At 39.7% G+C, this 72,089-nt stretch overlaps 2 protein-coding genes across 7 annotated transcripts; one reads left to right on the forward strand and one right to left on the reverse strand.

The window, feature by feature from the left end:
• Positions 1-8,549: 8,549 nt before the first annotated feature.
• On the forward strand, positions 8,550-23,840 carry ZNF518B (zinc finger protein 518B). Of its 6 annotated transcripts, XM_075148778.1 has the most exons (3): positions 8,658-8,685; positions 11,021-11,116; positions 15,410-23,840. In XM_075148778.1, the coding sequence occupies exon 3, from the start codon at positions 15,618-15,620 to the stop codon at positions 18,867-18,869; it is 3,252 nt and encodes a 1,083-aa protein (XP_075004879.1). In that variant the 5' UTR covers positions 8,658-8,685; positions 11,021-11,116; positions 15,410-15,617; the 3' UTR covers positions 18,870-23,840. The 6 variants fall into 6 exon arrangements, with proteins under 6 accessions (XP_075004880.1, XP_075004876.1, XP_075004879.1 ...); XM_075148779.1 differs by lacking the exons at positions 8,658-8,685; positions 11,021-11,116 and adding an exon at positions 8,550-8,611; XM_075148775.1 differs by lacking the exon at positions 11,021-11,116 and having other exon boundaries at positions 8,609-8,685.
• CLNK (cytokine dependent hematopoietic cell linker) lies at positions 22,647-53,245 on the reverse strand. The gene is made up of 15 exons (XM_075148782.1): positions 53,171-53,245; positions 50,520-50,682; positions 47,544-47,623; positions 47,193-47,238; positions 44,307-44,335; positions 43,942-43,961; positions 42,361-42,489; positions 38,537-38,564; positions 34,915-34,933; positions 33,706-33,781; positions 32,479-32,519; positions 28,307-28,440; positions 27,850-27,927; positions 27,564-27,719; positions 22,647-22,793 (listed from the first exon to the last, which is right to left on the reverse strand). Exons 1-15 carry the CDS (start codon positions 53,243-53,245, stop codon positions 22,647-22,649), a joined length of 1,221 nt encoding a protein of 406 aa, XP_075004883.1.
• Between the last annotated feature and the right edge of the window lie 18,844 nt (positions 53,246-72,089).

Here is a 72,089-nt window from a genome sequence, read left to right on the forward strand (position 1 = left end):
TTCAAAAAGCCAAATAAGCTCATTAGGTGTATCCAAAAGATTAGCTGCATCTCTTATCTGTTCAAAGTCAATTAACTGACTTTTATTTAAAACCAGAAATCCATTCTACAACTGAGCACATTTTTTTCAGTGATGATTACAAGACTGAACATATGTAAAAAAGTGATCATACTTCAGAATACATTTATATCTAGGTCTCTCCCCATCAAAAGCTGCTCAAATTTATTTCCTCCCAAAGTAGCTTGTAAAAGCTGCAAAAGAAATGAGGTATATTAGTCCTTAAACAGGCGTCTCCAGGTATCTAATATTCTGCCAGCACAGTTCTCTCCTGATTTGAGTTGCTCTCTGAACTGTCCAGACTCATGCCATCAAACTAGACTTAGGCAACTAAGTGTTGAAGCCCAAGAGAGTCCCTCAATTACTCATCCAAGCTCTTGCACAGCTCCAATTATGTTTGGCCTTTTGAGCTTGTCTATAGAAATAAGGAGGTCTAAAGCCCTAAAGGGGAGGAGAGAGTAAATTTAATTATGTGGGGCTGAAAGTGGTTATGCTAAAAAAGCTTATTTTTTAGCCTTATCTAAAGTAATTTATTGTTTACCACCTTTCTCTTCTGGGCATGTTTAAAATAAAAATATCTATAGTTGTAGTGTATAGGGAACAAATGTGATAGTATTTATCAGATCTAATTTCTGATAAACAGTAGAGATGATAACCCAGAATTTATAGTATTCAGTATGCTGTATTTGATGCTTAACAAATTGTTTTTCAGATTTGTGAATATCCAAGATTGTTGAGACTCTATTTTGGAGCTGTTTAGTAACATGATGCAATGCTTGCTATCACTACGCTCCCGATTATGTCTGAAGATCAAAGAATTTGCTAAGAATTATTTTGTGACTGTACAAATCTGAAACATTATTTTTTTTGTTCCTTAATATTAGGAAACTCGCTGATTGGAGAGAGTGAATGATTACTATAAGACTCTTTGAATGGAAATGGTAGTTCACCACAAAGAGAGTTTAATAGACACTTGTGACTCATCAAAGGGGTATTTAAAATGCATTTATTGCTAAAGTTGCCATAGCAGCAGGAAACTTTAAAACCCCATGGGTCTCAAGTATAGAAAATCTGTGATTCTGCAGCATTTTCTAAAATTCAGGCTCTTTTGCATCAAATGATAAATGGGGAATAAGTTCTACAGTAGTAGGCTTGCTGGAAGACTGTCCTAAAAACTACACTCTTCTTCTGTCTTAAATTGTACGGGTGCAGCGTTGGCACCCTTAACTATCAGGTGTCTGAGATACTTTCCAGCAATCTACAGGTTCAGGAAAAATTTAAGCCAGAAACTGTATAAACTTTTAATCCCTTTCTAAGATAAGAAATGTAAAGATGCCCCTTAAACATGATTTTGAGAGGATATGCAGAATGAGGCAGTATGCAGTTCTCAGACTTGACTGAAACAAGTATTTACTAACTCTACAAGCTTGAGAAAGACTGAAAATATTTCCTTCTATTAATTCATCATCTTTACCTTTTCAGGAGTTAAAACTCATAGATACAAAACTGAAACACACACAATAATGATGATCTGAATTTCTGAGCTATGGGAGAAAACCAAAACCAAAACTGACCCCAAACTCTTCTTTTGTCCTTCTTCATTTATTCTAAAGAAAAAGGCACACACTGCCAGGCACAAAAGGCCAGACATCTTCTGGATTTACATGTACTCTTGAGTATCTTCTTTAATATGAAACTATGATCCTTTTATAAAAAGTCATAAGGAAAAATTATTTTAATTAAAGGAATGTCATTTAAGGCCTCTATAGCTTTAATAGAGTTTGAATATGTATAGATCTAACAGGAATGATCTTCCACCTGTCTTTAATTTCCTCATAGATGACATGACAATAATGAGAAAACAGAAGCTTCACAGAATGGCTAATATCTGAAAAAAACTCTTGTAATAGTTACAAAACTTAAAAGAGAGGTCTAAGGCACCTTTGAAATTTCAGTAAATCGGGGAATGAGGCCCCTACTGCAGTGGGGCAAAGATGCTTTCACAAAAGTATGAAAACAGTCAATTTCTAAAGAAAAATATATGTCGTTTTGCTATCACACAGCAGCTAGCCCTAGTACAGGTAAGAGAACTCCCACACTGATTTTACCACCTGTTACCACTGTGTGTTAAGCCTCTCCTGTTTCTCCCAGACAGGCATATTTTTCCTTGTACGAACACTGCCCTAGAGAATCTGAAACAGATAAATTAAGCCTGAGGAGCCAGTGTTGATGGCAGTGGTTCCTACGAAAGCACTGGGTGCTCATGAGATGTTGGAACAGGATTACTGCAAGGTTTGTTTTTACCAGATTATACCACCATACAGGAGTGATGGATTGTGTTACTGCATGTGTATATATGGAAGTGAAACAAATATCTAGTAGAGTATTTATCCCACTTAAAATATACTACATCATTGGTGTTTTAGTGAACCTGCAGACTGTATATGAAAAGACTGAAAAGAGTATTAAGACATGTTAATGATAGCTGGCTAAGCACTATTTTTCTAATTTCTGTGTAAAATGTAAGCCTCTATTTCAGATTTCTCTTACTGTATCAGTTTACATGATACATCTTTACCATGAACACATTTTGTTGCTTGACTAAGGCTGTTGCAAGGAAGTTATTCTATCCTTAGGTAATTTCCAATGTTTTTAAGGAATAGCTACAAGCCACAAAAATAAGTGGTGAGAGAGAACTGGTCACTTGTAACTGTGTGTGTTTTTAATATAGTTGGTCTACTTTTAATTTTTGCTTTCACTCACTTCGTATTTCCTCCCCGTTCTCCTTTAGGAAGCTTTGCGGTGCACTGGGATCCCCACCACTGCCCACTGGCTTCCTTCCTGAGGGCTGCCACTGGAGACGTGCTGGCTGTCAGCGGCCGTCCCTGGGCCCTTACCCCAGGGGCTTCTTTCAGCTCAGCCATGACCAGGGAATACAATGCTAGAAGGGGCTCTGGCTCAGCTTCGGTCTCTTTCTTGCAGGTAATCATTGCGTGCTGCCCTTCACAAAAGTGCCCGTCACCCCCAAATTAATGATTGCTCACAGCCTGTCTGTTAAAAAGCCATTGCAGAAGCTCCCGTCTCCAGTAGTTCAGAACCTTGTTCCAGTTTCTGCCCTGACCATACCCTCAGCTGGCTTCTCTTTTCTTCGCCTTAACTTTCATCTGTTAATCTTGATTTCCCAAGGGAACAAGGTTTATGTGATCACACAGCCCACAACCCTCACCCTCATGCTTAAATCTGTTTCCCAAATTAAACAATTTGATAAATGAGTAGAATGAGTTCCCTGTAAGACTGTAAAACCTGGTCATTTGCTGGAGGAGTGACAACTAAATTAATCCAACTGGTAGCTGTTCTGCTTTGCTTGTTACTAGCCCATCAAAACATGTTTTGCTTGGCGAGAGGCAGAATGAGGCACTGCCACGTAGCTCAGGAACAGGGGAGCGAGGCTTTGTGTACATTTTGGGGCGGAGAAAAGAGATACTATCTGTGCGTTGGTGAGGTCACCAACAAATAGGGATGTGGGTGGAAATATTAGAAATGTTGGGGCAAGAGAAGACAGAAAAATGCAAGAGACTTGTATTTTTAGTTCCCTAAGACTCGAAGTGTAAACTTTCTTAAACTGAAGGTGAATGTCTGCAGACAGGCTTATAATGTTACGGTAATGCATTCTGGTAACAAAACATGAAGGCAATCTTTATAGCAGCAGGGTTACACGTTGGCCACTAGAGAGCAATAGATAACCAGTAGTTGTAGGCTTGGTACAGCAAAATCTGAGCATCCTATAGCCATGTAACGCTTTTAAAAGTACAGATACAGAAATTAACATCATAATGTGAAATTACCCTCTTGACACTTCTTAATAGTCCTAATGCCCTCCAATCAAACAAAATAGCAGAAGGGAGCACACAGGTAATTAGCAGCAACCTGTATCTAAAGAAATCCCTAGAACGCATCATATAATCTATGCACTTTGCTTAGCCACTTGAAGTGGGAATGTATTGTACAGCATTAAGATCAGCTGCAGAAATGCAAAGCAACAACTAAGCTCGTTCTTTCAGTCTCAAATTCCAAGCCTGCATTATGAGGGGCTGGGAAACTTTCAGAATTGAAAATCCTTTTGCTGCTATTTGAAATCCTGAGTATTGTCATTGTATGCAGTTTGTGCTTGCACATTTCTGAAAAACAAAGATTGCATTTTTCTTTTCTAAGTGCTCTGAATGCTTACAAAGTAGTATATTTTCACCCTGAAGCCAAAACGTTCCACTCAACATAATTCAGATCTACAAACTACATTTATAAAATACATACCCAAAAGCAGCTCTTTCCTCTCCATTCCCAGAGCTCAATAGACTGTGCTATTGCATTATTGCAGCCTATAGAGTGCAAAACCATATCCACCTGACTATAGTTATGATAGTGTCCTGAAGGGGGATAGGAGAAGCTGTTATGTTGAGGGTACTGCAATGGCTCAGAGAGAAATTCTGTATGTCTCCAAAAAGTGTCCTTTTTCATTTTCAACTTGGGTTATCACTGTTGGTTTTCTCAGGTTTTCCAGTACATTGCTTTCTTACCTTGGCAGGGGGGGCGGGGGGGAGGCTTGTGAATTTAGTAACACACAAAGCAAACTATCCCAAGAAAAGCTCCTAGAGCACTTGATTAATCTTGTAGTCCATTTACTCACCTCTTTATTCTGTTTCTTCCAAACACAGCTGTTTCATAGTTTTGCAGTTGAGCTGCGAAGCTGAAGCTCTACAGCAGCAACTGTCTACCTGTGGCTCTCACGGCTCTACATTTCAGGATCAGCATTTCCTGTCAGATAATCTTCTTAGAGGGTGGAAAGAAATGCAGGCTGACAGCAGGACAAGCAGCAGAGGAGTTGTGGTAAATTCCTGGTGTGTGGGTGTGCCACAGCGCATGACAGGACCAGTCTCACAGGGGATGGTGCAAGGATGCAGGAAGGGCATCATCGCTTTGCTATAGAAACTAGGACCCACTATGAAGTAAAATAGGCTACTTGCTTGGATGCTGCTTCTACTTGCCAATTAGTAGCGTTGCCACCAGCATCTCCTACCTAGGTAACAACCCTTACCGTTACTAAGTGATGACCCTCCCTTTAGGGTCCTCAGCACGGACGCTCACAAGTGCCTAACTAACACTGCCGGGTCGGTGAGTCACAGGACAAATGAGAAGGAACAAAAGACCTCACAAGAGCTGGGAATTCAGAGGTCACCAAAGAAAACTGGCAAATGGCAAAAAAAAAAAAAGGGTGATAATTGCAGCAGAATTACTCTCTCTCTGGTAGTCTAAATAGGTTCAGGGCTGGAGCTATGATCTAATCTGATCGGGTCTGATTTATCTCTTCGAAGACAGCATTCACATGACAGGGAAAGGAAATGGAGTAGCTTTGAACACAAGGTTAGAAAATGCAGGGAAAGGACTGAATTTATGTACCTGGAAAACACTGAGGAAGATGCAAACTGACTCTCAAGCTTTCCATAACAAAGGCTCTTCTGGGTGACATTGTTTAGTTTGGCCTTATTTAAGTACTGAATAATCTATTTGCATTTGTTACAGGCAATTGCCTTTCTAACTTCAGAGCAAGCTAGCTACACATATCTAAGGAAGTAAAAGTGCTTAATCAGTGTTGTGTATCAGATAACTGATTCCATTTTACAGATACTAAGTACATTTATCGCACTCTGGACTGTTTCAGATACAGATAGATGAGCTGAAAAAAACATTTTGACTAGCAAACTATTTCTTGAATTATTACTTGTGTTACAGAATATAATCTTTTATTTTAGGAACGTTTCTAATTTTTCTGGTTTTGAAGAAAATGATCTGCTAAATGATCTGTTACTGAAAATTTGCAACTGGCCCGTGCCAACCAAGGAGAGAGGCTAGGACGCAAAGTATAGAATTACAAGGGTAAATATTTATTCAAGTACATGAGGTGTGCCAGCCAAACTGGGTCACGCTGAATGTGGTTTTACACAGGGTTCTTATACCCTTCAACCATTCAGATAGAACATGATTTGACTAATTACTAAGACCCTCACTACCAATTACTAATCATAGTAAAACTTTGCAAAGCAACTGTATTTCTGCAGCATTCCTGCTGCTTGTCTATTGATCTAGATGTCTCTGGAGTCAATCTTGCTAGTGTTACTTATCTATGCTGCCAGATGACACTGGGAGTGTTTCAAAGATGTGTTAGAGGGGTTAGGACGCAGGCTTTTTCTTGGTTGTCCATGGGTATCCTTTATCCTTTGTGGACAGCTCTAAGCTTCCAAGAAGCAAAGTCCTTACTTCCAGGGCCAGACTGTCCTTTATTCTGTTTTACTTGAGCATGAATAATACCAAAGTCTCCAGTAAAATTCCACTACCTCGTTACATTGCAGTGCATAATGTGAACTAATACATGTTAAGAAAGTTAACACACTTTCATATTATAAAGGCTGATAGATATAATAGTTAGGGAAGTGAATTCTGTTAACACCGCATAATCACCTTTGCGGAGTAGCTGACCCAAGTCAGTAAGAGCAAATTGCCCCAAATTGGTGGCTTTCAAGGGATCCATATACACAATTCCCAGCTGTAACTGTTTACATTACAATGTACACTCATGATTTTTAGCCCTTTGTTATATCAATAGTCATCTTTTATCAGACAGAAGCTTACTTAGTTGTTCCTTACTTGAAAGTTGAGAGTAAAGTACCTTTGATTATCCTTTTTACCTTTCATTGAACCTTTTCCACTACTATTCTGTTTTTCCTGAGCTAAGGGAACTCGGAACCACACACAGCTTTCAAGATGCGGTCAAATAATGAATTTACACAGCAGCATAAGGATGCTTTGATCTCTGTTCCTTTTCAAATCTCAGCATACAGCTTGTTTTTCTGAACTCTATTAAGCACTGAAGTGAGGTTTTTCACAAAAACACATTGTAATTCCAAGATTTTGCTCCTGCACAGTACTAGTCAGCTTGGAGCTCATAATTTATATTTGAAGTTAGGATGTTCTTCCCCGCTGTGCATCACTTTTATCTATCCAGAATGTAATCTGTCTGGTTATTCAGGCTTATAAGGTCCTTCTGCAGACCTTCAGTGGGCTTTTGTCCTTAAGCCTCTGAATAGCTTGGTATCATCAGAAGACAGCCATTGAGTGCCCAGCTCCTTTTCCAAGTCACTTTTGAGTATGTTGAGCAGGTCCAAGCACAGATCACTACAGCAGTGCACCTGTGACTTCTATACAAGTACTGCACAGTCACTCCCACCCCCTGTGCTGCATCTTTAACCAGTTACTCATTCCAAGACCTTTGGTCTTATGCCATTACTGCTTAGTTTCTTTGACAGCCTTTGTCAGAGTTCTAGAAATCTCAACAGGCTCTATCTTCACAAGTTTTAAAAATGTTCAGTAAATTACAATGTTCCAAACTCCACCGTTAACAGTGTTTTTGTACACTGCTGATCAAAAGATGTAAGAGACTCTGAGGGCAACATCTCATTTTGGAAGTAAAAAATTCATAGTTGAGAGGATTCTTTCCCCCCAAAGTTCCCTGTCTGATAGCTTTAGCTTTCCCTTTCCTTTTTTGTGACCCAAAGAGCCTATCCCAAAATCCGAGATCCCTGATGATCCATGTTCATGTCTGGACAATGTTAAGGATAGGTCAAGCCTTGTTTCCAATCATTCCAGTACAGAATTGGTTGGAAGGTATAACTTACTTGTGGTTCCTCTTATCACACAGAATCCATGTTAACAGAACAATCAGCAAAACAGAGCATAACTTTGAAGCCATGTACCAAAAAGCTCCACTTTAAAGACGCCATCTGGAAGGACTTTGGGCCCCATGTGAAACAAGTTTTCCTTTTTAAGCAGAGTGGTTAGATACTGCCGAGACATCAAAGGTACTTTTAGAGGGCAAGATGCCGGCAGTTAAAATCCTTTTTTCTCCCTTCAAATTTGACTAAGAACAGTTTATTTAAAGAGAAATTTGGATTTTATAGGAAGCATCTGAAAATATGCAATTACTATGTCATCGTGCTACTTAACTGAGCAATCCCCATGAAATGTATACCCACGCCATATACTAATAAAACACGGTGGTATCAGGGAACGTAGAGAGATTACTGGGAACAACAGCTCTTCCTTCCTTCGGCCTGTTGTCCTGTCAGAATCCTTGAGGGATGGCCAGCTGGCAGCAACCCGACGGTGCGCCTTCTTATAGACCCTCGCCTGCCATCTTGCAGGTGTTTCAAGAGCCCAGCCTCTTCCCCCACAGCTGGTATTGAGTTCCCCGCGCGGTACTGGGTCCCACACGGGTGACAGGTCCCCACGCGCGTGCGGGCTGCGCTCCCCGGGGCTCCGCGAGGTGTCACCTCAGCGCCGGGGCCTTCCCCGCGGGGCCCGGGCCGGGCCGGGGTGCGCAGCGCGCCTGCGCCGCCGCCGCCGCGCCCGGGGCGCCTCAGTAGAGCTCTACACGGCGCCGCCGGCGGGAGCGGCGGTGCGGCGCTAGCCAATGGGGCGGCGCGGCGCCGCAGCGGCCGCTGAGGTCAGTTCCGTCGCCGCGGTGGGCCGTGCTGAGGCGGCGGCGGCGGCGGGGGGCTCGCCCTCGCCCTCGCTGGGGTGAGTAGCTCAGGGCGGAGCGGGAGGGCGGGAGCTGCGGGTCGGGGAGGATGCGGGTCGGCGCTGCGTGTCTTGTTCGTCTGGAGACAAGGGGAGCGGTGGCGGCTGGCGGGGTCTGCCCTGCGGGAGGCAGCCCTTTTTTCTCCTCCGAGCCAGGTAAGGCTCCCCCGCCCTCGGCCTGTGCCAGGCGGTCCAGCGCCGCGGCTGTCGGCTGCTCGCCGCCGCCCTGCCTGCCCGCCCGCCCGCCCGCGCGGGGGGGCCGGGGTCCCAGCGGCGAGCGCGGGCTGCGGCCCGGCGGGCCGCGCGCTGCTGCCCCCTGCGGGCCGGCGGCGGCACTGCGCGGCGGCGCGGGCGGAGCCGCCTCCCCGGCGGCGGCGGCGGCGGGTGAAGGTCTGCGCGGCCTGCGGAGGGTCCGCCACCCGCCCGGCTGCCTTCGCCCGGGCAGCGGCGGGGCTCGGCCTCCGGAGACGGGCCCTGAGCGAGGGAGGCCTCTCTTCCCTGGAGAGGCGGCAGCACTTGAGCGTGGGTGGGCTGGATGCCCGAGAAAATGGGATTTTTTTGGTGTTGGCTGGCGGGTGCTGCTGTCTCGTGGACGCCATCAGGCTGCTTTAGACTCGACTGGACTGTAAAGCTGTTGTCCAGGTTTGTCATCTTGGTCTTCTTCCTGAAGAAGAAAAGCTTTTGGGTTAGTAACTGTATTATTGAGCAAAATAGAACATCCTGTATTTTATATGTAAATTGTGTTCTTTAGAGAACTATTATTTAGGGAGTTCTATTTGGGCATAAGATTCGCTTAATTAAATCGTACCTTAAATTTTGTTGCAAGAGAATCGATCATAAAAAATTATTACATTGGACACTTAAGATAATTTAGATGTATAAAATGACTTGGATTTCTTCTAAATAAATGATCCAGTGTTATCATAGATGTAGCCGAAGTGTCCTGAAATATATGTCTCATAAAAAAAGTCTGTTTTATTATTAAGACGACTAATGGTGTTTTACAGGATTTTGCTAGCATTCTGTTCTGCATTGTTTCTACAGTAAATGGTTATAGTCAAGGCCCTTTTCTCGCACATACAGATAATATGTGGCTAATTTTAACAGGAATTAAATCTGTAGAAATGAATTTTAGCATCTACATAAGTGTTTTGAGAACAGAGCACGGAGGGATATGTCCTTTTAATGGGACTCTCCCCCCTCCTCTCCCACTTTCTTCAGTGCCATACTTCTTGCTTTGTTGCTTACAGGCCTTAAAGCTTAGAGTAAGGTAATGCTAAATACTAGTCAGTATGCTTTGGATATACAGAGGGATTTTGAAAATGGTTGTAAATTGTGTGAAATAATGAAATGTGCCGCATAACTTTAAAATTTCATCATACATGTAATGATAAACAACTGTATAAACATCTCTGAGCACTCTCTAAAATACTAGTTTTGATAGTAGTTATTTGAGAATGCCTTGCTTAGCTTATTGCAAGAAGACCGTGAAGCAATTCAATGATATGTCAGAAATGTGTATCTTTCAGATACAAATAAAGCTAGGCCTCAGTCCTAGAGCCACAGAGAACCAGACCTCCATTTCAGTGGGATACTGTACAGTCCATATATGTACCTGACTTCTTACAATGCCAATAAATGTCAATAAATTGGAAAATTTTTCACCTATGCGTTCTAAAAATAGTGATTTACTTTTAATAGGTATTTTGCATAACTTTGTCATAAGCAGTAAAAATTCTGAATGTAATTAAATTTTTTCTGTAGAGTGAAAGAACTGTGTATTTTGTAATAAAAGTAAGCTCTGAAAACCTGGTGCATGGTCTTTGCTCGTCTTAATTCTCTGCATTGACATTCCTTATTCATGCTGATGGAAAAACTTCATGTGAATTTCAGATACAAAAAGTGTTATGACTGTGTGATTAGCTGTTACTATGAAACAAAATGTCTTTTTAAGAAGAAATAATTGCAGATAAAATTTCTTTGGTGTATTTGAGTAGTTTGTTTTTAATACAAAATCAGATCTTTTAATTATTACAATATGTTATACTTGAGTGAAAGCACTTTGGATCTCTCCCAGTCACTAGGCCTAAAATCAATGATTGATAATTGCAGCTGTGTAGTTGGATCAGTAGAACAGTTAACTCTGCTTAACACAGATAGTCAATCGATGTTAAATGGATAGTATATGGCATATATGTAATTTTAAAATACAGACAAGGTAATTTTAAGCTTACACAGAGATACAAGTTTTTCAGAGACTCAAATTTTACACACTGTATCTTCCTGATACAGTGATGCACAGTGTCTTCCAATTCTGTTTAAACTTTTCTCTTAGGAGACGACTTATATGGGCTTTTCCATACCAAAGCAAGCCTTGGTTGTTGGATGCAGTCTGTGAACTTAGTGTGTCAGAGGTGTTTGCTTTGCTGAAGTAAGGTCTTATTTATTTGATCACGTATGATAAATGCATGCTGCTCGTCACAGTCATTTCATTGATAGCAGCGTGTAATTTGAGATTAAAAAAAACCTGGAAAATAAATATTTTTCTTTGAAATTATGAACAAAATATTAATGTATTTGAAGTAAATGGAAATTTCAGGAGTATAGAATAATGGGAAGACACTGGCAATTCCTGACAGTGTCATCAGTGGTTTGTAATCTATTGTAGTGCAAAAAAATCTTGTACTGGATGAATTTGGCATAGTCAGGCTGCAGAGGATGTTTCTTCCTATTTTTCTTGGTTTTAATTGTCTTTGTTTTTTAACCTTTATGTAAATGTGATATCCACTGTTTGGTATGCCTTTCAACTCCTGTGGATCTATTGATCTCTGTGTCTTGAGCAGCAAGGTTCAACATATACTAGTGTTGTGTGAAAAGCGGGAATATTTCCTTTTATTAAATGCCCCACTTCTTAATGTCACTGAATTGCAGGTGTTTGGTAGAAGGATTGGATGAGAAAGTTTGGTTTATCTTCCTTCTGTTGTCCTTTTTCCATGTGCCTCTAAGTTTTTGCTTCGATTTTTTTTTTTAAAACTACTAGGGCCTCTAAATTTTTTGAATTTTGGTTGATTCAGGTACCTTATTGTATTTCAAAGTATTTTCACAAACTTTTTCTGACTGATTTTAACACTTGTAGTATCTCTTATTCCATTCTTCATCTATCTTGTTCTTGTGTTTGTCATTCAGACTCCTTGTAGACTTTCAGGTCTTCCTTGAGTGATATCTTTGGATTGGTCTGTGTGCTCTCCATTTGATTGTAACTTGAAAGATCGAGTGTGTATGTTTTAATTAAACCTTCTGAAGCATGTCTCTGCTAACCCCTTAAATATCAAAACAAATCTGCAGGGGAATTCCTCCCCTGCCCCTGGTATGGAGTGAATGGATGCTAGATTGCACCGCGTCTTTGTGTACATTGATGGTCTCATTTTTCTGAAGTAACCAGAAAATGCAAATAATGTTTTTTAATATAAGAGTGAAATTAAAATGTACTTTTGAGCTTGTTTTGTCCAAAATTATGATGAAGTGGAACTGTTTGCATCAAAACTTTTCTTGTTAGCTATTCAGCGTTCAGGAAAGATAGGTCAAATCACCTGGTTATTCAGTTCTTTTTCACCTTGTACTGGGTCTGGCTGGGATGGAGTTAAATTTCTTCATAGCAGCCTGTATGCTGCAGTATGGTGCTGTGTTTTGGATCTGTGGCTAAAACAATGTTGATAACACACCCGTGTTTTGCCTGTTGCTGAAGTGTTTGCACAATGTCAAGGTTTACTTTTCCCCCCCTCTCTGCCTCTACTGCAGTGAGTAGGCATGGGGTGGGCAAGAGATTGGGAGGGCACACTGCTGGGACAGAACTGGTCATATAATGTCATGCTCAGCAATGACAACTGGAAGTGGAGGAAGAAGAAGGGGAGGGGGGGGGGTGGTTTCCAAGGTGGCCGTTGCTCGGAGACTGGCCAGGCATCGGTCTGCTTGTGGAAGGTGGTGAGTGATTTCCTTTGCATCACCTCCCCAGCTCTTTCCTTCACCTATTAAACTGCCTTTGTCCCGACCCGTAAGCTTTGCTCTTTTTCTCCAGTTCATTCCCCTTCCTACTCAGGGTGGGGTGGGGAGCCAGCGAGCAGCTGTGTGGCTGCTTGGCTGCTGGCTAGGATCAACCCACCATGCATCTGAAATGCAGTCGCAGTAACTCCAGCAAAGTTTGAAACCTGGATTCTAGCAATGTGGTATTTGTCAGAGGTCTGAAGAAAAGCCTGGTTTTGGGGTTATATACCTATTTTTTTTCACTTTCATATATAAAGCTATTTGAGTCAGAAAGTTTAGAAGGATTACTAGCCTGTTCTTTGAATTACCTCTGTTAAATTTTTCTAGGACTGAGCAACCCAGATCTGTCTGATAAATTGAAACGTTCTTGAAGTGTTTGACAGTGTTTTTTGTACTTTCTTGCTATTTAGAAGTGGTGGATCCTTTTTCATGTTGTCTCATAAAGTGAAGTTTACAGTGTTAAAAAATATAAGAATACTCTCCATGTCTTTGATACTGTTTTTTGTGGTCAAGGATGTTGATGGCATAAAGTGCTCTATTATCTTTTGGTCAGTTCATATGGAGTGCAGTTTCAGTATCAGTGGATAGCTGTTAATGACAAAAAAAAGGTGAATATTGATCTAACTTTACCCTTTCCTTTCAAATGCAATTTTAGTTCTTTCTTAAAACTGTATAGAACTCTTCAAAGCATCTTTGGTCTGGATCTTGAGCTTAATAAGATCTCTTTATTATCTTTCTCCTGAAATAAAACAGTGGATCTCCTCAACTTAGGCCTGCCATCACACTTGTGTGTCAACAAGATTCATCTTTGGTCTAAGAAGTGATATTAGCAGGGGAAGAATGGTCCATCTGAGACTACCAGAAACATTTGTTTTTCCTCTTTAGAATCTGGATAATAGAGGGCATAATGTTACCGATGTTAGAATTGCTTAAAAAAAAAAAAAATCTTCAGATAATGATACAGTAGTCATGTATACTTTCTTCCTTCCTCGGAGGCTGCCATTGATTTGTTTTTCACATCGGGATATAGAAGTTTTTCACATAGGATGTACAGCTGTCTGCATTGCAATGAGATGAGGTTACTACAGTCCGAAGAACTACCTACTAAGGAGTTTTACAGGTGTGCAGTCATCCATCTGCTAAAGAGTGAAAGCCCATTATGTTGTCCCTAACCAGTTTTCTAACTTATTTTTACTGTGGTTTGAGGTTACATCAGTATACTTGCTCTTTGCAGAGCCCCATCTTCAGGGCAGCATTCCTATAGCAGTTAGGGATATTGGCAGATGGAGCACAGGGAGATTCAAGAAAAACTTTCTGGATCAGATGCTTGCTCCTGTCAAGCCATTGTGGAGATGTACCATAGTATAGTTTTCCTCATTCATGTAGGATTATTGTAATAGGATGTTACTTAGGTGATCTCAGTGCTTTGCTTTTGGAGCCCAAATCAGGCCCTGCTGCTCTCTGTAGATAGGCTTGGGGAGGAACTGGATTTCAGAAGCAGAAGCCTTCTGTAGGATGTGTTGAAATCTAAAGGAATCTAGAAATAACCTCGTGAAATAGGTTCTATACATGAATGCAGATCTGTGCAATAGTATGTAAGAAAGAATGTTTGAATAAGAAATATGTTGAGTAGATTTTACTTGCTGCTGTTAGCTTTGGACTTTATCATGTTTTATGTGTGTCTCAAAAGGCTAATTTAGTTGTTTATTTTCCAAATAACAGTGGTCTCATAGTCTTGCCAAGAGCTTAAAGGCTGAGGTCTTCTTCATGTTAAATATAGAAAAGAGACAGTAAGAGTGCTGGAACATGTGGGGCTAAATATACTGCACAAATTAATGTGGTGGTTTTACACTGATACTACTGTTCTCCCTCTCTCTTCCATTGCATTGTTTATTTTGCTTGATTGACACATTCTGTATTATCAGGATAGAATGAATTATTTATATGCTTGTCCACATATATAGAAGTGATTACACTGTGGTATTAATAGAAGCAAAAGTAATTAATTTTGCAGCCACAGATTGTTCTGACTTCATTACTTTGAGAATATGTGAAGTATAAATCACACCTTGTTATGAATTAGTGTTCAAGGCTGTTTGGATCTGAAACATTGGCACTGATTAGAAGAGAACTTCCTTCTGTACTTCAGGAATTTCCATGCTAACTTAAAAATCCTTATATTTAAAAACAAACTCATAGTTGCGTGTTTCTAGTAACCGTTGTAGTCACTCTCCTTTTTCCTGCTGGGACTCACAAATGAGTGGCACCTGCAGTGTTTCATATCTTTTCCTGAATTAAGGGCTCTATATGAACTGAAACAATATTCTGCTGCTCAGTTCTGTTACCAAGTGTCTTTCTTGTTAGGCTTATAAATACATTTCTTAAATGTAAAATTTTTCATGACATGGAAGAAATAGCATGAACTCTTTAGGTTTTGGTGCATAGATACTTTTATGAATTTATGAACATTTTGAATAAGAGCAAACGTTAAAGGATTATTTGATTGGGCATGTTTTGCTTAGAGTTAATGGCTGTATGTGCAGAATATAATCAGTGGTATATTAATAGTAGACTTGCACTCTGTAATTCAGCTGTAGTTCACTAATAGTTCAATTATTAGTTCATTGTATTTCAATGATCAGTGAATTGTAACTGACTTAATCTTCTGCTTTTTATTCTTTAGTGCTGCAAGCTGATTGAATAAAATTAAGAACATGGAATATAATATGGATGCAGTTCCTTGAGCAGCGTTTCTTCCAAAGTGTATATTCTGCAGATTGTTGGCCTGAATGATTGATTGATAAGCAGCATACACAAGACTAGTATCAAGAAAACATTCTGTCTGTGGCTGCTGTGTTTGACAAAACTGGTGCAGAGTCACATCTTCTGAAATGCAGTTGAAAAAAATGAGGGAAATTTTACCAAGAGTGTACCCTGGCCAAGTTAATGATAAAAATAATTCCTTAACTACATCCCCAAAGCAATCTTCTGAGGATAAAACAAATCCATCAAAAGGGGATGCTGACCAAAACTGCTGTTACCAAGGGACTGAGGCTGAGAATAATAAGTTGTCACTGATAAGCTGTATAAAATGCAGAAGTGTTCAGAAAATTTCAATGCAAGATACAGAAAAGCATAAGAAGCTTGGGTGGACTGAAGACAAAAATTTCATCTGCAAGAAGTGCAGTCATATTACACCACCAGCTTTCCCTTTTGTTCCTGAGGGTGCCAATGCTGTAGACTTTGAAAAACGTGAAAAAGAATCCCCAAGTAAAACCCAGAAAACATTTAAAGTTAAAAACTTTCTGCCAGGTAAATACTACTGTGATAAATGTAGATTTTCAACAAAGGATCCTTTGCAGTATAAAAAGCATGTAAGTCAACATGAAGAAATTAGATTTATTTGTTCCCACTGTAGTTACGTATCCTACACCAAAGGAGAATTCCAGAGACACTTGGTGAAACACACTGGAACTTTTCCGTATCAGTGTGAATACTGTGAATATGGTGCTGTTAGACATGACTATATAGTAAAACATACGAGAAGAGTACATGAAACACCCACGAAACGGCTGTCAAATACTATCATAAATCACAAGCAAAAGAAGCCGAGTCAAAGCACTTTGTTTGAAAAGCAGAAATACGATAAAATTCCTTTTCAGAATGAACTTTCAAATTCATCTTCAAATATGGGTTGTGAGATTCCACGTAGAGTAACTAAAACAGTCTGTTTGTCTCGTGATGTAGAATGTAGCGTAAATACAGCATCAGTCCAGGATAAAACAATATTGGAGCCGTCTGAAATAAGAGTATGTGAGAATCAGAGTGTTGAAGTTGAGGTTTATTCTCCAAAAACGGAGCCTTTACAACCTGGGATGCCTTTGACAGTAATTGCACCATCTGAACTTGTAGTTCCTTCTAACTGTTTAGCTCAGATAGTAGAGATTAAAATAGTTAATGGAGCACAACAGCTGGTTCTTAAACTAATTCCTATGAAAGAAGCAACTTACAAACCTGTGAATGGTGCTGAAGAAGAACTTGAGAATCAAGGTATAGAACGATCTGCAGAAGGAAAAAAACCATCTTCTGTGTCTCAAAATGAGTTACTAACCATGGAAGTGAATGTAGACAAATTATCCACTGTTAGTAACCAGCTTAATTTGGATAGCACATATGACAAGAATTCTGAATGTCTTTGTTTTTCTGATTCTCAACTCTCAGACTGTAACTCTGTATCTATACAGAGGGAAGATGCATCAAAATTATGCTTTCATTTGGTGAAAGGTATTGATGTCCATTCAGGTGTTATAGAACTTTGTTCTCCATCTCTGGTGATGAATAGTACTGAAAAAAAAAGTGATCTTAAATCCTCAAGGTGGGAAGTAGATGGAAAAAATAACTTACGTTACGACTTCTATTGTTATGAAGAAGGTGGGGATATACCCCCTCCAAAATATGCTGCTATTTCTGAAGAGAAAAGTTCCAAGAACATTTCAGTAGAGGCCGCTCAGGAGGGCAAAAATTCCTCTTCTTCTGCAGTCCTTAAACAAAAGGATGCATTGCCTCTAAAGAGGGATGACAGAGAATGTAGGAGTCTGCCAGTCAGCTCTACAGAAACACATGTAGCTGGTAAAGGTTTTGATAAAAAATCTGTTACATCTTCTGAAGCAGGAAAAAACTTTCATGTCACTAAAACTCCACCTTGCGAGGACATGACTTTTGGCTTTAGCAAAGTAAAGAGAGCTGAAACCATAAGTCAAAAGAACAATCTTCTTCTGGAATCATTAGAACTACAGAAGATGGAAAATAAAGGCAACTCTTTTGAGGGACCTGTTATTTCGTCTGTATTTTCTCTTAGCTCTGGGGCTGAAAATGTTCCAGAGGGTGTCAGATGGGATGACACAACATGCAATAAGAAGTCAGCAACATTGCTGTGTAGAAAGATTGCTCAGCTCATGTCTGCTGCTGAATCTAACATGAAATCCATGCCTTTGAGATGTCAAGCTTCAAGTAAAAAGCTGCTTTTCCCTCAAGAAAATTCAGCAAGCTGTGAGAGAGTTGTTCCTGCTGTTGAAGTGGAACAGCCTGCGTCTTTGCCTCAAGTGCATAGTGGAAGCAGTGTGATTAGTAGCGAAGAACACAGTAAAGATCAGTTGCCTGCATTTGCAAGAACATCTAAAAGTAGGGTCACTAAAAATTCCCATGTTGCTACTCCAGTGTTTATCCCCAAAGGGACAATGCTGAGAGTGCTGAATGCTACTAGCAGTCAAAAATCAAATGGAATAGAAAACAGGAGTGAAACTTCAGCTCCTTCTGTGTATTGCAATGAAATGTTTCTGCCTCGCCCGGTTCCTGTCAGTGTTTCTGAGACACTTAGCAGTAATTTGCCATGTTTGCCTAATCAGACTGAACTGAATGCTCAGTCCCAAAGTATATCACTTAGGCAAAGACCAAAGCGAGAGGCAAGTGTTAAAAATAATAGCAAACAAACTGGTGTACTGTTTCAGAAAAGCAGTGATGTGAGTAAGCAAAGCAAACCCTATTCAAAGAGTCAGCTAGGTCCCAAAAATAAGGTGAAGCAAGCAAGCTTCAGGGAACTTCCTAAAAGGAAAACAAGAACTCAGTCGGAAACCAGTTCAAGTTCTGACATGTCGTATCTGTTGACAGCAAGACGTCTTCGGCTTGTCCCTCTGAGAATGAATCAGTTGATAAAATGCCCTCGTCGTAACCAGCCAGTTGTGGTACTAAACCATCCTGACGTTGACTCGCCAGAGATAATTAATGTCATGAAGACTATCAACAAGTATAAAGGTCAAGTCCTGAAAGTAGTTCTATCAGAAAGGACAAGTAGTTGTCTTGGTGTCAAACGTTACCGAAAGCGTCTTACTCTTCAAAATGTTGAGACAGGAAACCAAGCAAAAAAGCAGAGTATGCTAAAAATGAAACTAAAAAAGACCCATAAAAACAACTACCAGGTGGTGGAAACTTCACCAGCTGAAACACTTCAGTGTATGTTTAAGTGTTGGTTTTGTGGAAGGGTATATATGGACCAAGAAGAATGGATAAGTCATGGACAGAGGCACTTGATAGAGGCAACCAAGGGTTGGGATGTTCTTTCTCTTCCAGCAAAAAAGCATTATTGAGAGACTAGGGGATTTTCCCCTCTTATTTTTAATGAGTGCCACTAACTTGCTTGGAAAGTAAGATTGAAATAACTGCTTTATTTTGCCAAAAGGTCTCTACTGTTAGCAAAGTGGGAGAGGAGAGCAGAGTTACAGAGACACAGAGAAGCTGTTAGTGAGGATTAAGCACTACTTTGCACTCTCATGTTTGAAATTGGTATTGGAGGTCAACTTAATCTGTTCCATAGGAGAAATTTCAAAAAGATTTGCTATGCAAGTTCTAGTTACCATTTTGTGTGCTAGGATACTGTGCTGTAACTGGTTTGTGCTAGGTCTGTATGGATTTAAAATCTTAGATGATGAGATCTTTGTAAATTTAACAGGGTTTAGTTTGCTTTATTAGAGCATGGTTTCAGAGATCGAGCATACATGTACTGAGAAGCACCTTTGACCCTTTGCAGGCAGCAAGTGTATATCATAGGTTTTAGCAGCAAATTAAGCACCACGCATAAAAAGTAGAACTTAAATGCAACTGCAATTACTCTGTTTCAGTGAAACAAAAACACTTCTGCTGACATTGGAGGAGATACAAGGGTGTAAATGAAGAATCTGTGGGATCAGAGTTACTCCCAGTAGGTCAGATAGCACTAAAAAGTTTAATTTTGTTTAGTACTTAGTCATTATTGCGTAGATGTGAGAAAGAGAGCAGAACACTTGTCAGCTTTCTGTACCATCTTTGTTCTGAGCAGGCAGAGCCGGAGACATCATCAGGCTTGGACCGATAGGAGAGAGAAGCTTTTCTCTGTATGGTCTCAAGGCTGGTCTGAAATCTAAGGAAGTAATAGCCAAGCATAAACCCTCTACCACTATGTGCGTGTAGCCTGATAGAAACAATAGAAACACATTTGCAGAATTGGGCATTTGGTTAGAACTCTAGTTGGTGCATTGATGCTTGTTTACAGGGGGAACTTCCTGAAGATGAAGACTTTTCAAAATGAAAAACCATGTTGCACAGCTTTTACATTGACAGTGTTGAACCAGATTTTCAGTGCAATCTTTCATCCTTCTTAATCTTAAGAATTTAGGTGGTGTTAGAATATATTTTTTGTAGGTCTCAATTCATACAAACATGTGCCTAGTTACATATGTATGTCTACCATGTATCTACTGACTTCAGTGTAGTGTAAACATTGCTCAGTTGCTTAAACTCTTTCCTAAAACAGGGCCAAATTTCAAGTTTTTAGTGAAGAAGAGGGAGGGATGATACTGAAGTCTAATGTTTCTGTACATGAACAATAGATGTTTTTCTTCATCTTGTCAATTTTAAATAATTTTAAAATCATATAGAATGAACTATATTGAAGCACATATTTGCAATTAAAATCATTTTTTACATTTTTACAGATAAGAAAATCAATACTGACTCTAATGCTGGATGTGTGTTCTATGTTTGAACTGGGACTCCTGAAAAACTGGTAGTTCTAACTCTTTTCACTGTTGGTGCATTTTTGTAAACAGTTTAAGCTGGGAATATTTTTTTATATACTCCAGCAGGTTATACATTGTTTTGATAAAGTATGTATCGTATCTTTATTGAAATGTAAATATTTAAAAACTACATCTGACTGAGGCTTATTTTCAAAACCAGCTAAAACATTGCTTTCCAGTCATTTTGCAATACAGTGTTAAAATCCTTCAGATAGTTGGTGCTTTAGGTCAGATCTTTTTCATCATGTACACATGGAAAATTTTTCTATCATTTGTATCAGACTACCTTGTTCCACAGAACAAACTTTCTTTTGTCTGTTTTGTCAATAATAATGAAATGACAGTTCTCATTTTGTATTCAAATGGAATTATATTTTTTTAGATGGGTACACTAGAGGGTTTTTTCACTTCATATACTTTGATGCCAAACCTAGCAGTACTATTTGCATTTTCAATTGTGAAGATAGTTTCCATTTTAAAATTCTGGCATATCATATATAACAAACACTGAAATTGTTAATATAAGAAAAAACATGGTTAAAATTCCTCCTTTGTTTTAACTCCTTCATTCCAGGTTACTGTTTGAATTAATTTTGTTTCTGTAGAAGCTACTAAATAAATAGTTTTGAATTTGCTTCGTAAGAGTTGTCACTGGCAAAATTAGAACATTCCTCATGAAACCTGTACTGGGGGGGGGGGGGGGGGGGGTAGGGCACTGGTGTTGCTCAGCATTATAAACTCTAGGTGGTTTAAGTATACTACTAATGTTTGTCTTTTGTAAGCAAGCTTACTGTTGTAGTAAACATCTGCAAAGCTCTGTATGTCACTGCCATAATCTGCTATCTAAATTGTTAAGCTGTGTGTTTTTCATGGGTTTAATTTAGAAAATTTTTTTTTTGTTTTAACATGAAAACCTTTTGTAAGTTAAATTGTATGGTAGCTATGAAACTCTTAAAGCAGATTACGTCATGCCTCTTTTCCTTTTTATAAGCTCTGCCAAACTCTACTTAGCAGCTTCTGTTTTGTTAATTTTCATTCTTATTATTAGATAATGTCATGTCAGAATAATTTCCTTCAAGTTTAACAGTCTCAGTGGTTTAAGAGAAATAATTATAAGGAATGTGCTTTTGCATTTTGATGCAGCATTGAGAAATAAAAAGGTTGCAAGGAAGTAACAACCAACTGCTAAATTTTTTTAGAGCTAATTTGTGCCACTACATACTACATCATAAATTGGGTTGGAATGTCATGTTTTGGGCTTGAATGTTTTTACTCTTCTTGTTCCTATTCTGTAAGGATAAAGTAACTGAGGTTGCTTTCTTGGTATATGCCAATTACCTATTCAAACTTCTGACTGTGTCTAGAAAGGAAGATTATGGATGCTTTGCAGAAAAATACTGAAGTTTGCCTTTCATAGTTATAATCAATCTAGTTAAGCCTTCCAAAACTGAAATTATATGAATAAATATTACCATATTTTTTGCTGGAAAAATATCACTTTCTCGTCGTCTTTGATACACACTGGAACATGTTTTCGTGCTGAGTTTGAAGCACATCTACTGTTTCTACTGATGATTTTTATCTCTATATTTGCACATGGTATGAATTCAAAGGGACTCTTTGCATAATGGTCCTACGATGTAAGTGGTTGAAGGCTCAGATACGGAATGCAAGTATGCTACTTAAGCTAAAGAATAAGTGTTAGTTAAGTAATAGAATTTTCTTAATTAAAGCTAGCTTTATAATCTGCTCCAACACCTATGAGCACCAGCTGACACCCACTGGCTTCAGTGGCTGCTGAGCACAGCTTGTTATTGTGCAAACACATATGCAGACTGAATGAAATTGTTAAACAGTGAATACTCAGATAAATAGCATTTATGTGTATTTTTAAAAGCAAGAATATTTTTTATACGATTGTAGTATGCTTTATTAGGTTTTGCTACTAACAGGTTCAGTGACATTTAGGTAAGCAAGACTGAGTTTGGTTTTCATCTTGTGTTAGAAGGTACAGTGCAAGATAAGCAAATTACTCAATCGTTGTCAAGATATCAGGAGTCAGTCTCTCTTAACAGTTTTCTGAGAATTAATACAATGGCACATACTTTACCTGTATCCTCAAAGTTAAAAACAAATTACAAGAATAAAAAAATGGAGTAGATCTGTATTCTGAGTTGGAGAGAAATTTTTTAGTGGAGCATTTAGAATGCTTCATCGTAAGATGGGAAGCTCCTCACTCAAAGGCTAATCTGATTTTTGAGACATTTAAATAATTGTTCTCTTTACATCTATACAAACAAATCAGTGATGTTAAGGCAGAAAACATCTTTTCTGTGACTTGAATGGGTATGTAAGGTAGCATTGTTCTCTGTGGATTCCTGATTTATCCTTTCCGTCAATGAGTGTGATGGGAACATATTTGTAGAAGTCAATGATTTCTTTCACAGAATTAAATTTCTGGGGGGGGAAAAGAAAAATTGTAATCAGTGATTGAAAATGGAATTGGCAGATGTTTTTATCTATAACATTAAAAGACTTGCAAATGACAGTATTAGAAATAGGCAATATTTTGCACAGAATTATGATTAGATTAGATGGAAGCTATCATAAAAGGAAAAGCACCAGAATTTAATCCTCTTAATTCCTTTGTGTATCTTTATCTTGTGTAGGAGAAAGTAGCTGGCCGCTTCGGGCAAAAGGGGAGCGTGTCTAAGCCCTGAGAACGCAGTACCGCGTGTAAAAGTTTGTGATGGTAGATGTGATGATAGATTTTGAAAAGATGAAGCAACTATAAATCATTACTAACTTTCCCCTGTCAAAAGTTACACTTAATTAGCAGTACGTGATACTTTACACTGCAAGTTTCTTTGTGCCTATTTAAATGTACCTTTTATTTTCAATTCAGTTTACTGAGAAAATTGCTATAAAATCCTTTTAAAGTATGGAACAAGAAGGTTCTAAGCAGGCTTTTAGTCTTGTTCTCTGGTGTTCAAAAAAATGACATCCTCCAAGCCGGTTCCTAAAATAAAAGTGTGGTTCGAGATTCCTGAACTGATCAAGCAGTAACAGAAAGCTATCGAAGGTATTTATCCTCATCTGTCCTGGTGGGAGTCTCTTAATCCTACCATTCCCATGGTTAGCAGTCCTTCAATTTAAATAGTTCTCGTCCCCGTGTGCAACTTGTAAGCTCTCATTTTACCAGTGTTTCTCCTCTTGAGCTACTCTTTGGACTCATTGGTATTAAATCGCTAGAACTGTACACAGTAATGCAAGCTTACTGTGACATTAATACTTATCCTGTATCTATATTATATCACGTTTACTGTAAGCACGGGCATTCATTGTATATGTCATGGTATCTCATGGTAGTCTCTGTCATCTCCCCTTGATCCACACCTGGTTTATAGCAAGAGAATCTGATTAAATCTGTGATTTGGTGTAACTGTTCCTCTATTCTTTTAAGATGAAAATAGTTTGATCTCAAAACCAGTGTGCTATTTTTTTAAAGGTTTTTAAAATGATTTTTACTTGTATACATTTGTTCCACTTTGCTGTTTTGTCTTTGCCTTATGTTCAAGATCACTACTGCTACTAGAAATCTAGGCAAAACTGTGGTTTGTATTTCATGCAATACCAAAGTAATCCTAACTTTTTTTTTATTCTCAACTTGCTCTTTATCAGCACCAGTTCTTATTCTGTTTTCTAATGTTTTTTGTTGGTTGGAAAGTTAAAAAGTCTTACTGTAATTGTTTATCTGCTTTGGAAATTTAACTTGGCTTAACTTGGCTAGCGTCACATTATTCATCACGGTACCTTTAAGCTGTAGCTCTTTGGTAATGTCTCAGCTGTTACTTGGATCTTTTTTTCCTATTTTATTTCATCCTGTACTCTTATTTGAGTTAGCGAGATTTAAAATATTAACCTCTGAGTCTCTTTATGCTAGAACATGAATTTGACTTAGACATCATACTGATGAGCACTGACAGTCTAGAATTTTACATCCTTGGCCCTTTTAATGGAAACCCACACTTTGTTAGGCATAAAGACACCTAAAGACATAAAGATGAAGAAAATTCAATACTTCAGAATTGTTCATTTCCCTTCACTGTGTGAAGAGACTCAAACAGATCTCTGCTGTCTTAGAAATGTCCTATCTGCTGGTCTTCAGACTGTTCTGGGGAGATAGGAATTGGGTCTCAAGGATTGCTTGTGAAAGGTGTAGTTTTGAATTGCATTGGGGTGGTGGTAGGACTCTGGACTACATGTCGCACATCCTGAATGAGCACAGTTCATCCTTGAACTGTCATTTAAGCTGTGGACAAGATGTTTACTGAGAGAGATGTCTACAAGGTATTAGCATCCCCTGACAGGTGTTCACTGTGCCCATCTTCCTGGTGGTAACTTTTGGTTTTGACATAATGCTGTCAGTGGAAGACATTGTGGAAGTGCTCCCTCATCCACTCTAAAGAGTCAGGCCAGTTTAATGAATGATGAAGGTAGTCGGAGCTAATCCATTTGACTCACTTTGAAATGAACTGAGTTGAATTGATATGACTTGTATGACCAATGGTTTGAAAATGAAAGGTAGCTGCAAATAGTGGTAGGGAGTGGTGAGGGTGGAGAAAACATCTGCGGCCAGAACAGCGAGATCCAGAGATAAACATCGGGCCGTGCTCTAAGCTTCTGTGTAAAACAGGCACTGAGTTAAAGAGGAGCCTACTTCTGCCTTTGGTTTTTAGTTACTGCATTGTGAGTCGAGCCTGATGCTGCAGACATGCTAAAAACATGTATTTTGTGCGTGGCAGATCTAGTTTTGCAAAGGCGATATGAAAAATAATTTAAAATTTAAATTTTGTGTCATGATCAGCTTTAAATGTGAGCAAGGTTTTGGTTTCTTTATCGTCAAAAGAACTGTGTACATGAAAAGAAGCAGCATTACAGCTATCTCTGGATCTTTAATATTGAAAACTGACTGGAGTGGGGGAAGGTAACAGCCAAGTAAAGGATGCTTAGGACAGCAGTTTTGAATGTAAATGCCCAAATGTCCCGTTTGGGGATCTGGTCTTTATAGCTTTATGTGATTTGGCCTTTAGTGAGCTCAGTATAATATATGAAATACGTATGTAGATGTGAACATCTGTGGCTAAATTCCTAGCAAAAGATACAGCTTTACTAAGTGTTTGGGGTTTTTTTGTCTCTGCTTGTATTTGTTATATTCCAGTTTGATACTAATTTAGCTGCATGGGACTTCAGTTACTTGCCATTGATGACCATCACATTGACATAGAAGTAACAATTTTTTAAAATATACAGAAATATGATGATCAATGCTTTTTTCCCCCCTTACGGCCTTAGAAGGCTATATGAGAGCTAATGATGCACTCATGAAAGTTGAATTAAATACATTAAAAAAAAATTGTTAATAAAAAATCTTTTTTGATCATACAGTGTTAACACCTTGTAAACTGTATATGAAAAATCGAGAGTTGCAATTGGATAGGGAAAACTTTGAATAATTATGTGTAAGAAAAAACCAAGTTTTTAATGAATGGAAATAGACTAATCCAAGAGTGAAAACATGCTGGAGAAAATCAGTAAGACTGCACCTTTGAATTAAATGAACAACTGGGGAAAAATGTAATAGGTCTGCACCTGTTTGTTGTTGTTTAGGTTGCTTCCTCTTTAGCAGGTGAAGAAGGAATATTCAGCTAATCTAGATAAAGCAGCTGTCTGCATTGCATACTGCAAAATGTGGTGTAACAAAGGGTTTCTCTGTGGAGGGACAATGCAGAGCACTCTGGAAAGCATTTTAATAGGCATTGGAAAATTATAGGCAGCAATTTTGCTGTAATTCACAGCCTTGCAAATTGTTTTCACACTCCTGAGATAAGACCCTTAAGCAAGCTGCAGAAGTTGAGGTGACAGTTTTCAAGAAAGACCATTTTTGGGGAATCCTTTCAGACTGCCTGAGATGGAAGTAGCTCTGCTGAGCAAGGTCTGTGCCATTGATTGTTCATTATTGCACATGTGCTTCGTGCCCAGTCCAGTGTTAATTTTATTTTCATTTCTGCTGCTGAGAATAATGCATAGAAGTGGGAGGCTGTCATTTCTGTGGCTCCCCGGTACTACATATAGCTGACGAGCAAAACAATTCTGAAGTTTTTCTGGTGTAGTCGATCTACGGGAGGATTTCTGAATTCAAGAGAAACAATATTCAATACTAAAAAGGAAGTCTTAAGGTAATATGTCAGGATTGCAGATTTGGCCTGGTAGAGCCAAGTCTTAGATATACTTCTGGTTATTAACTAGATGCTTGAAATCCTTATTCTGGAATTGTAACTTTCCAATTTGACTGTTGTCAGTCCAGACCCACTTGCTGTGCAGCCGGTCCTCCCTTATGCTGAATTTCATGCTCAGCTGAGCATTCTTTAAGTTTCTTTTAATTTTTTTTGCGAGTATCACATCTTTGTAGAGATAACTGTTTCAGTTTTTCACACAAGAAAAAATAAGTTAAGACATGCAGATACAGTATTTGTTATTTAACCATATAGGTAGAATAAGAATTAGACTTATCATGAATATAATTGAATTTAATTCTGTAAAAAAGCATTGCTAATCTAAAGGGATTTTCTAATTGAAATTTACCATATCAGAAAGACTGATTGGTGGGGACCCACGATTTAATTGCTTCTGAATATCCATGACAACTTTTGTCCTATTTCCTCATTTTTTTTTAAAAGATACTGATTCCCCTTTTGCTGTATGAGAGACAGACAGTAAGAGACATTATGCAGCAATAACAGCAACAGGCCTGTCTGTCATGCTGTCAGATAGGTAGAGTTGTATATATTTTAAAATATATTATGCTTATATTATAACAAGTTAAAAAATATGCTAAAATAATATGTATACCTGGAAATGGAGGACGTTTCCCCTTTACTTTGCGGATGTTACTTACAGTAGGTAAAATTATTATAAGTACTTAGGAAATTTTCACACCGATTTAAATGTGAATTTGAGCATGGTATGTAAAATTCAGTTTTAAATTGTTATCTTGAAGTTGCTTGAAACTTTGAGACATACTTGAAATAAGAGCATTTAATGAAACAGCAAGTTTGTTATGTGGGAGAGTTTATAATTGATCTTTAGTATTAAGAACTTGTGAAGTGCGACATAAAAGCAATAGACTATAACATTAGATGTTACAACATCCACCGTTTTACTTACATCATCTCCTCTGAGCCCTGTTCCCAGTGCGTATTGCTGGCTCTCTTCCAGAAAACGTACTTTAATGTTGTATACTCTTCTTCCGTAATAGACAACCAAAACATACGGTTCAGCGTTTGATTTCCTTGAACAATCTCTAACCAAGAATGTCTCATCCTGTGCGACACAGATTTAAATTACGGATTTTATGGTTAGTTCACAAAAAAACTCGTAAGCCCTCGTGGACAGTTTGCAGACGTTTTCTCCAAGAGTTTACAGTCCAGGTTTCGAGGTAAATTGTACTTACAGTGTTTTCCTGTAACAGTGCCTTCTCTGCTTCATGGCGATCATATTCTCCAATGTACCATTCATATTTGTTTAAATCCTTAATTTTAAGATAGTATAATCAGTGTATAGAAATTAACCACAGCTGGCAGAAGCAAAAGCCAGTGAAAATAGATTATATCTAATGTGCATTTAAAGCAAGTTTAGCACAGTTGATAAAAACAATTGTAATGGATCTATATTGAGAAGTCCTGTTAGGAAATCTGAATCAAATTAGTCATGTAAATTCTTATCTGTGGTTTCAAGAGCTCACATTGGACTGTTCAGGGGTGCTGAATACCCACAGCTTTCAGACCACTTAACTTCTTGGGGAAATGATTTCAGTAAACAGTCATTCTTATGGGGGGGGGGTGTGTGCCCTGTAGTGATAAACCTGTTTTCTAAAAACCTGTCCCCTTATGAAGTGAAGCATTCTTTACCTTTTCAGTGGATTGGGTAAGAGATTGCATTTCCCATTTTATAAGTGACTCTTTTGATATATTTTTGCATGCTGTGTACGGCGTAGGAGATGGTGACCTCTTCACTGACAAATTCTCTACATTTAACATGGATCCTGTAAGAGTAAATTCAGAAGGAAAAAAATTGTATTTTCTAAACTTAAGTTATAGTTTCATTTTACCCTATCAGTTTTACTTAGTAAGTCTGAGAATAGCACTTACAGTTTAGAAATACAGTATTGTGATATTAATCTTTAAAATTTGGAGCTGTCAGTTATGAGTGGTCTTGTGCTAATGCAGCACCAGCGATTTCAGATTCATGCCCAAAGAGATTTAACACATTGGTTTCCTGATGTTTTTTAATTGACATGACTCTGCCAGGTTCTTGCGCACATAAACATAGCAAAATGTTAAAGATAAACTATTAATAAAATAGCAAATGCTAAATAAAAAAGTACATATGGGACAAGTGTAATGGTTCATTCTGTTCTACTTTCACCTTTTGAGCCCCTTGTATTTGTGTTGGATCAGAGCTGCTGTTATGTTGGATCATATTAAAGCTCCTTATTATCCCGTTGCCAGCTAGCATTGTTTCCACCAAGCTGTTGAAACCTTAAAGGATTCGGGGGTTCTGCCATGCTGATGAATTTCAGTCTGCTCTGCGAGTTGTTTCAATTAACAAATTTAGGACCAAGAAGTGAGGTTGCTCTTGCATTATGAAAAAGATGAAGGTGGTGGTCCCCGGCTGCGTGTTCCTGCTCCATGCTGCACTGCTGAGAAGGCAGCTGCCTGAGCGAGCTTAGATAGCTGAAAACCATCCTCCCAAAGCAAACGTGGTTTGCAGTCTGTAGATTTAGGGCTGCCATTTACCAGCCAGACTCAGCTTGCCACGTCACTGGGGAGCTGGGCAAGCGCAGGGGATGGGGCAGGAACACCAAGTGTGGGTTTATGTGGGAGGCTTGGGCAGGCTGAGTCAGATGAGGATGCAGCAGAAACAGTCTGAGAAAAGCAATGGCGTGCTTTCAATGTTAGGTTGAATGCAGTTTGCAGGTACACAACATGGGGAAAAAATGGTTAATTGAAGAATACAAAAACATTATATTCTACTCTACAACAGAAAGCATTTTTGCTTGTTTCATGCAATGCTGGTGGGAGAAATGACCTAGTGTCTATTGTAAGAGTAAATGAGAAAAATGTGATTATCAATGGCTTCCATCTTTTCCTTCTGCTTACTGTCACAAGAGACAGTACTGTTTGCCAAAGCGGCATTTCATTATGTTTTATCAGTTCATGCTTTATCAGTTTATTATTCTTCTGCCCATACATAGCATTTTCTGCCCATACATAGCATAGAATATTAAAGTAATTTGACTTGGAAGACATTCTTTTACAGAAGAATAATAGTTTTCACTGTGTTTCACTGTTTCATGCATACAGGTACCATGTTCTGGTTTATAACAGCATTACATTTGTTTTTAAGACAGTAAACAATGTCCACTGATCTCAGTAGACAAACAGCCATGATCTTTCAGCAGTCTGTTCAGAAATGAAATCACTGTTCAAAGGGTCTGGAACCAGACATCTACATTGTCTTTCTGCAATCGGTTTGAGTTGTCAAAATGCGAATATGTCACCATTCAGCTTATTGGATCCTGCTTTTGGCATTTGGGTTCACATTACATTTTTGGTGGCTATCCCCAGATACTTTATTTTTGAAAAGAGACCCCACAGCTGGGACCATGTTTGCTTTGTGACCAGTGCTGTGTTTGTTCTGTAAAATTTTTTTTCTAATATGTCTTAAATTGTGGGACAAGAAATGGAGAATTCTCCTGCAATGCTCATGGTCTGGGTCTGGCTGGGATAGAGTTAACAATAGCTTGCTGAGAAATTAAAGAAGAATGTTTCAGATTTTTGAACAGAAAATCATTTGTTTTCAACAATAAAAGCTAAAAATGTCAGAGAGAGAAATACGTACTTACATAGGATAAAAAAGGATATTTGTATAAATTTAATAAAATTAATATTTCTTATTTAACTATTTTTTAATCCAAACATGGACTTGAAAATAAATTGTAGCATAGCAGGGGGAAAGGCCACTTTCTGTCCCTGTTGTTTCCTGAGGGCAGGGAATTTACAGAGGGAAAAGGAGATTGTGCCATCCCAGAGAGCCTGAATGACCAAGAGCAGTAGTAGGGATGGTAGGAAGCGTCTGAAGTGGAGATGGGTGTGGGGCACCTAGAAAAAGACTGAGAGGCTGCTGAGAGCACAGGAAACGGAAACCTAGATGAGCTTTGCGGATTCTGTAAAGACTGATTTTTAGTAGGTATCTGGAGGAGAATATGTGGAATTGCACCCCCAGCACAAGAAGGATGTTAATAACCAGAAGTGGCTCGGGGGGGACCACCACCAGAGTCAGGGAGCTGGAGCCTGTGAAACAAAGCTGGGGGGGAGGCGGGCTTGTTTAGCCTGGCAATGACCAAAGTTAAGGTGAATCCTACTTTATCTGAACAAATAATACAGTCCATATGTTCTTCCTGGTGTTACTTGCTTTTACCATAAATTCACATTGTGCAACTCATAGGTTCTTGGTACAGTTTAGGGGTTTTCATACAAAAGGGCATTTGCAGAGGCAGTTAAGGGAAAATATAAAAGTATAGTAAATGTAGTCAAGGACAGTAGGAAGTTACCAGCATGGATGATTCCTATAGCTCCTTGGTCCCCAAAGTCCCTGGGTCTCCTAAGGTACGAACTCTCTTTTTAAGGAATGGAGATACAGCATGAGCTAACTTGACTGGTGCGTTTTAATGACATTCAAAAAACCAAAAAGACCAAGGTCATATTATTTGTATGTACTCCATCTAATTTATAGATACACCTCTTTATCAATGAATCTGTTTATGAAAGACAAATATATCAGAAAGTTTCCTTTATAGCATCTTTTATCTTTAGTATGCATTTCTGCAAAAATAAATCATATTTACACATCAGAATGATAAGTGTTTTCTTTTGCTTACAGAATTCTTATCATGAAGTTTGGCTAATAAAGGGATTTTGCTTTTCAAAAGTCTGTAAGTAGATGCTGGGGTGTTTTTCTGTCTCCTTTGAGTTTACGGAAATACTTTTTCAAGCCGGTGTAACTATACTGAAAAGTAGGGATGAGCCACATAGAAATTTTGGGTTAAATACTAACGAGGCCATATTTTTCTAAAAGAAATTAGGTAGAGGGCTTGGTGGGCAACAAATACAGTATGATATGACAGCAAAAAGCTAACACAACTTTTAATAGTGTTTGTAGGAGTATTGTCTTCAAGATTAGGGAGACAGTGTGCATATGAATCAAGTGGTACTGCTCCTGTGTGTAGCATTCAGTTCTGGGAATCTTAAATCCAGGGAGAATGAGCAGAGGGACATGGCCACGGTTCCTGGGCAAGCCATACCACAGGCCGTTTCTTGGCAAGGCACCCCACCAGTGTTAGTGTTGGCTTCCAGTACATTCCCTTAGGTAAAACTGCACAGTCCAGGGGATGTCCTATTGCCAACCATAATAATTTGACAGACCTGCCTGATAATGGCACCTACAAGTCCTACCCTGTAGGTATCTGGGATAAATCTAAAGCAGTTTCTTCAGAGTTCACTGTATTTGTTTACACAAAGGCATTAAACCCACAGTAGCTGCTCTATAATGTCCTGAATATCTGTAGCTTCCATGTAGCCCAGCTGATTGCACGTCTGCCTGGAAAAGCAGAGACTGTTGTGCTCACAGCATGCTCTTTCTCTGTGGGTGTCTCTTTGTATGCCAATTTATCTTCTCTTCCTCTCCCCATTGTCCTTCAGTGGCTGGTCCAAATCCTCTTCCTTTTCTGGGCGTGGGGGTCTGCAGTGGTTTAACACTTGCATTCTAGATTGGGCATTTCTTAGCTTGAACCAGGTGTGCGGTATAGCCGAACAAGTAACTCTCTGCTTGTTTCTTCACTGCTGTTGACTGTGGCATTGTTTTACTTGTTTTGTGCTTGCTTTCTTTAACAATCCCTTTGCAGTAACTCCGTGCATCGAAAATCCCCAGTGCAGACATACCCATGTAGAAACACCAATCTGTTTCTTATTCTTATTTATCCCTGCCTGGTTTAGTTTTCAAAGCAATCCCTGGTTCTTACCTGAACTGCAAATGCTTTTAGAGCTCCCCGTACATCGAAGGCTAGGAGAAAGCAATGAATGAAAGTAACATCAAAAAAATGTTTCTGTTAGTGGCAAGTATTTAAGTAAGAGTCAAATTAGAGAGCAATGCATAGCTGTGCTTCCCCAGAATACCCCTTCCTCCCTCTGCAGATTGCAGCTTTGGGCCTTCCTGGGTTTCAGGTGGTAATTCTGTATTTAGCATCTTTTGACAGATTTCTCTTCCATTGATTTTACCAGCCACTTTTTGAAGTTATATAAATTTTTACTCTCCACAAGAGTCTTTGGCAAGAGTTTCACATTTTAACTTGCATGTGTAGTGAAGCACAGTTTGCCTTTGTTCGTTTTGAGCCCATTCCCTGCTTATTTCAGCTGATGTTCCCAGTCCTTCTGTAGGCAGACCAGGGAGCAGTTGCTCCCTGTCCTTTCTGATTTTCTAGACCGCTGCTGGGTACCCAGCTGGTATTTTGTTGTGCTATTAATTAGAACTGGGAAGAACACTGACCAAATAACTTCACATAACAGAGCCACTGGTACCACAAAAGATGAAACAAAATACTAGGGGTCACAAATACTGTCACATTTACTCCAGACAATAATTTTATCTTGGCGAAATACCATCATCGTAAACAAGGCTAGATGAGAGATTCACTATTTGTCTAGGAAAGATGTGAAATCATTCATATACTTCCTATACTTTAGCCTACGCTTTTTGTTTTTGTTGAGTACTTTAGGAAGATACAGATTTTAAAACACATTTAGAAAAGAAAGATTTGTGTAAGTTAGAGAAGAAAAATAGGAGCAATTGTGGCAGATTTCTATGGAAGAATAAGTGGCCTTTGGAAGGCCAAGTGTGTATTCTTTGTATATAAAAATAGAAAATAAGGGGGAGAGGAAATGCTGAAGCTGGAGATGGCAGGGCTTCTTTATACAGTATATTTAACACCCTATCACAGAAAGTGAGGCAAAAATGTAATACAGTAGGATGCTGTTAAAGATAAAAATTGAATGTGCAATTAGAATAGCTTGAAAGCAATTCCCAAAGATGGTTATTGTCGTGCGTCAGGGCAAAACATAATATATCACTACATGGCATCAGAAAGTGATATCATCTTACTTTTATTGCATAGTGAAGTATAATTTTCTAGGGCAGAATGTTTAGTCCTTGAAGCATCCAGTACAAAGTCATGAAATTCTTATATTCCTACCTGGCTTCAGGATGATGCTTTGGTTTATACTGTTGTGCTCGAAAAGATATTTCAGGTTTCTTCCCCAAATCTGTAGCTATTAATAAAAAGAATAAGAATTTATCATTTCCTCTTATGTGTAACTTTGACAGTATCTAGCAACTACTGTGAAGTAAATTAACTTAATTAAATTCATATATGAGGGGATACAGTTCAATAGAAAAAGCTAATAAGGCTACAATCAGTCTGGCTTAAATAAGTCAGCGAATGATTTCAGTGGGAAACATTTATAGTAGTATTGAATGTTACGTGGTGAACGTTACAGGTTTTGCTGATGCCAAATATGGCTTAACATAATGGTAAATAATGCAGAATACTGTACTAGAAATATACAGACGGTTCATAAATCCTTTTTATAGGACAGGATAGATAGGCATTGAATGTATTAATGCAGTCAATACTATTTCTAGCTGCAAGGAAACTGTGCCTTAATCTGCCAAAGGAACTGCCAGAGGAAATTATGAACTCATTAACACAGAGGTGTAAACAGCATGAAAATCATGTAGCCTGTATCTATCTTCAAAGTATTTCAGAGTAACGTTTTTTTTCATGGACCTTCATGCACACATACATAGTGAGTGGCTTAAGCTAGTTTTTCCAAGCTGTATGTATATCTGAAGAATTGACATGTTTTTAAAACATGTTTTTTTAAAAAAAAACCCGCTTTTTGTAGCTTTAAAAACCTAAAGCTTTTAAAAATCCTTCAAAATTCTTGCGGTCAAATTATGGGAAAGGAGCAAGATGGAGAGAAGGGAGATATCCTCTGTGCAGATCCAGTCTTTTCTATTCAGGATATCCTTCCCTCAGTTTTTTAGGTTCCAACACTCTTATTTTCCCCAGGATTTTAAGACTTTGATTTGCTTAGAACAAATACCTGGTGATACCCTGGTTCCCTAAATAGCTGTAGTTAATGCCAAGTTAAATTCCTTTTTTCTGCTGCATCTTCCACAACTGTTGAGGTCACTCTACATCTCTATTCTTAGCAGACGTATACCTGGGGGATGTCTCTTACTCATTTAAATATAGAGCCAGACGGCCTGATGCTACATAGCAGGATAGATGTCAGGTTCCTATACTGATTACTTCAGCTGGAGTTTTAATGATAGGATATTTTGTTCTTGCAATATGAAGGAAAGATAACAAATTAGTATCATACTATTAAATACTAACCTTGTTCTCTTCCAGTTGCCTATATAAAATGATAACAGACAGTAAATATTTTTGATTACCAGCTTGAACTTACCCCAACAGACCCAACTATCTTTTAATTTTAAAACAATTTATAGACATTCAATCATTAATACTTGATCACTTCGTCAAAAACTCAAGCTGAATGTTGATCTCAGTCCACTGACAAGAATGAGAACCGAATTTTTAGAGGTATAAGTGAACACATGCCTTATTGCAATGATCACCATTTCATAATGACTATTGTGCATCAGTTTAATTTACAATATGGTTTTCCATCATTGATCTTGTATTATATCAAGAGATTGATTTTGATTGACTGGAGATACACTATCCAAAGATTAAAATCAGTCATTTCTTTTCAGGCTCCTCAACTGACAGTACAATTATTTTTACTGTCATGGCAGATACTTCATTCAGAATCACTGTGTGGAGAGCCTTAATTCAGCATATTTTGTTACAAAGAAGTGAATGATAGACAGGTGTCTAGAGACCAGATTTTGACTCATAAACTTTCACTGTATTTCTGTATTATTTGATTCACACAGGAATAGTAATTATTTTGATTAATTTGATACACACAAGACTGTAATACATAAATATTAAAGATAGGAATTTGTTATTCTTTGTAGATGTTGTATCTTGAGTCTTCCTTAAAAGTTACTGCCCCGGTAATGTTTTCCCATGACTTAGAAATTTGTAGTCTCATTCAGGTCGGAAGGGACCTAGGCAGGTCTCTAGTCCAAGCTCCTGCTTAAAGCACAGTGAACTGCGAGATGAGACTTGTGCTCAGAGCTTTGTCCAGCTGGGTCTTGCAAACCTCCAGAACCTAGATTTCGCAGCTTCTCAGGGCAACCTCTTCCAACACCCTCATAATTATCCTCATAATAAAACTCCCTCATTTCAAGATCGTTGCCTCTTGTACTTCCACTGTGCACTCGGTAAAGTACCATGCTCTGCCTTCTTGATAATCATCACTTAGGCACTGGCAGGCTGCTATCAGGTTCCCCCAGAGCCGCCCGCTCCAGGCTAAGGGAGCCCAGCCCCATCAGCCTCATTTCACAGGGCAGGTGCTGCACACCCTGACTGCACTGGCGACCCTCTGCTTACCCACTCCTCTTGGTCAACAGCAGCCTTGTGTGGCACTCCAGGTGTTGTCTAATGAGTGATGAGTAAAAGGGAATAGTCCCTTCCCTTGATCTCTTGGCTATGCTTGTCTTGATACAGCTCGATACGCTGTTAGCCTTTACGGCTACCAAGGGCACACCAGTGGCTCGTGTTCAGCCTACGGTCCCCAGGTCCTTCTGAGCAGAGCTTGTGCCAAGGGGGTTAGTCCGTCCCGGGGCAGGATTTTGCATTTGTCCTTTCCAATTTCAGGAGGCTCCTCTTGACCCGTTCCTACAGCCTGTCTGGGTGCCGGTGAAGGGCAGTCCTACTCTCAAACCTATTGACCCCCCGTTTGGCGTCTGAAACCCTGACAAGGGCACAGTCTGTCTCCTCCTCCAGGTCACACTGAAACTATTTATGTCTTTGGAGCTATATGAATGGGAAGTGATCCAAATTAAATTTTATCTTTTCCATGTTATGAGATATACAATATTTCTCTTTAAGATGGAGCCAAACTAAGAGCCTGTTAAAAGCTGCAGTATTTGTGCAGCTGTACAGTGACCAGCCAGAAATATTAATTATAGATATAAGATATTTATTGTTCCTGGGGGTGTCTTCGTATTTGGTTTGTAGTGAGTCAGTATCTAACAAAAGACAAAGCTTTTTGTGTTAAAATATTATCTTTCTTTCTAATATCTCATTTTTTAGAATTAAATGTTAATTACCATATTGCAATCAAACCATGTTTTGTAATAATCTTTCAAACTAAAATAGTTTCTAACCATGGGAGGACTGAGGTTCTGGGACAGCCTCCCAGTCAGAATCATGGAGAAGAAAAACTCAAAGGATTTGAAAGTTAGAGCTAGACCAGCCTATAGATTTGTGCTACAGCCCACTGTGATAGGAAATGGCTGGATTTAACTAGTATAGAGATGTCTTTCTTTCCTCTTACAATGAAGATAAAAACCAATACAATAGAAACATATTAGTGCAGTAAATAGAACATGCAGTGAGAAATACAAAATGCCATAAATTCTGACCTATCTCTGAATTTTACAAACATCCTTTAACACTCTGCATTATTGTTGGGACTGTATCTCTTAATACATCTTATAGGAAACCACTTGTCATAACTAAACCCCTTTATTGCTAAACCCATTTCCTCTGCTTTACTTCATTGGCCTGAGTAGAAAGTGAAGGAACTTGTTAAAAACTTTTTACAGAAACTGAGATCTGAAAAAAACCACCAACCACTTTCCTTTACCAGTCTCTGTGTAAAAGTTACTGCTTTCTGCTTTATATATGCCTATAGGTGAATTCACAGCATTGCTTCTCAGCTTCTGCCCTCTGGCCAGAGCCAGCTGGTGCAGGGGTCCTCAGTGGCAGGGCTGCAGGTGGCCATGCTGGGAGGAGAAGTGGTCAGCCTGGAGGTGCGGGGAGGGAGGGAAGAGCCCTTTTAGCCTCTGTCAGACAGGGGAACTCAGAGCCGCTGCTTCAGCATCGCTGGCGTTGAGAGCACACACGTCTCAGCGGTGCCCAGAGCCTAGAGCTGCCCTTGGTGCAGCTTTGCAGACTGGCTGTGAGGAAGGTGGGTTGTGAGCTGGAGGATGGGGCCAGTGGGAGATGTACTGGGGTATGTACTGGGGCTTACTGGGCTTGCCCATGGCTCAGGAGGTTTGAGGACATAGCAGAGTGAGAGCTTTGGCAGGAGGACGGGTGGGCTGCGCTGTACGGGGCTGTGCTGGGCTCAGAGGGCGGCGAGGACCATGCATCGCTGTGGCTGTGGTCCCCACCTTGCTGGGGAGGGCAGCGAGGGACTCGGCTGGGGGAAGCTGTACGACCACGCAGGTGCCTGAGCAGCAGCGTGGTGGCCCCCTCGGTTGCTGCTGGAGCTATTTTGCAGGCAAAGCTGCCATTTGACTGAGTGACAGATTTGCAGGACTTGTGAGAGGCCCTAGGGAAGAGGCGGGGGGGAGGACAGGGAGAAGGAAGCTGGGGGATAATAGGTGAGGTTCATTCTGCATATAAAATTTGTCAGTTTTTTCTCTTCTTGAAAAGGGTCACGTTATTTTTGAGGTAGCCTTGTATTTACATCAGAGTAATACTATTAACCTTATTTCATTTTTCTGCTTTTAAAAATCTATGTGGAATCTCTATTTCTCTGAAAGAGTGTCTCTCCTGCTGCTTACTGTGCAGAGGCATCCGCAGCATCTGGCAGTTAAGAGATACACTTTTATGTGGATACTTGGGAAGGTAGCTTTACACTATGTGTGTTTTTATTTCTGCAAGCAACGTCAGGAACTTACCTTACCATTCACAGAGTAGCAGTATTGAAAATGCTACACGCATCAAAGATAGATATATTTGTGACCCAAAACTGATATGGTTCTTATACTATTTTTACCAATAGGCTAAACTACTGTTACAAGAGAGGTTGTGCAGCCATGGAATGTGTATGCTTTTTATGGTCATAATATATACAAGGATGATTACTTACTTCGTTTAGTTCCTTAACAGATAGATGTCTGGAAAAGAAAGAATTATATGCAAAACTTTTCATTATGATAAAATAAAAATCACTTTGAGTACTTAAATACTTTGATTACATCATCACTGAAAATTAACAGCCCTTGGCAAGGGACAGATTTTATTACTGCTACAGAAATTCAGAGGCTGGTTATTTTTTTACATAAATTATTTGCAGGAAAACGTTATGGACTTCCATAAAAAAGAATAGCATCCACTGAATTCATTATGGTAAATGAGAAAAGTCTTTGTTAAGGATTTATTCTGGGAGGAGGGGAGAAGAGATATGAATGATTATCAGCTTTCTTCACTACTTTTCATCTCATGCCAAAATGTCTTATTATGAACTTTAAAGTCAGCTATAAATGGAGGTAAATTCCTTGAAAAGTTTCAAAAATGAAATGTTCCCAGAGGCAGAATGGAAAGTATAGAGGAAAGGAGGTGCAAACCAGGAAAAGAGAAATGGAGAATGCTCCTCATGGTCCTGATTCAAGTAGGTGTTTAAGTATTTTTCTGCCTTTTCCTGATATACCTGGTCAACAGGAATATCTTCCTTTCCTGAAAAGGATCATCAGAAAATATTCTCCCCCAAAAGGGACAATGTATTGAGTCTGACACCTTTTGTTAGATGTCCTGGGTTTGGTGAACACTCATGCTTTTTAGTAGCTTGTATCTCTTGGGGAGGAGTGGCTGGAAAGCTGCCCAGTGGAAAAGGATCTGGGGGTGCTGGTTGACAGCCGGCTGAAAATGAGCCGGCAGTGTGCCCAGGTGGCCGAGAAGGCCAACAGCATCCTGGTCTGTATCAGAAATAGTGTGGCCAGCAGGAGCAGGGAAGTGATTGTCCCCCTGTACTCGGCACTGGTGAGGCTGCACCTCGAATACTGTGTTCAGTTTTGGGACCCTCACTACAGGAAGGACATGGAGGTGCTGGAGCGTGTCCAGAGAAGGGCAACGAAGCTGGTGAAGGGTCTGGAGAACAAGTCTTATGAGGAGCGGCTGAGGGAACTGGGACTGTTTAGTCTGGAGAAGAGGAGGTTGAGGGGAGACCTCATCGCGCTCTACAACTACCTGAAAGGAGGTTTTAGCGAGGTGGGTGTTGGTCTCTTCTCCCAAGTAACTTATGATAGGATGAGAGGAAGTGGCCTCAAGTTGCGCCAAGGGAGGTTTAGACTGGACATAAGGAGAAATTTCTTCACTGAAAGAGTGGTTAAACATTGGCACAAGCTGTCCAGGGAAGTGGTTGAGTCACCATCCCTGGAAGTATTTAAAAGACGTGTAGATGAGGCCCTTAGGGACATGGTGTAGTGGGCATGGTGGTGTTGGGTTGACGGTTGGACTTGATGATCTTAGAGGTCTTTTCCAACCTTAATGATTCTATGATTCTATGATTCTATAATAAAAGACAGCAGCTTGTATCTCATAATAAAAGACTTAGAGGACCTGATTTTAGAAGTTATTCAGCAACATAAGGTGTGGATAGGGATCTAATCGTTTTTTGAAGGCTTCAGGTTTTAGTCCCTGCTTAGCTTACCTCCTCGACTGAGAAAATATGACAGTGAGTTATTTTGCTAAATCAGTCAGAGAGAATGCAAAAGGAAGACATGGGATAGAGAACCCTGGGAGCTACTTTTCAACACTTGTTCAGCGAGAAGGGGTCTCTTCCTTGCGCCTGTGCTGAAAACATCAGTGTGGAGAGTTAAAGAGGCAAGAAATTTGGGAATGATCTGTTAGGGGAAAGTTTCAGGAAGGCTAAGAGAAAGGAGAGGAACTGTTTTGGGTTTGGATAGTTGCTTTTGTGTTAGCTTCTGCAGTTTGTTATCTTGGTCTTCAAGGTCATTATTTGATGTGTGAAAGCCTATATTCCAGACATTGGGTGCATGGTAAAGTTAAGCGATAATAAAGGTGTGCTTGCAGGGCTGGCCTCCACCATGAGGGGACACGCCACTCGTATGGCCTGCTTACCACAGGCATGTAAAAGTTTAAATCTCACCAAAGCTTCTAAGCTACATTCCAGGATCCTGCACATGCCTATATTTTTTACGAGGCTATTTATGGAATGTATAAATAATGATGTCTTTAATTTTATATGTCTTCCAAATCTTGTTGGAAGACAGGACTTGCACTGCTAAATCACATCTGCGGTCTGACAGCTTTGCTTACAGCCTAGCAGATAACGGCTGTAGCGCCGTACTCCTCCACGCTGCAGCTCATATGTGTGTTTTCTCCTTACAAAGCTGTGAGTGGACTAAAGATGAGTGAGAAATACTTTTAGTGAAGTGTTTGTGTGGGAAATTTGTGAATTGCCTTCCCCAGATCATGTGTGGTCTTAGTCTCTTACTCACATGATTAAAAAAACCTAGTACAGTTAAAAAAACCCAAACCTATTAGAAATATTTTGGTATCTATAACTGCAGTGTGGAGTTTGGTGGTTATAGTTTTTGCTGCTGCCTTTTAATTCTAGCATAAGAAATGACATGTATTTATATTACAGATTTTGGCTTTATAATAGGACCTTTCAAATCCAAGTGCTTTGCATACTGGTGTCTGCTGGCAAACCCGGCTTATAACAGTTCTCATAGAGCTTTCAATGTATGTGCTGCCCTACTGAGGGTGGGGATCAGTCATGGGATTTGGAACTTTGCAGCTATAGGTCAGGTCATGCATCTCAATGTGAAGCTACTTCATATTAATAAAATATCTTAACAACCAACAGCTTTTGGAACCTAATCCATGAAAGAATTTAAGTATCATTCAGGAAAAAAAAAAACCAACATACTTAGAGCTCGCTCCTTAAGTATATACTTAACTTTAAGCAGAAGATTACTTCATTGACTTGTTAGCTTTTTTTTTTTTGCCATGGGATTTGTAGTGACCTTCGTAAAATGAAGCAAAATTCCATCCTGATGAACTGAAATTGAAACTATTTATGGAAGGATGGACAGAATTGGCACAGCTCAGTTGTGCCCAAACTTCTGGCTGCAATAGGTTTTTGTCGAGAGGCATTTGAGCATTATGCCTTGTGGCCCCTGGATGTGTGTCATTCCTGTTCCCAGCATGTGTCCACCACCATCCCCATTTATGAATGTGCATTTTGGTCACACAGCAAGAGCACATATGCTCACATGGCAGTGAGCAGCATACATACATGCTCATCTGACTAGATATGTGCGTTACGTGAAAAAAGCAACCAGACTTCCAACCTGACATATGCGTATGCTTGGTCATACAGCTGGACACAAGCAGTTTGTGCTTCAGGACTCAGCGCTCATCCACACTGCCGTGTCCGGATGCTGAATGAACATGGGTGTTGTATGACGGAGGAGGGCATATGGAAAGGGCAAGAAATGACTCATAATCTGGATTCGTTGGTCTCATGGGCTGGAGCAAGACTTCTGGCTACAGATTAGTCATTTCTTTTGCTGAATGTGGATGTGGAGTGTATTTCTGTATCTCTGGTGTGGTCAGTGTATTTCCTCATCACTTGGTTCACAAACTGTGCTAAGCAAGTGCAATTGTTTCTTGGTTAGTAAGAAAAAGTAGGACAAACCTTAAACAAAGTGTTCCTGAAAGTTCTACCTACTTTTCCACTCCCTTACCATTATTTTGGCAATTTTTTCCTTAAAAAATGCTAGTGTCGCATTATGCTAAATACTTCTCTCAATTATTCACAGCTGTCTAAAGAATAACTTTTTTTTCTTAAGTAAAAGCAGAGGTGCGATGAAGGTAAAGTCTCATGGTTTGACCGGGGAGAGTGTTTTGATTCTCAGGGAATGAAGATGAGGAATGCACCCGTACCTTGTGACTTTTGCTGATATTGGAAAGGTATGAGCTTGGCTGAGCGTTTTCCTCGTGTGAAAGAACTGGCTGCTTATCTTCGGCTCTGGAGGAAGTGGCTGATACTGCTTTGGCAGTGTCTTCAGAGGCCTGGAGAAGTCAAAGGAGAATTTGAAGAACTATTAGGGAATAAAGGAGGCAGAGGGACTGTGTTGTAAGTGCAAGCTCAAGAAGTAAACCACTGGAATTTTCCAAGAGCGTTTCAACGTATTTGTGCTGAGCTTAGCTCAGGTCCAGGAGCTTCTTGGGGCGCTTCAATAGCAACAGTAGTTTTGGATAATATTCTACATTTGCAAGACGTTACTGTCTTAACACCGCTTTCGTGCGCTTCACCAGTACGTGCCAAGTACAGCTCTCCAGTGTTGCTATTTCTGGGTGGATATGGCTGTGGGTAAGGCCCAGCCAGGGAACACACTGCTGCAGCTCAGACACACAGGAGAGAATGGTCTTCATCCTAGAAAACTCACAACTACCACGTGCCCAGTGTTTTCTGGCAGATGCGGGCACGCTCTGCCCACGCTCTGAGACCGGCCGGTCACAGCCCAGCTCCAACTGGGAGCAGTGGCACGGAGAGCTTGGGTGAGTAAAAGCAGAGGTGCACCCATCCTGCGCTGCGGACCTGCCTTTCAGCGGTGGACTCCTGGGGAGGGAGCCTTGTGTGTTTGCATGGTACAGACCAAAATTAAGTCAGATGAGAGAATTAAGAACCATTCTGGTCACCATAATGCAAACAGAAACAAATAGTGAAATATTGTGGAATAATGAAATGGGAATGTTCTTATTTCTGCGCTTTTACAGTTTTGAATTTGTGAAGCTACACTGTCCTTTTATGGTCTTATTTCATATTTTAACTTAAAGAATAATCTGAATATGTCTGTAATGTGACTCATATTTTGAACTTGTTTACAGCTTTTATGGCAGTCAGTACAGGCACTGAGGAATAAGCTTGTCAGTCCTTTTGAAAGGATGTCTTAATTGTAGCAGTTATTATTGTTTGGGGCTGAAAAGATCAAGAAGCGATTAATTATTTGTTTGTGGGCATATAATAGAAAATATATTTGTGGAATAGAGCTTGATCTGTGGGAGTAAGTGGAAATATTCCAGTTGCTTTCTATGGATACGATTTAGACTTGTAGCAAAAAATTGGCAGAAAGATTTAAGAGGCAGTGAAGTCAGTGTTATCACAGTGAGCAGAGCCTAAGGCACCAATACAAATCATTGGAAGATTTTTTTTTCCCAACAATTTATATCTGGGTTGAACCAGACTCAAGATTTCTAGGCTTTTGACTTGGTCGTATGCTCAGCCAAGTTGATTTTAAAGATGCAGGCCTGAGCTCCAGCTATCAACACTTACAGCTCATATTTTATTCTCCCTAATTTAATTTCAGAAGCTAAAAAAGTCCAAAGAGAGCCAGGTAGTAAAAGGATGCCGGCTCACTTCCAGTGATCTTGTTACCATGAGTAGTACGGATGGATGTGAGTGTTCATTAGCCCTGAGTTCCCCGAGGAACCGCAGGTAAGCAATCTCTTAAGTGACCTTACCGTGGGGGAGGTACAGGGTTCTGGAAAAGAGAGGAGACAAAAAATCTGTGTAAGCTTTTTTCCTTGTTTTAATAAGAGAAATGTAAAGAGTTTAGATTAAGCAGACATGCCTGTGTCAACAGTCAAAGGCTTTGTGCACTCTACAGCACATAACATCATACTTTAATATGCTACTTTGAAATCACTGAGGGGTAAAAGACGTCTGCATAAACCATGAATGCAAATAAGTGAGATAACGTAGGATTGCAGATATGAGTTTCTCTTATCCTTTAGTTAGTGCTAGCAAAATTGCAGCCTGCTTTTAAAAATATATTCAGTGGCAAAATGACCTGTAAAAATTTTAACTGATGAAAGATTCTGCTCACCTGGGGTCCATGTATTTTCATTCTTTCTCCTAAAGATAATTATTAACAATTGTTAATAGAGTGCTGTCCATATAATTCACAAATAAAGGGATAGCTTTATTCTGGTATTGTTATGATTATTGGCAGTCCAGCCCCATCCTTCCCCCTCCCTGGCTCTACCTCCAGAACTCAGCTCCGAGGTCATGTTGCTGTCCCCACAGCACTCGTCCTATTATCACATCTGTATCTCCATAACTTTTCCTGCTATCGAATGGGACACGTTAATTTCTGTGAAGCTAGCGCTGGAAGCTTCAGAGGTTCAGTGGGAGGTTGTTTTGTGTGGGAATGAACGCAAGTCACAGCCTAGACCTGAGACGGAGGTCACTGAAGCCGGGACTGAGTGTGTGTTTTCTCCGTTGGCTGTTCTGCACATGAGGCCACTGGGCTCTGTATGAGGCTTATTCCATGTGGCGTGGATTTTGTTCGATCTGTACTTTATTTAGTCCTCTTTAAGGGTGGATTCAGATGCAATTTGTAACTCATTCTCAACCATTTGCGCTTCTCTCCATATAAAACACAAGACTGTGTACTTAGATAATTACGGTGATCATAGAAGGGTTGAGAATCTTCTTGCACTGTAGCCAAGTAAATCTGTTTAATATCACTCACAAACATTTATTTGATGAGAGACGTAACTAGGAATTAGTTAAAGTTAAAGCAGGAAAAAACAAGTATTTTTGCTTTTTTCCAGCTTAAAATATAAAATAAAGGAAATAAAAAATTCATCATGATACTTGATAAAACAGAGTGAACTTTGGTTTTACCTCTGGCTTTCAGAACGAAACATCTGAGGGTGATATTTATTCAGGTATTGTAAATTCAAATATTGTTTAGAGACTTTATATATAGGCTTATCAAGTTGTTTGAGATGCATTTTTTGTCTTTTGTTTTTTGTATAGCAATTTATAAAAATCTTGAAAAGCAATGAAAGTAAATCTATTTTTTTTGTTTTCAAATTTACCAAAATATGACTGATTATTTAAATGAATGTAGGACATCTTACTAATTAAAAAACCTATCTTACTCTATTTGCATTAGATTTTGAAAATATTTTCATAAGTTCTACATACTGAAATCCTAACTAATGCAAAGAGACATGCAATATATCTTAAGTTCTCCTTAAAGTAAACCATAACAAATTGCTCTGAATAAAATAATGGTACCTTAAATGTTTAACAATTCTAGAAAATAACTGTTGACAAAAATTCTTCTGTGCTGTTCATGCCATCTTGTGGCAAAGCCACTTAATAGCACTGGGCATGAGAATAAACGTTAAGATAGATTTAATAACAGTGTAGTTATTGTCTAAAAATAAGAGAGTCCTCTATAAGTACTATTAGCTCAGGATGTACTAAAAATATGTATAAATTGTCTTCTCAAACTGCAGAGTTTACCTGCTTGCACTGTCTTTGGTACATCTTTCTTAATGTCAGCACACATCTCATGGAGGCAGACAAACATGTAAATCCAACCTACTAAATCCTGGTGGAATTTGAAGCTTTACCTAAACTGACAAACTGTCAGTGGGACCTTTCCTACCGATTTCTGCAGATTTTGAAGCTGGCTTACTCTCAATTCAGCTTTTTTACAAGCTACATCAGGATTTGGTCACAAGAGTCAGTCTAACCTTTCATTTCGCAAACTTTATAGTGCTTACTTTCTCATAATCTGTAGGAATTACTTGGCTCTATGTTCTGTATTATAGTATGAACTAAAAGGAAAAAAAAAATTCTGTTCTACGTGGAATTCTTTGCATTATTTTTCTGGTTGATCAAATGTAATACTTACTTTTTGAAAATCAGCTGTTACAGCCAACATAGAAAGGATCATATTTTCCTGGCTTGGCAATTGCATTCTTTTTGACCATATTTAGCATATAGCTCAAAGAGTTGAAAATGTTAAGAGAAAAAATATAATTCCCTTTCAAGGTTAATCATCTATTTAATCCCTCAGTAGTTGACTTCATGAGATATTGCTACATATAAAGTATATAAAATATAAAAAAAGTATATAGAAAAGTATATAGAAACGTACTTTTAAAATAATCTTATGACTGAGTAAAACCATAAATTAAAGGATTTAATAGTTGGACACCTCATTAGGTTCTTGAAGAATAAGATAGCAGTCTGTCTCCGATTTCACCACAAGAAACAAAACAGAACAAACAAAAATTAAAGGCAATTGGTGACTCAAAATTATAGGATTTTGAAGCAAATTTACAGTTAATGGTAAAGCAGTGGAGAAAAAATATATGCTAGGTGATATGCCATATAATTAGCATACTCTTAGTAGGAGAACATTGTCAGATAGCTTTTGTAAATAGTTACCCTAGGATGTAAATCCTTAGTAGGAATTGCTATAGTTGATATAGCTATTTAAAAATAGTTATTAGATTATACTTTACAGTATATTCATACAAAATGCCTGAGAAGGATAGGGAGCCAAAAAACAAGAGAGCATGAGAAGGAGAAGTAAAGCAAGCAGGGATCTTGCAGCCTTTTGGTGGAACAGTTCAGGAGACATAGGCTTCCCACCGCCCTTATGTCCTTGTAATGGTAGGGAAAAGGAAAACCTGATTTTGAAATTGAATGGCCTTTTTTCCGCCCCCTTGAGAAACAGAGAACTCATGAGGCAAAATATATCTCCTTTTGCAAAATAATTACTTTGATGTTAGATAGTTGAAACAGTATTGCATATTTTGCAGTCTGACTATTTTGGAAAGTGGCTGCTGTTTTGAAAACCATGTCTTTTCTATCATCTGCAGTCTCTACTTATGTACAAAAGCTAAATATAGAAGCAACAATTTCTATTTTTGATTGCAGAAATGGGTAGATTTTTTTATTATACCTCTAACACTTGGCACGCTCCTCCCCTCCAGAACAGGCGTGTGTTTCTGTTAATAAAACAAAATAAAGATGTGATGTTAGTCATCATCCTTGAAACTATGGCTAGTAGAAATGGCGCTGCTCCTGACTGGGATGCCTCTAATGCTTGGTAGATCCCCGGCAGTCAACAAGTGAAAGCAAGCGCCGAGGACATTGGTGCAAAGTGAAACAGGAACGGCTCACAGGAACTTGTGCGACCTTGTACAATTGAATGTTATGTGGCTAAGACTTTAAATAGACTGCACTTAACTTTAAATGATATTACAGAAAAGGGGAAATCTGTTTGTGAATAGGGTTTAAGATCTTTACTTACAGCTGAGTATTGAGGGGGCTGAGATGTTTGCTGGCTGTTCAGTGGGGAAGTGGCACCTGAAGGCCTTAAACAACGCTTATCTGTAAAAGAGGAAGAAAAAACAAGCCTGAGTAATTCAGTAGTACTATGTTTTAAGAAGAAGAGGTTTTAATGTTCAAAATATGTTTTTCAGGTCAGATCTTGCCATTTTTATACCATTTTTATTTTTTCCTTTTCAGAACTTAACTGTTATTTTAGTAGCTGTATTGAGGACATAAGCATGACCCTGGTAATAGCTTTATGGTTAACCTCCTCACTGCGGTTAAAAAACAAAGCCTTCATAAGCTGGTACACAGTTAAGGCAGACATTTGACCTAAACTGTGAACAGATTAGTGAATTTGCTTTTCATTTGAACCTTTGTTCTTGGCAACGCCATTGTGTTGTTCTGGTTTTGTGAGGGATGTGGGGGGGTTTACTCTCTAGAGAGCTTTTTCATTTTTACTTTAGCTTTTAATAAATATGCACCCATGGCCATCTAAAAGAAATGCACAGGTTGTACACTAGCATGTGTTTTCGAGTCATTAATTTTATATCTTGAGGGCATTGTTATTTGTCAGGGACAGATGGCCTAGCATCCCAGTGCAACATGGGATGTTAGCATTGAGTTTTGCCTTTCTGAAATACATTTTCAGACCTTTCCTCACTCTTGTGTCCTGCCACATTATAGTTACTGGGCATAACACACAGTGGTGGGCTGACCCCCAGCTGGACGCCAGGTGCCCACCAAAGCCGCGCTGTCACTCCCCTCCTCAGCTGCACAGGGGAGAGAAAATACAACGAAAGGCTCGTGGGTCGAGGTAAGGACAGGGAGAGATCACTCAGCAATTACTGTCGTGGGCAGAACAGACTCGACTTGGGGAGATTAGTTTAATTGATTACCAATCAAAGCAGAGTAGGATAATGAAAAAATAAAAACTAAATCTTAAAACACCTTCCCCCACCCCTCCCTTCTTCCTGGGCAAAACTTCACTCCCAAATTTTCTACCTCCTCCCCCCCATGGCGCAGGGGGACAGGGAATGGGGGTTGTGGTCAGTTCATCACACGTCTCTGCCGCTCCTTCTTCCTCGGGGGGAGGACTCCTCACACTCTTCTCCTGCTCCAGCGTGGGGTCCCTCCCATGGGAGACAGTCCTCCGTGAACTTCTCCAACATGAGTCCTTCTTCACGAACTGCTCCAGCATGGGTCCCTTCCACGGGGTGCAGTCCTTCAGGAACAGACTGCTCCAGCGTGGGTCCCCCACGGGGTCACAAGTCCTGCCAGCAAACTTGCTCCAGCGTGGGCTCCTCTCCCCACAGGTCCACAGGTCCTGCCAGAAGCCTGCTCCAGCACGGGCTTCCCATGGGGTCACAGCATCCTTCAGGGCACATCCACCTGCTCCGGTGTGGGGTCCTCCATGGGCTGCAGATGGATATCTGCTCCACCGTGGACTTCCATGGGCTGCAGGGGCACAGCCTGCTTCACCATGGCCTTCACCAGGGGCTGCAGGGGAATCTCTGCTCTGGCACCTGGAGCACCTCCTCCCCCTCCTTCTTCACTGACCTTGGTGTCTGCAGAGTTGTTTCTCTCACATATTCTTACTCCTCTCTTCGGCTGCTGTTGTGCAGTTTTTTCCCTCCTTCTTAAATACTTTATCCCAGAGGCTACCACCGTCGCTGATGGGCTCGGCCTTGGCCAGCAGCGGGTCCGTCTTGGCTGGCACTGACTCTATTGGACTAGGGCAAGCTTCCAGCAGCTTCTCACAGAAGCCACCCCTGTAGCCCCCCTGCTACCAAAACCTTGCTATGCAAACCCAATACACGCACAGGCAAAAAGCAGCTTTTTTTTAAATGTGTTTTTTCTGAAATCACAAAACAAAAATGGTGTCTTTTTGGTATTTCAGGACAGCCTTACATAAACAACAAAAGATGCTGACTGCTGACTGAAAGTCTTTACTACTAACCAAGATAAAAACAGTATTTGGAATTTACTGCAGATTTCCAAACAAAATGCACAAATGAGTCTTTGGAACATAATGTAGAATATCTGGATGTTCAGACTGATTGTGATCTGCTCACACATTGATAAATTTACTCACGTTAAAAGCCATCTATTTGTTTAGACATCAAACTAACTCCCACAAAAGTCAGTAGAAAAATCTTTGCTGATTTTGATGTGAACTGGAGCAAGCTTTCATACATATACTGATCCTGTATTTTCAGATATTTTTGGTTTCTGGTTTCCATTCTTCGTCGTCTAGGATTTCCGCCCAGTTTTTTAATGATATAAAACCTCCACAAAGTGTTTATAATGGCTTCGAGCAATGGATATCTAAGGATGATATTTCACTCCTGTAAACGGGATATTAATTGGCTATGTATGTTTGGGCATTAAATGTGACTTAGAATGGCTTCAATAAACTGAAACTTGATTAATGCAGCTATCTTGCAAGGTTAAGAATGCCTGAGAAATAAACTCAAACTAATTGCTTATTGCTGCTATTGAAAGTGGCAGAGAACACCTTTAAAAAGAATACTACATTTCTTAATCTGCAAATTGTCATGTGGAGGAAAGTTTCACGTGTTCTTTAATATGTTTTCCATCTTAAAGATTTCTAGGCTTAAATAGTAGCGGGCTTTTCTGAAACGGTTGTGGGTTTGACCAGTCAGTTTTTTGCACATTCCAGGTGGAATGGGATCATAGAATTTCTCCCATGACGGTAATATTAAAATTACAAAAGCAGCATGTAATTATTAATTTAACATAATGTAATGGAAATAAAGGTAACTGTTGAATATGAAGATGCAGACAAAGCTCCTCTCTTGTTCCTGCCCACCAGTGTTTTATTTTTCAGTTGAACCATTTAATTTTAAAAAATATCTGGACTGAAAACCCCAAGTCTGTACTGTTCCTATTTACCTCTAGGTTTGGCTCACTTTCCGCAGACAGCAAAAGTTACCTGCATATTCGGATTCTTGTAGAGGTTTGGCAGGAAGGATTCTCAAAGCATGGATGGCCTCCAGAGTAGAAGAACTCACAGTCTCATAATCACCTTCTTCCTTCTCAGATACCTTGGAGGAAGATTGTAAGTCACTCTTGCCCTTCATTGTCAAATCTTTGTTCTGGGTAGAAGAAGAGATACACAGATAGTACAAATAAATTTAAGTTCCAGATTAGTTTCAGATTTTGAAATATTTGATTAGCAGAACCAGACATTTTGGTGCACAGGAAATTTTCTGATGGAAATTGAAGGGTTGGAAAGTAGTTGAGCAAGTGTTTTGAGGATCTAAATTTTTGATTTAGATTCATAAAATAACCATTTAGGAGACAGTTTAGGTCTCTCTCTGAATTTGGCCTGTCACCACTCTTGAAAATATAATGAGAGTGTTTAATTCTATGATCATTGCAGACATTTGAAACTGTGCCTTTCATTATATTATCCACATGGTATTTGTATTGTACTGATTGTTTACATATGTTACTTGCAAGAATATATTAACTAGCTCATCACAAATGTCATGCTTTAAAATAAAAACATGCACTGTTTTTGAGAATTTGTGCTATCAATCAAATGTGCAGTCCAAGTGAACGCGATAGCAAGTATGTATTGAACAGTCCACAGAAGTCCACAGAAATGTGGTGCTGAGGGTGACGCAGGATGTCTCTGGATGTGTCTATACACTAGTACTAGGTTTGTTCAAGATAGTTTTCTGGAGTCCTGCTCCACCCTTCACACTCACTGTTTACTTGCTGGAACGTAACTGCTGGCTTCCTTCAGGAGGAGACATGCACAAACAGCACAGAGCTGAGGTTACTGCTGAGTGAACTCAGCTGAGGGCAGCCAGTGTCTTTGTAAGTCATATTTTGCTATCATCAGAGACAGTATAGGTGCTTCCATGCACTTGGATCTTCCCTGATGTTTGTTTTAATCTCTTCTTGAACTCACTAGTAATGGGGAATCAATAGCTTCCTGAGGTCTCTTCTTCCACTAGTTAACTGTCCTTTCAGTTCATGCTTTTTCTCTTGAGTGCCACAAATTAAACCAATTTGTTTTACCCTCCAAGGACACTAAAAAAATTGATTGCTATCCACTTTATTTCAGCCTTTATTATGCTTAATGCCTATAATTATGGTTTTTTTTAGTCTTCTCACTAAGCGAGTACAATTCTTTAAAGCTTTCCCCAGTTGTTAACCCACTTAAAAGATTTTGAACCTCATATCCCCAGCATTACTTTCCTGTTTACTTTCTCCAGGTTGTACACATCGTTAGTACAACATCAAGCAGACTTCCGAGAAGTGTTCTTGACAGTACATTTCAGGGTGAGGTTTGCCTTTTTATAACAGTACATAAAAAAATACCAGCACACCCTAGACAGACCCCTGCAGGATACCTGGGTTTGCAGGCTCTTCTGCGGCGTAACTCTCTCCAGTTCAGTGACAGACTACTGTCAACTAGGGTTGACAGTAGGTGGATATTTTTTCAATCAATCAATTGTGCAAACACTTCACACATTTTCATCTAGACCAGGTTTTCAGGTTTCTACTTGTGAGACTGTCTTCTGGGAAATGTCAAAGACCTAACAAAAATCAAGATATATCACATCTACTGTTTTCTTTCTCCCTGTTAGGGTCGTATTTCTGCTGAGAAGGAAATTACTTTGATTTGAGGAGTTGATGAGATGTTCTTCATGTTCACACTAGCAATTTTTTACATAATCAGACTTATTATTTCCAACAGATGCTTTCAGACTGACTTTGTTTAATAGTTTCTCCAGGTATCCAATGAACCCTCAGGATTTGCTTTCTTTCTTGTAAGAAATTGAGGTTACCACTGATCTTTTCCATTGCTTTAGGAACTCAGGCCTCCTTGGAGAGTTACCAAAGATAATCAATTAATGTCTCAGAAATTACTTCAAATACTTCCTTAAGTGCTTTAGCGTAAGTAAATATTCTCCTGGCTTTTCTTTCCCTGTTCCGCTCTGCGTGATAACTGCCTTCTAGTTGGTATTAATCCCATATAGCGTCTGATTGTAATTAACCTTTCTGTGAAACCTGAAGCAGCCAAAGTGTTGATTGCATCAACCTTCTTTAGTCATCCTTTATTTGTTCAACTTACTTACTTATTAAGGAATAGACCTGTGCTTTCTTTTCATCTTTCTTTGACATGTAAGGAATTTGCAGTCTTTTCTTGTACGCCTCAGCTGAAACTCAAAAACAACTTTCAGATAGAAATGGGAAGACATTGAAACGTGTACTGTTAGCTTTTCAGCTTTCATTTGTGTTGGATACATATTAAACCTTGAGGTTTATGAGTTACGTATTTGTTCAGCTTGACTCCTGTTATTTTCACATGATCTTATGTAAAGATGTATTTTAGATTCAGGCCATAGATGGAGAATTGACTAGTGAGTGAGTCACTTCTCTAATCTAGCTCCCACTAAAACAAAGTAAAAGTTCTCATCTATACTTCAAAATTCTCATGCTTTATTTTGCATTATCAAACAGTGAGGATTACATTTTCTGTTACCAGCATTATAGCCAAAAGGATAATAACACACATCAGGAAGTGAAAGAAAAGTTAAATTTTAGGAAGAAGAGTGTGATACTTACAAAATGATAGCTATCAGCAGGAATAATTCTTCTGTTTTCTGTATAAAATGGAGAAAAAATGTCAGCAGGTGTCATTCTGTAGAATATGATACAATAACTAATAACTTATATAAAGGAATAAAAATCTGCCAATTGCACGGTATTTTACAAATACTAAAACAAAGGAGATGAAGTAAATCCATCCACGAGTTTGTTGACCTATGCAATGCATGAGGAAGTAGCTGCGTGGAAATGGGATTCACAACCACTAGCATGTCTAAGCCCGCCCACAGAAAACACCCGGAGAAGGATGTGCTTGAACTCCTCTCTCTCTCCTCTGAGTTTTGCTGCTTGGTGCAGAACTGTAAGGGCTCACCATGGTGAGCTCAGGGATCCTGGTGTGGAAATCCCTCTTCTGAACAGAAACATATCTTGTTCCTTTAGTGGCCGAAGAAAATCTGACCTCCTGCTTTCAAGACTGAACTGGAAAATGAGTTGTGCTGGTGTCTTTTCTGTAGTAGCATAGCACTTGCCCAGGAAATTGGAGTCCTGGTTTCAGCCTGAGAAGCTCTAAATTCACGTTTCCCAAAACCGAGAACACTCCAGCTACCAGGCTATAAACTATTCTAGATAGTGGCTGTCTGCCTATGGGTGTTGTCTCATGGTATAGCCAGGAGAGCATGAGTTGTTATAGGGCCAAAGAGCTGGTGAACAGGAGAGTGAATTCACTTGAGAAGAGACTCTCAAGTTCTGCCCTTAACCTGATTTACACATTTAATCCAGTGACTGTTTAATGCAAAACAGCCATGATATGTCCTTGCCCAGTACGTGCTCTTGTTCTGGACTGTTGAAGCAATCCTTGCTTAGGCTGCCTCACAAATCTTGCACCTGAGGCTACATAATAGCCTGATTCCAAAAGCAGAGCATGAAAGTGCTTTTATTAAGCCTACCCTATAACATATAATTACAGCACGCTCTAATGCTTAGGTGGAAGGGAGAATTGTGGACTGAAACCCTTTTATGCAAAGGAGAGAGTTAAAACCAGGCCCACTTCTTGCCCAGGTGTTGTACCCTGTGCAAGTGTGTGAAGGATGAGCAGCATCCGACAACGCTCCCTTCAAGCTGTGTTTTGAAAGAAGCCAGTCTTTACCTAAACAGCCTCTTTACATTTGTCACTGTTGTTCTTTTAAGGTCTGAATACTGCATGAGCCTGGTATTGCGGAGTTTTGTATACCCCAGCAGATGGCATTGAATGTTCATTTATTTAATATACGTAGTACTTTCATCTCTACTCAGAGGGTCAATCACGGGGCGGGGAGGGGGGAAGAGTTATTCATGCAAACTAGTTGCCTGATTTTCTGTTTAGTTATGCTGGTGTAAATCAGAAGTAAGCCCAGTTAAATCAATGACATTGCCGATGTCATTGGCAATGATGCAGACCAGGATAATTAGGTGGTACCAATATAATAATGAAAAAAGGCAGTCAGTGTCTTAAATTTTAGCTTTTTTACTTCTGTTAAAAAAATGGTTATTCTATCCTCAATAAGAAATGAATAACAGTGGTAAACATCGAAGCTATTAGCCATGCATTTCATGGCTTAATGCTAAAAGGGGACTGTTTGACACGAGCCTTTGGGGTGATTTATTGCTATCCAACATCAGTTTACAATTTGATGTCCAGGTTAGTTTATAATCTATTCTGTTATGCAGGGATCACCAGAGTTTGGAGGAACACCAGCCCTTCCTCTCCTTTTCTTCTAACACCTCCTTTGCACAGCACGAGTGAAGGGAGAGGCAGCGTTGCTGCTCTCCTGTGGGCATTCCCGTTACATAAGGTGAATGCCCAAATATTTCCTCTGTGCTAGCTGAGGAGTGCAAACCAGCTAGAAACTGCTCCTCCTGTTATTTAAGGATGACATTCTGGTAGAGAAGATGAGTATTTCATTCTGTCAGCTACGCTGAACTTATTGGGACTTCAGAATGAGAAGTGCTGCGTGCCATCTGGGTGGTGGAAGACTGTCGAAGAGGCTCACTGCTTGGGGGGAGACTATTTCTGCTATTTACTATATATATCACCCTGGAACATCCAATTTGCTGGCTTCTGGTGCATTGGCTGTTGTACAGGGGTGAAAGAGGACAGAAACTTTGTGCCAGCTAGTTGCAATCAGGTGGACCTTCTGACATCAATATTTTTTCACTGCAAGATAAAGACCTACAGCTGGCAGGAATCAGTCTTCTCAAGCTATAGGGACTGATCATACTTTATTCAGTCTGAAATATTTTTGTTGCTTTGCTAGATCCTCTGTGAAATTAATAAATGGAGTATATCAGTTATAACAATAGTAAGATGTTATATTTCTATGGCATATGTGTGGGTGTGTTTCTGCCAGTTGATAGAGAATGCCTGATGTCAAAGGACAAAAGGGAAGAAATTAATTTCTCTTTAATTTGCAAGGGAATAAAATTGTGTGCATTTTGTGGCAACCTTGCTTGCTTTTCCCAGTGACCTAAAAAAAGCCTGTTCAAAAGGGTGACAGGTTAGCAATTTGTACATGAAAACCCAATGTCAGAAATGTAGCACTTCTTTAAATGAGAAAGCAGAAGGTAAATCTGTTCCCATTGACTTCTGTGAGTCTATGAACGCACAGTGGTTTTTCAGTCACTGTGGTGTTTCAGCTAGTGACAGAAAGTGATAAAGTATTGTGGGTTATATTTTAATAAACCTTGTGATCCTGACAGGGTATCTCCTCTTCAATAGAAAAAAATGAGGCTGGAAATGCTGCAAGGAAGAACCTTCATAGGAGTTTTCAGAGTCACTTTTTTTCTGTCTGGTCCAAAAGTACAGTGTAAAAACTTGTCCTGTTAAGTATATTGGCATCTTCCTCTAGCCTCTAGAGGGGTTAGGCAAGACAAGTAGAAACTTCCTGAATTGCATAGGTTTAATTCCAAGACCAAGCAGGTCTTCGCTTCAGAGACTGTGAAAAAGGCACGTGAATAAATGCCGCTTATGGTAAGCTTTTGTGATATGGCCAGCTACCCATAGAGAATAAAAGACTTGCAATAAGATGATAGACTGCTGTGTTTTATTTTTCCAGAACTGCTTTTTCCAGCCCTAAATCTAAATTCTCTGTATATACTGATATTGAATGCATTTAAGCAAACTTTACATAACACAATAAACATGGTATACCAAATAAATTTATCTGGCTACTTGTGCCCTGTTCTGGTTTGGGCTGGAATAGAGTTAATTTTTTTTTCCTAGCAGCTGGTGTAGTGCTGTGTTTTGGGTTTAGTATGAGAATAATATTGATAACACACTGATGTTTTAGTTGTTGCTATGTAGTCAAGTGCTTACATAGTCAAGGACTTTTCAGCTTCCCATGGTCTGCCAGCGAGAAGCTGAGAGAGGGCACAGCCAGGACAGCTGACCCAAACTGGCCAAAGGGGTATTCCATAACAAATGACATCACGCTCAGTATATAAGCTGGAGGGAGTTGGCCGGGGTGGACACCACTGCTTGGGGACTGGCTGGGCATCGGTTGGCGAGTGGTGAGCAATTGCATTATGCATCACCTATTTTGTATATTATTATTATTATTATTATTATTATTATTATTATTATTATTATTATTATTATTATTTTCCCTTGCTTTTCTGTCCTATTAAACTGTTTTTATCTCAACCCAGGAATTTTAATTTTTTTTTTCCTTATTCTCTTCCCCATCCCACTGAGGGGGTGGGAGTGAGCGAATGGCTGTGTGATGTTTAGCTGCCTGCTGGGTTAAACCACAACAGCCCCTATTTAGTTAGATAATTTTATATGCTTTGCATTAAATATCTCTTAGCTCAGCTACAGCTGTGAGTACGGTATCATTTTCCACTGACTTAAGTAGGAGAAGTGTTCTACTTATGAAATCAATGTGATTTAAACACATGCTTACTACTGACCATAATCTGTCATGGAATCGGATTTAGAGATCCTGTGTCGTTGTCCTGTTGTTTTGGAACAGCAAAAAGAGGGGAGTACTTCATGAGTGGCGGCAGAGGAAAAAGGAAGGTTCCCTTAGTTGCTTTCTAGAAGTCATCAGCCAGTGTAACGTTTTCAGTCTCCAGCAAGACGATGATTTCTTGATGGCTTTTTGCAGTGTATAACATCACAAAGCCAACATTTTTGTGATTTGGAAATTCAACAATCTTGGGTCAAACTTTACATTTTAGTTCACTCACAGCTCCAAGTTTGGTACAGTTACAGAGAGCTCTACTCATTTTGCAAACATTCATTTTAGACATAAGTAATGTAACAGCCTTATTGATGCTTTAGCATATTCAGTATATTGTTCGAGGGATGAATTTGCTTAGGGAGATAGGAGCTCAACCTCTCTTAGCATGCAGCTGCGGCACTGCACATGGCTCCCTTCCCATTCTGCCAGCCAGCAGAATAGGTATAACAATTTCCCCTAGTCCTGATGTGGTATTCTTCCATCCTGCTATTACTCTGCCACTGAGTGTGGAAGAAACACATCATAAACAGATCTTGACCTTACTCTGGTGTCCTGGATGTTGGTTCTCTCGCCATCACCCTCTTTACCCACTGGACCTTAGTTCTGTATCAGCCTGTCCAGCAACATTTATGGATCATTGCAGTAGTAGTACTTAGTATTCAGAAACAACAAGAAATATTTTGCAATGAAGATGTGGCCAGGATCACATTAGGACTGCATTAATGGACACTTATTTTATCTAGTATCTAAGCATCCACCCTTGGAATTGCCTGAAGTTTGTGAAATACCAACACAAATCTTTGAGTTTCAACTGCCTCACTCTTAGAATGACAAGATAATTTAGGTCAGCAGCAGCTTTTGAACAAAGAGCGAAGCTGAGTGGTTTCCTGTTCAGTGAGCAGGCTGTAAACCACACTAGAGTCATCTGGTCTTTTGCTGTCTGCTGCTTAGAGCATGGACACATCAATAATAAAACTTCTATTGATGTTACTTATCAGTTCTTTAAAAAGTAATTTATTTACTTACTTATTTTTTGGCAAAGTTGTCTTCCTGATGTTTGAATCTGCTGGGTGATGTACTATCGTTTTCCTGTTAACTCTGACAGAATTGAACAAAATTTACTGTTAGCAAGCGGCAGTAAGTAGGGAAGAAATGTGAGTGCGAGCAGAGTTGAAAAACAAATCTTCAAATCTGGGAAACACATATATGTAAATGATTCCCTTCTTCTCTACCTCAGACATTTCCATTCTCTGGATATTTTGCTGATTTCCTTGTTGTTTTCAACTATTTGGAAAAAAGAACAACAGTTCCCTGCTGAGAGAATAAAAAGCTGGAAACTGAATTCCTGCACCCAGTGTTTTGGTTTCTTTCGAGTAGGGTACTTACTGAACTCTTGTACAACTGAATAGGAATTAAAACCCAGGAGCACCTATCCAAGATCTCTATTGCTAGTAAAATACTTGCAAAACACCAGCGATGTAGCTGTCAAAGCAACAGAGATCGTTTCTCTTGGCCTCTCTACTTCTGGTTGCTCTTGAGCCCCACTTAGAAACAGAGCTTCTTATTTTACTCATGTAAAATAATATTGACCTGTAAATCCTCGAAACAAACACTGAGATGATTTCAACTTTTACCCTTTGACTACCAGAGACTTCAGTGTTTGCAGCAAAAGAGTTAGGATTATCTCACCAAATAATTCCTACAGATTGTAGAGATGGTCATGTTCTCTTGAACTCTTGACCTTGTCCTGCCCAAATTCCTTTAAATTCATAGATCCTATAATCAGTGTTGCCAAATCAAGTTTCAGTTTTTCCTTAGAAACATGCCCACAAATCCTATTTAAAAAAAAAAAGCCAAAACAAAAAACAACCTTTAATCGTATTTGAATGTGCACATTGATAATTAATTTTTCTAACTGTCAGTGTGGAAATACTGAAAGGCACAAATGCAAAGATGCAAATTTTAAAAGAATGAGAAAATATTATTTTATTTTCAGCTGTGGAGTTAGTGCAAAAGGTAGGCTTGAACAGTTGCTATAACTACAGAGAATTTTCGTTAAATCTGTACTGCTGAGTTATCTCTCTGGAACTTCAGGAATACAAACAGGTAACTGATTTCTGTCATCTCTATGGTTTTTATCATTCGTGTGTAATTTTTTTGTCCTTTAAAAGAACAATTTCATTCTTTGCGAAACTCTTCCCACAACTCTCCCTAAGGCAGTGTGTATTACAAATGCAAAAGTCTATTGCATATGAATATTATACATACACTGAACGTAATTTTTGTGTGTTTGAATTTACTGCATTCCTTCCTGACCCTTCTGGTGGCGAATTTCCCAACATGCACCTGAAAAGTGACCTTCTGCAAGTTCTCCCTTGCCTACAGCTTAGTCTTGTTTTTTTGTCTGTGTGTGAGATGCAGCACTGAGGTTGAATGCCTCTTTTGCTGGGTACCTCCATGAGTCCTTCAGAACTACATACGTGTTACTGGTAACTGGTAGCAGAAATGGCTCAGAAGTACAAGATTTGTCAGAAACTTATCAGGGGTTCAGACTGTGAGGACATTCGGCACCTTTTGGGTCATCTATGTTAATAAAATCCTCACCTTGCCTAAAAAGATTACAAAAAGTCTTTTTCAGCATTTTTGCTTTAAAGTACAGCTATGCCATTTTTACAATCCCCATGTCTAATTATAGGGCCAAAGCATTTTTCCTGCACAGGATTTTGTTCATTCTCTGGTCAATGCTACAGCAACATTGCTCCCTCCTCCTGCAAAAAGGTGGGATTTTACCTATGCAATTTAAGACACTTTCACCTCTTTTAACTTAAGGGGAATGTGGAATTTCATTTACCTGGCTATTTTCTATAACTTTTTCCATTTATAATACTCATTCCAGACTAACCAGATACAAAACCCTGAACTGTGCGTCTGTGATAGTGCAGTTTAGCGGCACAGACAGAGCAGCAATACCCATTCAGCTCAAGATTCAAGTTACATTATGTATAGCCAGAAGATATACTAGGGAGAAGAATTGAGGGTAGGCTTCATTTTAAGTGATGATTGACTAATATTTAACTGCAGACAAATTGTAATGGAGCACCTACAGAAATACTGATGACATTTACATTACTGTCAACTGAATTCATCTTGATCGGTTCAGTTGCAATAAATTATGATTAATTTATGATGAATTGGATGTATAAAAGTTTCTGTTTCAAAAATCTTAAGATTTCCAAGAGTCATGAAATTATTAGGTAAATTGTAAGACACTTACTCCATTTGAAAGTGTATTTACTTCACAGCATTTAAGGGGATTATTACTAGTGTAAATTTTACTTGCCAGGAATAAAAGGTGGCTAAGTCAATAGCTGAAGTACAGATGGTTAAAAGAGAGAAAAGTCAATTTTGCCTTATTTTTATTGTCTCTCTTTTCTTCCATTTCAACAGTGAAACAACAACAACAACAAAAGTAGCTATCGTATTAAATATCTCACCTCTGACTGCAATACTTTACATGAAACAGTTCAATATTGTCTGACGCTTTGTTCAATCAATTACTACTTTCCAAAGGCCCTGTCATACTCATGTGTCAAATCCTTCTTCATGAGAGACTGTAAATGGTATAATTTGGCCCAAAATATTCAGAAGGAATTCCCTATTGGTTAAACATTATTGCATTTATCTGTTTTTACAGTTACTTATTTTTGCAGTTATTTGCATATTTATTTGGTTTTGCAGAAATGTTTGAGAGCTCCTATCATAGGAGAGATCCTCACTGTGCCAATGATGAGCACATCATAAAGTCAGTCCCAGTCCAAAGGATGCATAAAACAAGAGAAAAAGGTGGATGCAACTAACAGATGGGGGTTAAAACAACAAGCTGAAGGTAAAAAAAGTTTTCCTAGAAGGAAAGGAATAAAACATGCAGCATGCAACTCTGTGCTGACTGTAGACATCTGAAGGGGGTCAGTCCCTAGTTTGAAAATCCAGGCACCTGGCAGGCCTGTTAGAGAGGAAACCACCTTTGTATCATTACTACGATTGAAAGAGGTCAGTATTATATTTTATGGGCTACTTAATACAACAAAAGGATCCTACTGTTTATCACTCTGATTATCCCAATTCATGGCTTAAAGCTACTTTCTGAATAAATGTTTGCCAGGGTGATTATTAAGGGATGGTATCATTCAGAAACCAGCTTGTTTCCTTAAATGGTGGCTGAAGGTGGTATGTGCACTGCACACGGCAGTGTGATTGGATTTTGGGGGACTTTGCAATCACAAGGTCATTCTGTTACATGGTGGTTTAAAAGTACATTGTACTGTTGTCCTGGTTTCGGCTGGGATAGAGTTAATTTGCTTCCTAGTAGCTGGTACAGTGCTGTGTTTTGGATTTAGTATGAGAAGAATGTTGATAACACCCTGATGTTTTAGTTGTTGCTAAGTAGTGCTTAATAGTCAAGGACTTTTCAGCTTCCCATGCTCTGCCAGGTGCACAAGAAGCTGGGAGGGAGCATAGCCAGGACAGCTGACCCCAACTGGCCAATGGGGTGTTTCATACCATGTGACGTCATGCTCAGTACATAAAGCTGGGGGAAGAAGAAGGAAGGGAGGGGCGTTGGGAGTGATGGCGTTTGTCTTCCCAAGTAACCGTTACGCGTGATGGAGCCCTGCTTTCCTGGAGATGGCTGAACACCTGCCTGCCAATGGGAAGTAGTGAATGAATTCCTTGTTTTGCTTTGCTTGCGCGTGCGGCTTTTGTTTTACCTATTAAACTGTCTTTATCTCAACCCACAAGTTTTCTCACTTTTACTCTTCCGATTCTCTCCCCCATCCCACTGGGGGGGAGTGAGCGAGCGGCTGTGTGGGGCTTAGTTGCCGGCTGGGGTTAAACCACGACAACTGTTGATTTTGTTTCCTGGTAACATATGTTTCTATAGATGCTCTTACTTAGTAGGGTTTGGGTTGGGAGGAGGCTTAGCCGCCTCTGCTGTCACCCTGATTAAGCAAAAGTGAAGTCAGTAGGGCAGAAGTAACGTTTAAATCTAACAACAGATAACATTGTCAAAAAACCCTAAGGGAGCGCATAGCAGAGAGTTCACTTTTGGAAGTGATATAGGCAAGTCAGAGAGATCATGAACCTGGCTTGATTGGGCTATCTCACTCTTGAAGATAACTGCGGATTTCCAAGTTGCCTGAACACAGGTGTGCCTTGCCATTTGGGGTGCCTGCGTATATCCTGCCCTCCAGATGCTGCTCGGGAGGGACTAGGCCTTTTGCAGATCTTGGACTGAACTTCTTTGGCTGGTGCCTGTAGAGTTAGATATCTCAAAGCAGGGCTGTTATGTCACAGATATTAATTTATAAAGGTCAGTTTTATGAATCAGTAATAAGATCATCCATGGAAACATTGTACTCAGTGTTGTGACATTAGAAAAAAAACTCCGTAAAACAGATGCTTGTATGATTAACATCTCTAATCTACTACAGCTGTGGTCCTCCAAGTGTGTCATGTAGGAGGAGACTTGTTCTGGGTTTTTTACCTAAAGTAAATATTAGGAACATAATAATAAATATTAAAGGCTATATTCTCTTATCATAATTATGTAACTGATCACTTGCAAAACTATTTAAAAATTATGACTGGCACAATTAATTTGAATTATTTTCTTCAAAAAAGAGTGCTCTAGGTTTCCCTGGCAACCTTCAAAATGATATGTAAAAACACACCAACCAATCAGCGTAATAGCAGTTCAAATAACCCCACAGAAACGCAAATACAATGAACATTAATTAATTATTGTACTGGTTAAATGCAGATTTTAGAAATGTCGAATAGAAACTTTTCCTTAGTGCCAAACTGCATTAACAAGCTGCAAAATGCCAGCTCTTTGCAAGTCCACCTACAAAATATTAAAAGATATTAAAACTAGCTTTATCAGGGAATGAGGTTCCCTGGCGAATGTGTAATGAATCCCACTTCTCTAGTACTGGTTAATACAGGTATTCAGGCTGACAATTAGGATACACAGAACGCACGTTTATTTGTATTAATGCCTCATCTGGTTTGGAATTTCTGTAATGAATCCTAGCCAGGTGACTTTGCGTCGGATGGAAGAGATTAAAAAGAGAACAAATGATAACCCATTGTGGTTGAAGAAAAGGGCGGCACTATACTAAGGCATGTTTCAAGCCAAATGTTCGTGATCTTGTAGGAGAAGAAAATATTTTACTCAACCTTAATTGCAAATACTCACAGAGACAGGCCCTTTTAAGCCATTACTGTTGCAAAACTAGGATTTGTTTTTTGTTGTTGTGCATGACACCATGCTGTGCAGAGAAATGCCTGGAAAAGATTTGGTGTTTGGCACGGTTTTCTTCTCACAACTCTTCTTTCGGATCAGACAAAACGTATTCACATAGCAACAGAGTGTTTTGGGACACTTCAAGCCAAATGCTGCAATATAATCTGAACCACATTGCAAAGCTTCCTCAGGGAGGTGTGGCATGAAAATCTTGCCCCTGAGTAAAATAGTATGAACCACGAGCCTGCCTCCTCCTTGTGTTACCCTTCCGGTATGTCTCCTTAATGGCAAACGTTGCACAAAGCAGTACCACACAGCTTTGTTAGTAATATGTTCTTGTCTAAGCATAGCATCTGCCACCAGGCATTTAGTCAGGTTCGTGTGGTTTGAACGACTAATAAATTGTCAGGCAGTGACTTGCTGGCTGAAAAGATGCTGTCAGGAGAGACAGGGGCCATGGGTACCTAAAAGGTGTAGACATTTGACACTTGGAAAAATGCTAGTGGGAGGCTTTGGTAGCCGCGGTTACTGTTCATATTACTGTGCATGTTTATGCCAAACACCTTCTTATCTACAATAGCAGCTCTGCCATGGCACAGTATAGTGCAGGGAGATTAGGAAAACTGTGGATTGAAATAGAAATGCTTATTAAGTGCAAATAAAAATAGTCTCTCAGTGAGTTTTGCTAAACTCACCTGAAATCCTGTATTCTATGAGAAGATGAGGAAAAGCATAAATGAACCAAATCTATCATGTGGATAGGGTTTTCACATTTTTCAGTCCAAGCAGTTAAATACTAAAGTGAGTGGGCATGACTGAAGGAAGTCTTTAATGCATGTAAAATGGTTTATAGTAACATAATAACAATAAAAAGATGCTCTTGAAGCACTGTGGTTTGTGACCATAGAAATGGGAGTCATTCAGTTGCAACGCCTCATCTGAATTTGGTCCTGGGATGATATTAACACTTTGTAGAGATTTAGGGTTGCATCACTGCAACTATTTTCATTTCTACATTTCTTAGCTCCTGTGCAACCCCTTAGGATTTTTCACATCTAAATGGTAGAGAGTTTCTTCTGGAATAATGAGCAAAGATGTGAATGGGAAATGAATGTGTTTTACTTTTTCATGAAGATCCTGGTAACACAGACACTCTCAGAGGACACACAGAATTCGAAAACATTCCATCTAAAGATAATTCTGCCTGCAATACATGTCTTTCAGAATGTTCATATATATATATTTTAAATTATTTTCTCTTTTGCCTCTCTCCTATAAGCAATATAGTTTTCAGACTTGTTCTGTGTTGTTACCTACCAAGTTATTTTTACTGGCTTTTTAAGTCCATACATCAGGATACATTGCTTATCTCTGCCCATGCATCTTGTAATGAAGACTGCAAATCCCTATTCAGCTGGGGAAGTCAGGGGAAAAATATTTAACTTCTTAATTCTCTCTCTAGTGCTTAAAATCTTGGGGTTACCATCTACCAGACCTTTTGGGAACTGCTTGGTGTGAAAAGGGAAGCTAAAGCCTTCTAGCTTTCCATTTGCCTAAAGAATACCTAAGTATCTCAGTCTCAGTGGTCAGAGGAGCTGAAGGTTTGTTATCTTCCTCCTCCTCCTCTGCAGATGAGCAACATCCTGGGAGCAGACAAGAAGCCAGGCAGATGATATCTTATCTCAGAGGATGCGGTGCTGGCTAGAGCTACTTTCCAGAGAATCTGGGCAGGCGTTGTGCGACCCAGCACTGCCCAGGGTGTTGTCATTACGTGTATAGCTCTTTCTAGCATATACCAGAGTCTGGCAGTCTTCCCTATAGCCCTAGGCAAACTTGCTGTTTCAGCAGACATCTGACCCAGAGTTAAGTGTCTGAATCAAAATTCCCTCCTTTTTCCTGTTATGCTGATGGTTTGCTGCTTCTCTACAACAGCAAATCATAAAACAACCTGAGCAGACCTATTGCACGACAGGCAAGTAACGAGATAGAACTCAAAGAAAATGCTGTTTCTGTCCTTCTTTGCTATCTGCTGTCAGGAAGGAGCTAATAGGTAAGCAGCTTGGAATTTCACTCTATCTGAGTCAAGGTGGAGTAATCTGCATATGAATATAATAATGCAAGTGCTTGATCCCTCCCTCACAGACATAGAGTCTAACCTAAAATATGGCTCTTAGTATCCAGGAGAATAAAATTACCTAGCCCAAGGTAGGAGAAAAAGATGTATCTAGAGAAAAGAACAGCGTATACTGAAGCACTCCAGTTTACAGCTACTGCACCGTAAACCTATATCCACATCCTTAGTATCTGTGAACCTGACAGCATTACACTGTAGTTACAGGTTGCCAATGAAATCCAGTTTATAGGTGGATGAAAATCATTCCTCCAAATATTCTCACAGGACCGGTTTCCATGCTGTATTAGAAGTAAGTATAGTAGTCATTCTTCGAAGTAAAAATGAAAGCAAGCAAGTACCTTCATAGCTGGTTCTTTCATTTATATGCATATTGTTGGAGTTTTTGAATCAGCAGCAAATAACGAGCAAAAATAATTAATTCGATGATTTTTTTTTTTAAATTTAAATTACCTCTTTGGGTTTTGTTAGAAAAACAGCCATCAACATTTCCTAAATATGAAGTTCTTCATGGAGGACAGCAAATAGTAAAACAGTGGTTTCTGTAGGGGTCTGACTGGAAAACAGTATCTATTAATTACCTGTAAATTTCACAGGACATTTTGGTGTCTTCATTTAGCAATATCTGTAGAACTCACACTGAAAAACCAAATGTAAGAAATGCTACAATTTGGGAGAAGGAAAAGGGGCTTTGCTGCATAGGTTATATTTGCTTATTTAAACATTCATATCACTCAGATTGGGGTCCTGAAATATAAATTACATGTTTGAATTAACCTGCTGTTGACTCAGTGTAGGCATTCATGTTTGAATTAATGGCTTTTCTCTAGCTCTAGCTAAGTGCCCCCGAAAATTAAAAATACCCTCCATTTAAGAGATTTTTTTCTCTCTCTTTCAATTATCCAACTTGATGTAAAAAATATGTTCTTGACCAGTCCTAGATTGCCATCTGTGTCTGTTCCTGACTAATCCCAGATTAACCCTCTTCTTGCTTTTGACCACTCTTCTACAGTTGTACCCCACTCTGGAGGGTATAAACTCTACAGAGGTCATGGCTGGATATCTGCTCGGTGCTGCCAGCTACCCGATCTTGTGGCTTCCTGGGATTTCTGTTCATGCTGCCTAAGAGCTACAGATATGTACGTAGGGGAAATGTTAGATGTCTACATGAAAAGCTTAAAGGAGAGGGACTGGGGTGAATAGACCATGCTGTTTCTGAAGACTTTGTGAATAAGTGCCTGATTCCGGTTGCTGGCAAAGGTGAAAACAGGACACATTTCACAAGCAGCACAATGTTCCTTTTAGAAAAGAGTTCTTAAATCATCACTTTCAACTGCAGCCTAATATTTAATCCTTGTCCCAGTTCTTCCCTCCTTGAAGGCCATTCAACAGAAGCAGAAACATCCAGGAACCACAAACATACAAACTATTCTGTGAAGAACTGGGGACTCTGGGTTTTCATAATGGATCGGAAAAAAGTTAGCTCAAGTTTGCCTGTGATGCATGGGGATTTGAAGGTGATAAAACTTAAACAGTCCTCAAGTTGTCCATCCTTTCTGCAGCGAAGTGGTCTTGGATTCAGACCAGGTATGGGGCTTGGCTCCACACTGGGCTAGTTAATTTGTTCCAGGTATGCTCAATGGTTTATTTTTTATTTCTGTATTTATTTCTTGCATGTAGCAACTTCAGTTGCTGTCAGACATTGCTTAGAGGAGCAGACCAAATATAGTGTTTTTGTATCTGGGGAGAGCACAACGGTTAGGCTACTTGCTAAAAATCAATAGTGCTAACTTAATGGCATAACCTTCTCAAAACACCTCTTTCACCTCTGCTACTTCTGCAGTTAATGGCAGAATCATTAATATTACATCATTTCATCAGCAAGCTCATTCGTAATCTAATGAATGACCTAGAGCCAAAGAATTTTATGGGAAAATTCCCATTGATTTCAAAAGGGTTTTGATCAGATTCCTATAATGCCTTTCTTTGCAATAGATGTCTGTAGACATTGTAAATATACTGCTTTCCCACCTTGCCATTTTCAATAGTGGTACCATTACTGCATGCCCTCATTCTAGCATACCACAGAATACTTTCATATGCACATGCTATTGCATAGATATACACTTTGGCTAAATTAAGGAACATAGCAAAATGAACTGGAGATTCACCGTACAGCCATAACGTGACACTTAAAAAAACGCTATCCCAAGTGTCTAATGTTCAGCTACCATGCCTAGTGAAACCAAACTCTGACCTCCATGCCTAAATTCAACAACGCAAAGTTAAATGTTAAGGAAGCATGTCCAAAATATCTGCAAATAAAAACTTAAACTGGGAAAGGCAGTCAAATGAGAACTGGTAGGCTCTACTGTGGGGAAGAAGATACTTCAGCAGTATCTTTGGTGAAACCTGAACAGAGTTCTGCTAGGTTTTAAAGTAAAGCTTAATCCATTTACAGCAATTGAAAGTTTCATTCAATAACATCTATAAATCCAAAATGACCATTCTTGGTATTCTTTCCCTCATTAGAATATGGAACAGAACCTAGGGAAAGAGGTTCAGAAGAATCAAAAGGAAAGCAACATTTATCCTCATCTGTCTTGATCATCACTACAAAACTATTCCACAAACTCCGTACCTTGCTCAGTATGTGTATACACTTTTTCAAATGAATTACTTTCTGTTAATAAAAACATTTATTCTCAGGTTGTTTGATTTTGCATTTGTATTCATGTCCATCAATAATTTTTTTTTTTCCTTCTTGCTGTCAAGGTGTCAATGATAACCACAGAGGTATTCTCTTTTGACAGCAATAGAAATTTCATGCTGGAGACAAAGGGCTGCAAAAGTCTTGTACTTTTCTCTGAGGATGTCACCAGTAGCATCATCAGGATGCTACAAAAAGGAGAAGGAAAGCTTTGGCAGCTTGAAGACTGCCAAATATAAGCATGTCCTGGAAGAAGGGGAGAGTATTTAATTTTACTAACATGAATTAACATACTAAAAACCAGTTTATAATAATACATTTTTGCATTATTAATCTGGTACCATAGTTCTATAATACAGTTGTTTCTATATGTTTCTTTAATGTTTCTATAATATCTATTACAGTAAAAAATGAACAAACTGAATTTTCGTGATGCCTCCGCAGGAAGGCTAGATTAGTCTGAGGAGCTACTCCTTCCTTCCCTGCTGGAGAGAACATTAATTCATTTGTTTAAAGATAAGTTTTTTTGTAATGGAAGGCTTTGCATAAGCTGATCAATTTTTCCTGTTGTAACAGCACACTCAAAGGTTCTTCACTGGCTATACAGGACCCTCAGTCTTTCAATTAATCCACTGCCACAGTTTTAGTGCAGGCTTTGCCGCTTGCCCTTGCTGACGTTCAAAATGCTACCAGCAGAATTGCTTTCAAGGATAAGGTCAGTAGTGCTGTACCCAGGCAGCTTTGCTATGATGGTGTGTCCAAAGTGGTGACCTAAGAAAAATCCTGTGAAAGACTGGCCAAATTTCCATCTAGGTCAACAGATCACTGGAACTGCTAAAGCCCAGATGTTTTGGTTTCTGCTTCAAACATAGTATTAATAAGATCTAACACTCAATAATGTCAATTACCAACCAAAACCTCTTCAGAAGGGGGATCCACATTTAGTATTTGTCCATGCTAAATTGACCACTGACACACACACACAAAAATCTATTTTTCTGAAGAAATAAGTTTAGCCAAGCCCCTCATCCTTGCTTTCAGCTGATCTGCAACTTGGTCCTGCTCACACCCAGAAAAAAAAACACCAGAAAGCCATTTTCTATTTTTTTTTTTTTTTTTTGCCATTTTGGCTTCTTAGTAAGCTCAACCTATACTTGGCTTTTCAGTCCTAGTTGGCAAAAAATGTGTCTTAACCCTCTAGAGAGACGCTGCAAGATGATCTATTCTCATCCCAAAACTAAAGACAACTCATTCACTCAGCCAGCCACAGCTCTTATTCTAGCCTTGACTGATCCAGCAATAAACCATGCCTTTTACTATACCACTTACTTATTCCCTGAGGGTAACTTAGCCTTAATTATACTTGCATGATACCTACCATAGACCTAACTATGCTGCTGCTGTCAACCCACATCCTAATTCAGTGGGGTTTCTCTGACACAGTTTAAAGCTATCATCTCCTCAATCTAGGTCTTGAGCCTCAATCCCAATTCTGAACTTTAAAGGTAGCTCAGGGATCATAGAATCATAGAATGGTTTGTTTGGGTTGGAAGGGACCTTAAAGATCATCTAGTTCCAACTCCCCTGCCATGGGCAGGGATACCTTCCACTAGACCAGGTTGCTCAAAGCCCCATCCAACCTGGCCTTGAAGACATCCAGGGATGGGGCATCCACAGCTTCTCTGGGCAACCTGTTCCTGTGCCTCACCACCCTCATAGTGAATAATTTCTTCCTTATATCTAATCTAAATCTACCCTCTTTCATTACCCCTTGTCCTATCACTACATGCCCTTGTAAAAAGTCCCTCTCCAGCTTTCTTGTAGGCCCACTTCAGGTACTGGAAGGCTGCTATAAGGTCTCCCCGGAGCCTTCTCTTCTCCAGGCTGAACAATGCCAACTCTCTCAGCTTGTCTTCACAGGAGAGGTGCTCCAGGCCTCTGATCATCTTTGTAGCCCTCCTCTGGACCCACTCCAACAGGTCCATGTCCTTCATATGTTGGGGGTCCCAGAGCTGAACACAGTACTCCAGGTGGGTTCTCACGAGAGCAAAGTAGAGGGGGAGAATCACCTCCCTCTACCTTCTGGCCATACTTCTTTTGGTGCAGCCCAGGATATGGCTGGCTTTCTGGGCTGCAAGCACACATTGCTGGGTCATGTTGAGCTTTTCATCAACAAACACCCCCAAGTCCTTCTCCTCAGAGCTGCTCTCAATCCATTCTCCTCCCAGCCTGTATTTGTGCTTGGAATTGACCCTGCCCGTGTGCCGGACCTTGCGCTTGGCCTTGTTGAACTTCATGAGATTCGCATGGGCCCACCTCTCAAGCCTGTCAAAGTCCCTCTGGATGGCATCCCTTCCCTCCAGCGTGTTGACTGCATCACACAGCTTGATGTCATCGGCAAACTTGCTGAGGCTGCACTCAATCCCACTGTCCATGTAGCCAACAAAAGTTAAACAGTGCCAGTCCCAACACCAACCCCTGAGGAATACCACTCGTCACTGGTCTCTACTTGGACATCCAGCCGTTGACTGCAACTCCTTGAGTATGACCATCCAGCCAATTCCTTAACCACCGAGTGGTCCATCCATCAAATCCGTATCTCTCCAATTTAGAGACAAGGATGTTGTGCGGGTCAGTGTCAAATGTTTTGCACACGTCCAGGTAGAGGATGTCAGTTGCTCTTGCCTTATCCACCAACGCTGTAACCCTGTTGTAGAAGGCCACCAAATTTGTCAGGCACCATTTGCCCTTGGTGAAGCCATGTTGGTTGTCACCAATCACCTCCTTATTTTCCATGTGCCTTAGCATAGTTTCCAGGAGGATCTGCTCCATGATCTTGCCAGGCACAGAGGTGAGACTGACTGGCCTGTAGTTCCCCTTTTTTCCCTTTTTAAAAATGGGGGTTAAGTTTCCCCTGTTCTAGTCAGTGGGAACTTAACCGGACTGCCACAACTTTTCAAATATGATGGATAATGGCTTAGCAACTTCATCCGCCAGTACCCTCAGAACCCGTGGGTGAATCTCATCGGGTCCCATGGACTCGTGCACCGTCAGGTTCCTTAGATGGTCTCGAACCTGATTTTCTCCTACAGTGGGAGATTCTTCATTCTCCTAGTCCCTGCCTTTGACTTCTGCAACTTGGGCGGTGTGGCTTGAGCACTTGCTGGTGAAGATTGAGGCAAAAAAGTTGAGTACCTCAGCCTTCTCCATATCCCAAGTAACCAGGTCTCCCATTTCCTTCTGGAGAGGGCACACATTTTCCCTAGTCTTCCTTCCTGACGTACCTATAGAAGCTTTTCTTGTTGCCCTTGACGTCTCTGGCCAGATTTAATTCTATCAGGTCTTTAGCTTCCCTAACCTGATCCCTGGCTGCTCAGACAATATCTCTGTATTCCTCCCAGGCTACCTGTCCTTGCTTCGACGCTCTGTAGGCTTCCTTTTTGTGTTTGAGTTTGTCCAGGAGCTCCTTGTTCATCCATACACCATCCTGGTGTTTTTGCCTGACTTCCTCTTTGTTGGGATGCATCGCTCCTGAGCTTGGAGGAGGTGATCCTTGAATACTAACCAGCTTTCTTGGGCCCCTCTTCCTTCCAGGGCTTTATCCCATGGTACTCTACCAAGCAAATCCCTGAACAGGCCCAAGTCTGCTCTTCTGAAGTCCAGAGTAGTGAGCTTGCTGTGCACCCTCCTCAGTGCACTAAGGATTTTGAACTCTGTCATTTCATGGTCACTGCAGCCAAGGCTGCCCTTGAGCTTCACATTCCCCACCAGCCCCTCCTTGTTGGTGAGAACAA

The sequence above is a fragment of the Calonectris borealis genome, chromosome 4 (assembly GCF_964195595.1).
Source record: "Calonectris borealis chromosome 4, bCalBor7.hap1.2, whole genome shotgun sequence".
In the NCBI taxonomy this organism is placed as follows: domain Eukaryota; kingdom Metazoa; phylum Chordata; class Aves; order Procellariiformes; family Procellariidae; genus Calonectris; species Calonectris borealis.

Excerpts from the sequence above, each read along its gene's own strand:
- ZNF518B (XM_075148779.1), top strand. The coding sequence starts at position 15,618 with ATGCAGTTGAAAAAAATGAGGGAAATTTTACCAAGAGTGTACCCTGGC.
- CLNK (XM_075148782.1), bottom strand. The coding sequence starts at position 53,245 with ATGACACCTGCTGACATTTTTTCTCCATTTTATACAGAAAACAGAAGA. Across the intron at positions 47,239-47,543 it reads AGCCCCCTCAATACTCAGCT|AAACACACGCCTGTTCTGGA; the intron begins GTAAGTAAAGAT and ends TTTTATTAACAG. Across the intron at positions 27,720-27,849 it reads CACTGTTACAGGAAAACACT|GATGAGACATTCTTGGTTAG; the intron begins GTAAGTACAATT and ends TGTGTCGCACAG.